The 72089-nt window shown below is 37.4% G+C and overlaps 2 pseudogenes; one reads left to right on the top strand and one right to left on the bottom strand.

The window, feature by feature from the left end:
* Positions 1-21661: 21661 nt before the first annotated feature.
* Positions 21662-22226, top strand: LOC100753430 (annotated as a pseudogene).
* Positions 22227-23938: 1712 nt separating this feature from the next.
* Positions 23939-24680, bottom strand: LOC100753134 (annotated as a pseudogene).
* Positions 24681-72089: the final 47409 nt, after the last annotated feature.

A 72089-nucleotide genomic window follows, 5' to 3' on the forward strand; every position in this document is an offset into this window, starting at 1 on the left:
GGTTCTACATCTTGATCTGTAGGCAACCAGAAGTGAACTGTCACTGGGCACAGCTTAAGCATAAGAAACCTCAAAGCCCACCCCCACAGTGACACGGATCCTCCAACAAGGCCACACCTCCTAATAGTGCCACTTTCTATGGGGGCTATTTTCATTCAAACCACCACAAATGGTAGAAGACTATATGGAGGAGTATGTGAATTGGAGGCAAGGGGAGGGTCAACACAAATAAATCATGCTTGAAAATGTCAGAAAGAAACACAATACTTTGTATGCTAATTGAAAATTGAGTCTACATTTATGTTTTTCCCTATTTTACCGTTTATCACATCTCCACCTGCTCTCTTCTTCTCACTTATTAAATATCCAGAAGAGCTGGAAAATATATTTCAAATTTGATATTTTTATAGCTGTGATTTAGTGACTATATGCAAGTTGGAATTAAGATGTGTATGTCTCAGGTAGTGTCAGCCACTACTGAAGGTCAGAGCCAAGTAAACAATAAAAATTATACTGGGACTTAAGCCTTCACTGATACTCAGTGTCCATGACACTATGATGGGCATGTACTGTGTATGTTTATCTTATTGATTTTTAAATAAAATACTGTTTGGCCAATGAGACAGCAAGTTAGACGGGACTAGGAGTCAAAGAGGATTCTGGGAAATGTAGTAGAGAAGTGGTGATCCAGGCAGGAAGTGACATAACAAGCAAACTCATATTTAAAGAAGGAGAAACAGGAAGCGTCCCTTTTTCCCCTCCACTCCTGCTCCAGAGTGGCACAATGTGATCCACCAGCAAGGAGGGATGCCAATAAAGCATTCATTAAGATAAGTCTTATAAAATATATAGATTTATGATAATTAAGACTGAGCTAACAGATGAGAATCCTAGTCATTGGCTAAGCAGCTTTGAACCTAATACAAGTTTCTGTGTATTCATTTGGGCCCTAACTCAGGCAGGTGGCTGGCGAAAAGCTCACATGTGGCGGTGGGGTTCAGGCGGCATTTGGCAGGAAGATTTATTGTAACAACACTACACTAACTTCTTTACTGATCTGTAAAGTCCCAGTTCTATATACCACTCTCAGTTCCTTCCCATAATAACCACTATTATACAGCTCTGCTTTTCTGAAAGGCTTCCTTACTGAATTAGACATTGCAAGGAAACAGGCAATGTGTGTTTTATCAGATATCCCAGTACTGAGCAGGTCTTGACAGAGGGGAAGTTTTGGGTATATTTTTCAGACCTGAATCAAATTTAGTACACCTTTCAACTACATCATCTTCCTCGTATATCCAACGTCTCTCGACAATCAGAATCTTAAGCACTGAAAGGTCACTTTAGATCTAGGTGGGTGAAAACAAAACATTCTTCAATCCATCAAAGTGCTTAAACCCTTGTGTTGTAGCCAAGTCGACTATTTCTTAAGGTGCCCTGGATTTAAGACCATGATGCAGGCAGGAGGGTTGCTGTTAAGACTCCTGGGGGGTGGCCCTCCTCCCAGGTGTCACTGATGATGAACTGGCACATTTTCTGCATTTAAGTTTGCAATTCTATTCCTTCATCTGAGGGTCACTTTACCACTCAGCACTTTATTTATTATTTAGTTATTTGATTTTTTAGAACTATGTCCTCTGCCTTAAAAGCCTGAGGGAAGATGTCCAATAAAAATGTATCATTAATTAAGGACACTTAAAATGATGAGCAGAAATCATGATAAACAAGAAAAAATGGCAAAAATAGCTGCTTCATGTACTGTGACTTTTTCTCCCATGGAATTAAATATCCGTCTCACAACTACTTCTCATGCAGCCTTCTTTGAGCTCCTCCTCTTTTCGTAGTTATCTAATGCACATAGAAATGATAACACAACAATCCAGGTCACCTCTGTGGTGTTCCTTAATGGGATTCATACCAATGGTATAGGAATTAACGCAACACATTTCTTTAGGTTTGTGACTGGAATGTGGTAGTAAGCCTTTGCAAAGGATTTCCTCAGTTCATGGGACCTACTTTGATTCAGGTTGGGCCTGTCCTCCAGGGTGAGAACAAGGAGACAGGCTTCCAATAAATAATATATATGAGGTTAAAAATCTTACCATCTTGCCCCAGGTTGGTTCTCTGAAAAAATGTGTACTCTTTCCCTCCCTGCTGTTTTGTGTCTTTGTCATGAGCACTCTTCATGTCTACATTACCCATGCTGGCCTTTCCATAGACTGTATCACTGTGACAGATTTCTTCAGGGCCCTCCATTTGTTTACATATTTAGTTCTTCAGTTAGGATGTACTTGCCTGAAGGATGAAGAACCTTTAAGGTCCTAGTCATGGCTACCCTGTTAACTGGAAGGCTCATATTGTGTGTTCACAAATGTTGGTAAAGAGTAATAGTTCTAATGAATAAATAAATAAATAAATGTCTGCAGAGGCAATATATCAGTAATGCCATGATTTAGTGGAAAATCACCATACATTTTTTTCTTTTCCCATTGTCTCCCTCCTACATCTAGCTCCATTTTTCTTTTGCTCCATTCCCCAACTCTGCCTATTTCCCTCTTTTGTTTTCACTCTTCAGTAATTCTAAAAGGTAGATGTTATGGCTCACCTTCACAAGTGTGCTACTTGCTTTTCTCAGTATTCTGACAGAATGCCTGACAAAAAGCACCTCATGGATGGAAGGGAGTATTTTGGCTGAGTTTGAGGGTAAAGCACATAATTATTTGGAAGTCACGATGTCTAGAGCTTGAGGAAGTGAGCCATGCTGTATCCACAGTGAGGAAACATGTAGAGATAACTACTGATACACAGTTCGCTTATTCCCTTTTCTTCAGTCTAGGACTCCAGCCCATGGAATGATGGAACCCATAATTATAATGGCACCTTTACTTCTCAGCTAAACAAATATTGAACTTCCCTCAAAGTAATGCTCCAAAGATTGTTTCCAAGGAGATTGTGGGTCCTGTCAAATTTACAATGAGTATTAACCAAGTTAATGTGACAAGGATTAAAATAAAATGATGTACGTCTGGTCTCAATCCTTGTCTTCCACACATACCCAAAGAGATGATGTTCCAAGTGTCCCTGCCCAAATTCTTTGTGTAGATCTTTTTCATTTAAAATTTCAAATGTTAATCTTCTTATTGGCCAAAAGGAAAAGGCATGCTAAATGATGCTTTAAAAATATATAACAAAATAGTACTTAAAATCATTTTTCTAATCTTTGCACTGTTAAGAGTAAAATTTCTCTCCATTCAATTCTTAATATTACTTATTTTTAATTAAATATCTATCACCTAGAAAAGGAAAATGTATATGTAAGAAATAAGAATGTAAACTGAACAATCATGTGATAATTACTGAAGTCAAGAAATAATGCTCACTTTGACAACACACATACTAAAATGGAGCTATAGTTAGGTAGTGACTGGTTCTTTTCTATGCAGCTTGTCTGTCATTTACCAACACTATGAAAGCCAGTACTCAGAAGGCTTCCAGGACATTTCTGGCTGTATTACTTCAAGTCCTGTGTCCATGTGTGTGGTGTCCCAGTAATAGGGTCTTTCCTTCAAGTGTTATAAAGCAAACAAGGTCAATGTCCACAGCACATATTGTTAGTGGAATCTCTTGTATTCTGCTGAACAACACCCTGAGCGATGTTTTCATGCCTAGCACTGGACTTTTTGTTAGATAGTCCATGGCTCATGTGGGAGCACATACCATGTATAATCTCTCTCTCTCTCTCTCTCTCTCTCTCTCTCTCTCTCTCTCTCTTTCTCTCTTTCTCTCTCTTTGTGTATGCATGTATGATGTGTACATTTATATATTCATATATGTACATGTGTGCATGTATTTGTGTAAATATGTAAATGTGCATAAACACAAATGTATAAATTTTGCTTATTCTAAAGTACACTTAACTTCTCCATGTTCTATGAGTTGCGTAGGTGTTGTGTTCAGCAACAGGGCCTTGCTGTCAGTTTTTGGAGAACAACATACATTCTTGGCAAGAGCCTGAGTTGCTTACAGATTCCTATGGGAACCCTTTGGTCAACAATTATTTAGCTGTAACCAATTGTTTTAGTTTGTGTTTCTAGTGCTGTGACCAAACACTGTAAGCAAAAAGCAAGTTGCAGAGGAAAGTTTTTATCTCGCTTATACTCCCACATTGCTGTTCATCACTGAAGAAAGTCAGGACAGGAACTCAAACAGGATGGGATCCCAGAAGCAGGAGCTGATGCAGATGCCATGTAGGGAGCCGCTTACTGGCTTACTTCCCATTTCTTTATCTGCCCACCTTCTTATGGAACCCAGGACCAGCAGCCCAGGATGGCACCAACCACCTTGGGCTGGGCCTTCCATCATGAATCACTAATGAGAAAATGCTTTATGGCTGGAACTCATGGAGGCATTTTCTCAGCTTAGGCTCCTTCCTCTGATGACCATAGCTTATGTCAAGTTGACATACAAAACAACTCTCTACACCAATCCTGGCATGGGAATCTTCATTTGACGACAAGAGATGACCATTTGTTGCTTGGTCTTCCTCGTTTTTGATGATTTCATTCAGATCACATTTATATATGTATACATCTTAAGAAGCTTCTAATATATTAGGTTTCAAAAGACCCTTAATTTTAGCTGTCTCTTCCCATATTCCCTCCCTCCTCCAACTCTCTCCATCCCTTCCCCACTTGATCCTCATGTTTCACACCCATTCATCCATCCATAGCTGTTTATTCTATTTCCATTTCTTGACGAGATCTATTTCCCACCCCACCCAAGTCCATTAATCTACACCTAAGCTCTGTAGTTCTATGGATTATAGCTTGTCTATCATCATTGACCTAACAGCTAATATGTATGTATAAGTGAATACATATCATAATTCTCTTTCTAGGTTTGTGATATCTCACTCAGGATGATCTTTTTTTTTTCTAGTTCCATCCATTGACCTGTAAATTTCATGATTTAATTTTGTTTTAATATCTGAGTAATACTTCATTGTGTAAATGCATAATATATTTTAAACAATCCTTCTGTTGAGGAACATCTAAGTGCTCTCTAATTCTGGCTATCATGAATAGAGCAAGAATCAACATGGTTAATCAAGTGTCTCTATGGTAGGATAAAATACATTTTTGTATATATGCCCAAGAGTAGTGTGGTGGTTTGAAAGAAAATGCCCCCTAAACAAAGTAGCAGTATTAGGAGGTATGGTCTTGTTGGAGGAAGTGTGTCACTCTGGAGGCAGTCTTTGAGGTCTCCCGCATGATCAAGCTACTCCCAGTGTCATGCACCCCTTCCTGTTGCCTCCTGATCAAAATGTAGCCAGTACCACATCTTCCTGCATGCTGCCATACATGTTCCTTGCCATATTGATAATGGACTGAACTTCTGAACTGTAAGCCACTACCTCAATTAAATGTGTTTCTTTATAAGAGTTTCCATGGTCATGGTGTCTCTTTACAGCAATGAAAACGCCAAGGCAATTAGTATAGTTTTATCTTGAGTTGAATCTATTACCAGCTTCTTGAAGAACCAACACACACCTTCCAAAGTGGCTGTAAAGGTTTTCACTCCCACCAGCAATGTTCTCTTCAATCCACATCCTAGACAGCATGAGTTATCACTTGTTTTATTGATCTTAGACATTTTGGTAGGTATAAGGTGAAATCTCAAAGTAGTTTTGTTTTGCATTTCCCATGGCTAAACATTTTGAACATTTTTAAGTGTTTCTCAGGCATATGATTTTCCCCTTTTGAGAATTCTGTTTGTAGGACTGTTCCCTATTTATTAATTGAATGTTTTAGGTTTCTAGTTTTTAGTTCTTTATGCATTTTGGATATTAGTGTATAGTTGGGCAAAAAATCTTTTCCCATTTTGTAGACTGCCACTTTGGCCATATGACAGTGTCTTTTGCCATGCAGAAGCTTTTCAATTTCATGAGGTCCCATTTGTTGTCTTAGTGACTGTGCTAATGATCTTATGTTTAGAAAGACTTTTCTTATGCCAATGAGTCATTTCCCACATTCTCTTTTATCAGGTTCAGTGTAGAGGTTTTTAGTTTTTATGTTGAGGTCTTTGATCAGTTATAAGTTGAGTTTTGTGAAGGATGATAAGTATGGCTCTATTTACATTATTCCACACATGCAGCTGCCCATTTGACTAACACCAGTGTGGATTTTTTGCTTCTTTATCAAAAATCAGGTCTCTATAGGTGTGTGGATTTGGGTTTAGGACTTCAATTTGATTCTTCTGATCAACTTATCTGTTTTTGTACTGATACCATGCTATTTTTATTACTATAGCTCTGCTGTATAACTCAAAAATGAGGATGCTGATACCTCCACAATTCTTTTTTTAAAATTCAGTATTGTTTGCCTATCCTGGGTTTTTGATGTTTCTATATAAATGATGATCCATATGATGATGTTTCAAATATGAAAATTTTCCTTTCAAGATCTATGAAGAATTATGTTGGAATTTTGATGAGGATTTCATTGAATATGTGTGTTTCTTTTAGGAGGAGAGTCATTTTAATATAGTAATGCCACTGATCCATGAGCATGGGGAATCTTTACATCTTCCAACTTCTAAAATTTCTTTCTCTTATGTCTGAAAGTTTTCATCATACAAGTGTATCACTTTATTGGTTAGTGTTATGCCAGTATATTTTATACTATTTAAAGGCATTGTGAAAGATATTGCTTTCACTATTTCTTTCTCATGCCATTTGTCATTTGCAAATAGGATGGCTATTGGTTTTTTAGTTTATTTTATATCTAGCTACTTTGCTGAAAGTGTTTATCAACTGTAGGAGTTTCCTAGCAGAAATTTTAGTGACACATATGTATGCTTTCATATCATCCACAAAGTGCAATACGTTGGAATCTTTCTTTCCAATTTGTACTCTGATCTCTTTCAGTTGTTTTGCTTCTCTAGCTAGACTTCAAGTACTATATTTAACAGGAATGGAGAGATTGGATATTCATGTCTTGTTCCTGACTTTAGTCAAAGTGTTTGAGTTTCTCTCCATTTAAGTTGATGTTGATATGGGCTTGTTGTAAACTGCCTTTTTTATATTGAAACATATCTTTTGTATCCCTAATTGCTCTGGGAGTTTTAAAATGAAGTAATGTTAAGTTTTCTCAAAGGCCTTTTCTGCATCTAATGAGAGGACTATGTAGTTTTTGAGATTTGAGTTTGTTTATGTGGTGTATTACATACATCAGTTTACATATGCTGAACCATATCTGTATCTCTGGGATGAAGCCTACTTGATCATGTTAGATGGTATTTTTGAAAGGTTTTTGGATTTTCATAAGGGAAATTGGTCTGTAATTCTCTTTATTTGTTGGGTGTTTATGTGACCCCATAAAACAAATGTGGTGATGTTCCTCTAGTTTTTCTTTTGTGTGATAATTTGAAGAGTATATGTATTACCTCTTTTCTGAAAACCTGGTAGAATTATGTGTTAAAATCACCCGTGCCTGGACTTCTATTTGGTTGGGAGACTTTTCATGGTTGCTTATATTTCATTCGGATTTACACATCTGTTTAAATTGTTTATCTGACCTAGATTTAACTTTTGTAAGTGGCAACTTTTGAGAAAAAAATTCCTTTTTTAATAGATTTTCCAATTTGGTCTTGTACAGGTATTTAAAACATGCCCTTCTGATTCTCTGGATTTCCTTCGTGTCTCTTCATTTCTAATTTTGTTAGTTAGTATATAATATAATTAGTATATAAGTGTTTGTCAATCTTACTGATTTTCATCAAAGAACAAACTCTTTGTCTCATGTGACTTGTTATTGCTTCTATGTTATTAATTCCAGTCCTGAGTTTTGTTATTTCTTGCTGTACATTCCTTTTGGGTGTGATTTCTTCTCTTTTTCCTTAACCTTCAGGTATGTTGTTAAATTACCAATATGAGATCTCACTAATATTTTATATAAGCACTTTGTGCTATGAACTTGCCTCTTAGAACTACTTTAATTGTGTTCTATATGCTTGGGAATGCTGTGTCATCATTTTATACAATTCTAGGAAGTTTCAAATTTCTTATTTCTGTCTTGACCCATTTTACATTTGATAGAGTTATTCATTTCCAACAACTTGTAAGATTTTTGTTTCTGTTGTTTATAGGCAGCATTGGCCCATGGAGTTCTGATAGAATGCAGAGAGTTATTTTAATTTTCCTGTATCTTTTGAGACTTGATTTATGTCTGACTATGTGATCAACTTTAGAGAAAGTTCAATGATGTTCTAAGAAGAAGGTATTTTTTGTGTTTGTTTGGGTGAAATATTCTGTAAATACCTTTTATGTCCATTTGGTCTATAACTTCAGTTAGCAGTTAACTCCTTCATTTCTTTGTTTAGTTGTCTGGATGACCTGTCTGTTGGTAAGAATAGAATACTGATATCTCCCAATATCACGGTGTGACTATCCATATGTGATTTCAGCTGTGGTAGTTTTTTTTCCCAAATATTGAGGTGATATCTATCCTTGTTATTAAGGTACATTTCTTTGATGCAGTGGAAGGATAGATCTCAATTTTGCATCCATTCTGTTAGCCTGTGTCTTTTTATTGAGAAATTGAGAGATTTTGTTGAAAATATTTTCAGTGCCTTTAAATCCTAATTAAGACTCGAAATAATGAGGGAGATGGAGTCTCTACTGGCCAGTTCTTTGTCACCAAATGAAGCTTCTAGTACCAGGACCAGGTTGCATCCAATTGAGTTTTGGCCAAAGGGGTCCTATGGAAACCCAAAAACAACCCAGGCTATTGACAAAACAATAGGTTATGGTCCACAACCACATTGCTGAAGACAACACCCACACAAAGAATATGGAGAGGACAAGCTGGTAACTACATAGTACCTTTATCCCCAAGTTCTAATGTCTTTGGTATGGAATATACTCTGCAGGCTCCCAAGAGAGAGAAAAAACCAAACTTGCCAACAATCCTTTGATATACATTTTGTCCCGCTTGCAAAATATCATAGAGCAATGGTGTCATAAAACCTTGTGGGTGTAACCAACCATTGTTTGACTTGATTCAAGGCCTACTCCATAAGAAGGAGCCAATACTCCTCTGCTGGCCAAGAACCAGAGACTAGATAGCCCAGAGCCCTAGGGTAAAACAAGTCTATATAAAAAAGTAACAAGAAAATGACTCAATGTTATTCTACTATACTTATATATCAGTGTCTTATTTAGCCAGCATCAGAGAAGCTTCCTCCTGCAGCAGATGGGAAAAATTACAGAGACCCATAGTCAGATATTATGAGAGAGAAAGAGAAGGGGGGAGATGGAGAGTTAGATGATAGACAGACAGACAGACCTTTACAACACACAGCTCTAAACTGTGTGTCTCTATCAAATCCCTACCCTCACTATTTGGAAATCCAGTGGAAGAGAAGGCAGAAGAGGAGAGTACCAGGAGAACAAGACCCTATAAGTTAATAGGGACAAGGCTCATATGAACTCACGGAGACTGAAGCATCATGCACAGGGCCAAAACAGGTCTCTACTAGTTTTTTCTATGTATATAGTATAGCTTCTAGATACTCAAGGTGGGTAGACACTTGTTCATTTTGTGATTCTGAGAATGCATATAACTTCTAGATATTTATTTATATATTTATAAGGGTGTTAGACCTTCAACCTCTTGAAAAGAAATTGAAGAATGAGTATCCTTATTGACGCTATAATAAAAACCATGATAAAAACAACTTAAGCGAGGAAAAGGTTTATTTTAGTTTATAGGTTTATATACCATGATTTTCAGAATTGAAGTTAAGAACTCAAGTGAGAAAATGAAGCAGAAAGCATGGAGGAATGCTAGTAAGTGGATTGCATGCTGACATATGCTTATCTAGGCTTTTTATACAACCAAGGCTATCTGTTCAAGCAATGGCAGTTCCCATGAAGGGCTTGAACTATTTCTGTCAATTAGCAATCAAACAATAACCAAAAGAAATGGCCACGGGCCAGTCTCAACAAGTCAACCCCCCAATTTAGTCATTGCTATCATTTATCTTTATGCCATGTCAAATTGACAATTAAAGGTTACCAGAAAAATGTGCCCTTGACAACTTTACAAACAAACACATCAAGGCAAAATCATTCATGTCTTATCTTCCAAGGTGTCTTGTAAATGTCACAATATAAGTCATGGTCAAACTTTTACAATTCCCACAATCTTTAAAAATTCTAACACTTTAAAAGTTCAAGGTCCATATAGAATTCAAAGTTCATTTTTAATATTAATTGTGGGATCCTAGAAAATTAAAATAGATAAAACAATTTATGCCTTTATTACAAATGGAAAGAATCAAGATAAAAATAAGGCCAATTCAGAAAACAAAATTCAATAGTACAAATAGAAATTCTATAGCCTTCATCTGGTAGCTGATGGAAGCAGTAGTAGAAATCCACTGCTAACCATTGAGCCAAACACCTGGAATCTAGTTGTAGAGAGGGAGGAGTGACAATCAAAGGGGTCAAGACCATGCTGGGAAAACCCACAGAAACAGCTGACCTCAGCAAGTGGGAACTCATGGACCTCAGTCTGATAGCTGGGAAACTAACATAGGGCAAAACCAGGCCCACTGAATGTGGGTGTCAGCTAGGAAGACTGGGCAGTCTATGGGGCCTCTGGCAGTGGAACCAGGATGTATCCCTGATTCACACATGGACTTCAGAAGTGCATTCCCCATGGGGAGATACCCTCTTAGCTTAGATACATGGGGGACGGCCTAGGCCCTGCCCCAAATGACTTGATAGATTTTGATGATCCCTCATGGAAGGCCTTATCCTCCCTGGGAGTGGACAGGGGATAGGATGTGGGGTCAGAGGGGCCATGGGAGGATGGGAGGGAGAACTGGGATTGATATGTAAATAAGATTGTTTCTAATTTAAATGAAAATTATTAAAATGATTCTATCCAAGAATAATATATATATATAATATATATATATATATATATATATATGCATTGAAAGGTAAACCACAAATTCCAAAATTATGTAAGCAACTTAATTTATATGTTATGTAATACTGCTTTATTCTCTGTCAATTTTTAAAATTATTATTTTTTATGAATAATTATCTTCCAACAAAATATATGTGTTTTATAATGCATCTTGGAATAGAATAGATAAACTGTTTCTGGATTTTTCTGCTTTTAGTATTTACTCTCATGGACTCAAATGGACAAGTAAATCATCACTGATTTGATTTTCTAATACTGAAATCTATGAAATTTTGAGAGTTGAAATAGAAGCTGGATAAACAGACTTACTTAAAAAGAAAATCCAGTATTTAGCAATTGACTTATTTCCTTTTGCCACAGGAATATTTTTTAGTAGAAAATTCACCTATGAAAGCATGCCCCTTTTAAAAAATATTATTGTGCAAAGCCATGGTTATCCCAATGTCCTACTTTGTGCAGCTTTGTGCCATGTGGTATAGCAGATGAGAACAAGGAAACATTTTCTTCCCACATTGATGTATTCACTGTACATAGTATAGTGGCTGAAATATAAAACAAGTTTAATATCAGATGTTATCAAAGGATAAATGACTAAGATGATTTAACAGTTGATAAATGAGAGTAAATATTGACATAGAAAAATAGAATTTATAAGGGAGTTAGAGTAATTTAAAAAGGGCATATTGAGGCAGTTAACCCTGAGACCCACAGCTGGCCAAGATGCAGAAAGTAAAAGACTACAGTGTAGACACCATTAAGTGGGACTTTTGTATCACACCTTAGCCCTTAAGACTTGGGGATCTTCTTAGGAGAAGGGAAAGACAAATTGCAAAAGCCAGAGCTGGTGGACAGCTTCAAGAAAAAACTGTATACTGGAAACAAATGGATAGTTGCATGTGTGAACTTACAGTGATTATGACAGCAAACCAAAGACCTACACGAACTCAAGCCAGCCAAAATCCCAAAATGAACAGGAGAAAAGTGTCCAGGAAGTCCATGTCCTAGCTGAGGAGCTATTTTTTCATCAGTTGCTAGGGGAGAAAGAAAGAGAGGGTGCAGGAGAGGGAGGGGGAGGATGGAGGAGTAGAGGGAGAGGCAGGGGGAGGGGGAAGGGAAAGGGTCATTTTCATTAAGACTGTGGTCTCAGGTAAATCAACCACTTTCCAGGACAAGTCCCCCACAGATTGTACTTACTTTATTTTTTTAAGAGAGATAACATAAAGTTTGATAGGTGAGGGAGGTGGAGTAGATTTGGGAATAGGTAGGGAAGGGGTGAAGGTAACCAAGATACATACTTCTAATCATACTTAAAACTTTCTCAACAAGAGAAAAATAATGCTTACTACTAGTAATCTAGCTTACTAACCAGGGCTAGTGAAGTCATGTATCTTGGAGAGGAACCTATAACTGCCAGCATAATTTGTAAGTTCATGTTAAATATTTGTCCTTATAACCACAGGTAAGTGTAGTCCTCACTACTTAGCAAGGAAACTTATCTCTTCAACAGACAGAGACCATAACAGAAAATAATAATCACTTTAAGTGCAGAGTTAGGGATCCCGGTTCCAAAATACGAATCTACAATACAACTGTCAAGAATGATAGTGACAGCCAGAGGAACAGAGGGATCTTGCTGTGAGATTGTGTCTCCTAAGAATGCCAAAATCTACACTCATAAATTCTCACCAACATGTCTGCCTAAACATGAGGTAAACACAGATAACATATACAGAATATAGACATGCTACCATGAATGGAGGAAAGCCCAGGAGGTTTCACCCCTACAGAAAAAGAAACAAAATAGAATATCATTTAAAACAACATAGCAACACCAAGAGTGTGAGAAATAATCTTCCCCAGAGAACAGTACAGCAATTAGGTATCTAATACCTAATAGTCAGCCCTGAAAACACACATACATAGAGTGTTATACAGAGTTAGTTAGAAATACATGTGTTGTGTGTTTGTGTGTGTATAACAACAATGAATGAAGAACATGGAGGCAGTATATGGGAGGATTTGGTAGGATGACAAACAAAGGGATGGAATGATGTGGTTATATTATAATCTCAAAAAAAGAAATAATTTTTAAAAAGAAAAGAAAAACAGAACAGCAAAAATGGTGCCATGTGGGTGACTCTTGCATTCTATTTGCTAAGTTGTGTACTTGAAATGTATTCCAGTACCCTTGGGCCACCTCTGTGCACTAACTTGTAGGAAATATTTGCTATTGTCCTGATCTCTTATTAACCACAGATTAATTTTTAGACACAGCTGACTCTATGCAACCCTTCCAAGGGATGCACAGATTTCATGGCAGTAACAATGAGCTTTTGTGAGTCACTTCTAACCCTTTAAGCCTGGGCTACTATCACACACAGATTCTTTATTATATCACACAGATTACCTTTAAGTCAGTTCTCAGTAGACACTCTGCTTCCCTCTGAAACCTCAAGATAGGCCTCAATTATTTCCTTTTCCCTTAGCATTCTTATCTTTAAAGCTCACATGTAGTAACTAATTTTGTTTTGTGACCCAACGGCTTTCCCAGTTCAATGTTCGAAAATCCTCCAACAATATTACCCAAAGGCATACAGAGTCACATGGTTAGATTCATCACTTGGTGGGAGAATATTAGTTATTGATTTGATTATGGTTACCAATGGAAGATAGCTTGTGGGACACCATCAAGCCTAGACAGAGCATATCCATGCTGCCATATTCTCTGAGTTCATATGTGAATCAGTCCTTTTGTGTTTGAAGGCCTTGGTTCCTTGGTGTGCCCCATTCCTTCTTGTATACTATTTTTTTCTGCTTCCTCTTCTATAGGGTTTCCTGAGCCCCATGGGGAGGGAAGTGAAGGAGGCATCCTATTTACTCTCATGTAGGTCTGAGTGCTCCAAGGTCTCTTACTATCTGCACATTGTCCCCTTATGAGTCTCTATTTATTCCCATCTGATATGGGAGGAAACTTCTCTGATAGTAGCTGAGCAAAACACTATTCTGTGAATATACAAGAACTTCTTTAGGAGTCATCTTTTTGTCCTTAGGTCTGTGGCAATCTAGTCTCAGATTCTTGGCCACCTGAGCAGTGTCAGGGATCGATTCCATCTCATGAGGTAGAATGTTCTGAATTTCTTTTTTTTTTCTCTCTCAGATTTTATTTTATTTTTCTCAATTTTTTAATTTAAATTAGAAACAAGATTCTTTTACATGTCAATCCCAGTTCCCACCCCCTCCCCTCCCCTCCTCCCCTGCTCGGCACTAAAACCCTACTTATCCCTTACCCTTTCTGCTCCCCAGGGAGAGTGAAGTATTCCATGGGGTTTTTTAGAGTCTGTTGTATCCTTTGGGATAGGGCCTAGGCCCACCCCTGTGTGTCTAGGCTAAGGGAGTATCCTTTTTGTGAAATGGATTCCCAAAGTCCATTCCTATGGTAGGGATAAGTACTGATCTACTACAAGAAGCCCCATAGATTTCCGAGGTCTCCTCACTGACACTCACATTCATGGGGTCTGGAACAGTTCCATGCTGGTTTCCCAGTAATCAGTTGGGGGCTAAGAGCTCCCACTTGTTTAGGTCCACTGTTTCTGTGGGTTTCACCAGCCTGGTCTTTACCCCTTTGCTCATCAATCTTCCTTCTCTGCAATTGGATTCCAGTTCAGTTAAGTGTTTAGCTGTGGGTACCTGCTTCTACTTCCATCAGTTGCTGGATGAAGGCTCTAGAATGGCATGTAAGTTAGTCATCAATCTCATTATCAGGGAAGGGCATTTAATGTAGCCTCTTCACTGTTGTTTAGATGGTTAGTTGGTGTCATTCTTGTAGATCTCTGGACATTTCCCTAGTGCCTGATTTCTTTTTAAAGCTATACTGGCTCCCTCTCTGATAGTATGTCTTATTTTGCTCTCCTCTATTCTTCCCCCTACTCAAACTTCCTGCTCCCTTATGTCCTCCTCACCCCTCCACTTCTCCCCTTCTGATTCTAGCTCCCTCTCCCTCCCACCATGCTCCCAATTTGCTCAGGATATCTTTCCCCTTCTCTGGGGAACCATGTGTGTCTCTATTAGAATCATCATTGTTGCCTAACTTCTCTAGTGGTTTTGATTGTAGGCTGGTAATCCTTTGCTCTATGTGTAAAATCCATATATGAGTGAGGGAATACCATGTTTAATGTCTGTCCGCATTTTTCTCTGTTCATTTATGATTCTGTTAACTTGTGTTGTCTTCTTTCTTTTTGTTTGTTGGACCAAAGGTTTATTGTTCATGTTTATGTTCTCAAACAACCAGGCATTATATTTGTTGATTCTCTCTCTTGTTTTCTATTTCTATTTTATTAATTTGCTCTGACTTGTATTATTTCTTGACTTCTGCTGGGCTTTGGTTTGACTATTTTTCCAAATTCTTGAGTAATATAAACTAATTCCTTTATTTATGATCTTTCTGATTTTTTAGTGTAGGAACATAAAACTATAAATTTACTCTTTGGACAGTTTTAATGTGTCCCAAAGGTTTTTCTATAGTGAATTTCATTTTCATTTAGTTACTGGAATTTTTAAAAATGTTGATTTCATCTTTGGACCATTCATCATTCATTAATATGGTATTTAATTCCCTTGAGTTTGTGTAATTATGAGAGATTTGTTTGCTTATGTCTTATTGCATTATGGTAAGAGATGAAACATGGAGTTGTTTATGAATTTTTTAATATTTAGTTTCCCAATATGTGGTCTATTTTAGAGAAGCTTCTGTATGCTGCTGAGTTGAGTATACACTTTTGGGACTTTATAAGAATATTCTATAGGTACATATTAAGTCCATTTGTTATGTGGTAACATTTAATTCTGACATCTTTCAGTTTCTTTTTTGGCCAAATGGCCTGGATATTGGAGAGAGATATTAATATCAACTACTGTCACTAAGTTGTATTTTATCTGTGTCTTTACTTCCACTAATATGCATTTAGAGAAATTGGGTGCCCCAGAGTCTGGTGAATATATATGTAGGATTGCAATGGACTTCTTGGTTAACTATTCTCCAGATTAGAATGAAGGGTCTTTTTAGTCCTTCTGATTTGTTTTAGTTGGAAGTCTATTTATGTTAGATATGAGGCTAGCAACCTCTGCTTGCTTCCTGGTCCTCTTTTCTTGGAATAATTTTCCCATCTTTTCATTTTAAGGCTGTAGCTATCTTTAAAGCTATTTCGTATAGTCTGTTGAATTGTGGATTCTGTTTATTCCTTTGCAAAGATTTTTTAAATTTTTTAATAATTTATTTTACATGGCAATCCCAGTTCCCACTGCCTCCCTCCTCCCCTGCCCCCCACAACTAACACCCTACCTATCCCATAGATTTTCTTCTCCCCAGAGAGGGTGAGGTCTTTCATAGGGGGTCTTCTGAGTCTGTCATATTCTTTGGGATAGGGCCTAGGCCCTCCCATGTGTGTCTAGGCTGAGGGAATATCCCTCTATGAGGAGTGGGCTCCCAAAGTCCATACCTATGCTAGGGATAAGTACTGATCTACTACAAAAGGCCCCATAGATTTCCAAGGTCTCCTCACTGACACCCACATTCATGGGGTCTGGATCTGTCCCATGCTGGTATTCCACCTATCAGTCTGGAGAGCAAGAGTTCCCCGATGTTCAGGTAAGCTGTTTCTATGGGTTTCACCAGCCTGGTCTGGACCCCTTTTCTCATCACTTCTCTGTAACTGGATTCCAGTTCATTTCGGTGATTAGTTGTGGATGTCTGCTTCCACTTCCAACATCTCCTGGGTGAAGGGTATAGGAAGGCATATAAGTCAATCATCAATCTCCTTATCAGGGGAGGGCATTTAAGTTAGCCTCTCCTCTTTTGCTTAGATTGTTAGTTGGTGTCATCTTTGTAGATCTCCAGACATTTCCCTAGTGCCTGATTTCTCTTTAAACCTATAATGTCTCCCTCTATTATATTATCTCTTATCTTGCTCTCTTCTGTTTCCTCCAACTCAAACTTCCTGCTCCCTCCTGTCCTCCTCACCACTCCTCTTCTCCCCCTCTCATTCTCCTAGCTCCCTCTTCCTTCCACTCATACTCCCAACTTGTTCAGGAGATCTGTCCCTTTCCCATGTATGTCTCTCTTAGAGTCCTCCTCGTTTCCTAGCTTCTCTGGTGGTATTCTAATAGATTTTCCTATATATGTGACTTTTTTATATTGAAGCTTTTAATATTCTATTTTCCGTGTATTTAGTGCTTAACTGCTTTTGATGACTGCTTCTATTTCACTAGGGATTATAGGTCGATTTAAACTGCTTATCTGTTCTTGGTTTAATTTTGGTAAGTGATATCTATCCAGAAAAACTGTCCATTTCCTTTAGATTTTTGAATTTTGTCGAGTACAGGTTTTCCTCAGTGTCCGTTGTTATATCCCCCTTTTCATTTCTGATTTTGTTAATTAGCATGCTCTCTCTCTGCCTTTTGGTTAGTTTGGATAAAGGTTTGTCTATCTTGTTGATCTTCTCAAAGAACCAACTCTTTGTTTCATTGATTCTTTGTAATGTTTTCCTAGTTTCTACTTTATTATTTCAGCCCTCCGGCTGATTATTTCCTGGCGTCTACTCCTCTGTGGTGAGTTTGCTTCTTTTTGCTCTAAAGCTTTCAGTTGTTCTGTCAATTCTCTAGTGTGACTTTTCTCCAGTTTCTTCATGTGGGCACTTAGTGCTATGAACTTTCCTCTTAGCACTGCTTTCAGAGTGTCCCATAAGTTTGGGTATGTTGTGTCTACAATCTCATTAAATTCTAGGAAGTCTTTAATTTCTTTTTTTTTTATTTCTTCCTCAACCCAGGAATGGTGCAATTGGGTGTTATTTCAATTTCCATGAATATGTAGGTTTTCTGCAATTTGTATTGCTATTGTATTCTAGCTTTAAAGCATGGTAATCTGATAAGATACAGGGGGTTATTTCAATTCTTTTGTAACTGTGGAGGTTTGCTTTGCTGCCAACTATGTGGTCAATTTTAGAGAAAGTTCTGTGTGGAGCTGAGAAGAAGGTATATTCTTTTGTGTTTGGATGGAATGTTCTATAGATATCTGTTAAACCCAGTTGGGTTATAACTTCTGTCATATCCTTTGTTTCTTTGTTAAGTTTCTGTCTGGTGGTCCTGTCTAGTGGTGTAAGGAGGGTGTTGAAGTCTCCTACTATAAGTGTGTGTGGTTTTATGTGTGGTTTGTGTTTTAGCAATGTTTCTTTTACAAATGTGGGTGCTTTCATATTAGGGGCATAGATGTTCAGGATTGAGACTTCATCTTGATGGACTTTTCCTGTGAAGAGTATGAAATGCCCTTCTTCATCTCTTTTGATTGATTTTAGTTTGAAGTCTAATTTGTTAGATATTAGGGTTTCTACACCAGCTTGTTTCTTGGTCACATTTGATTGGAAAATCTTTTCCCATCCTTTTACTCTGAGGTAATGCTGTCTTTGAAGTTGAGGTGTGTTTCTTGTAAACAGCTGAAGGATGGATTCTGACTTCATATCCATTCTGTTAGCCTATATCTTTTTATGGGTAAGTTAAGACCATTGACATTTAGGGATATTAATGTCCATTGATTGTTGGTTCTTGTTTGTTTCGGATTTATTGTTGGTGGTGTCATTGTGTGTGGATTTCACCCTCCTGTTTCTTTTTGTGTTTGGTAAAATTAGATTATCTATTGCCTATGTTTTGTGAGTATAGTTATGTTCTTTGGGTTTGAGTTTTCCTTCCAGAACCTTCTGTAGTGCTGGATTTGTGGATATGTATTGTTTAAATCTGTTTTTGTCATGGAATATCTTGTTTTCTCCATCTATAGTGATTGAAAGTTTTGCTGGGTACAGTAGTCTGGGTTGACATCCATGCTCCCTTAGTGCTTGTAGGATATCTATCCAAAACCTTCTGGCTTTCAGAGTTTCCATTGAGAAGTCAGGTGTGATTCTGATTGGCTTGCCTTTATATGTTACTTTGCCTTTTTCCTTTGCTGCTCTAAATATTTTCTCTTTATTATGTAGATTTGGTGTTTTGATTATTATGTGTCAGGGGGAATTCTTTTTGTGGTCCAGTCTGTTTGTTGTTCTGTAAGTTTCTTGTGCTTTCATAGGCATACCCTTTTGTAGGTTGGAGAAGTTTTCTTCTATGATTTTGTTGAATATATTTTCTTTACCTTTGAGCAGTGTTTCTTCACCTTCTTCTATACCTATTATTCTTAGGTTTGGTCTTTTCATGGTGTCCCATATTTCCTGGTTATTTTGTGTTAGGGATTTGTTGGACTTGAGATTTTCTTTGGACGATGAATGTATATCCCCTAACGAGTCTTCAATAACTGAGATTCTCTCTTCCATTTCTTGAATTCTATTAGTTATACTCACATCTTTAGTTCCTGATCATTTATCCAGCCTTTCCATTTCCAGCATCGCCTCATTCTGTGTTTTCTTTATTGTGTCTATTTCAGCTTTCATGCCTTGACCTGTTTCGAGTGCTTCCTTCACTTGTTTGGTTGTTTTGTCTTGCGTTTCTTTAGATTCTTTAAGACATTTGTTTATTTCATGAATTTTTTGGTTTCTCTTTTCCTCCATTTCACGTAATTTTTTGCTTGGTTTTTCTTTTATTTCTTTAAGAGACTTTCTTGTTTCCTCTTTAAAGGTCTCTATCATCTTGCCGAGATAATTTTTGAGGTCCATCTCTTCCTCATCTTTTGTGTGGAGCTTTTCAGATCTTGCTGGCATGGAGTCCCTAAATTCTGGTGGTGTCATATTGGTCTTTCTTTGGTTGAGTGAGTTCTTATTCTGTCTTCTTCCCATATCTTCTTCCAGTGGGTGCAGGTGGGGTCTCTCTATCCCCTCTTGTGACCCAGTGGTGTATGTGGGCCAAGGATTCAATGTCCGAAGCTCTGGATGATCTTGCCTCTCCTCGTAGTCTCCTCACTCTGAAGGACTTAGGCCTCAGTAGGGGACAGGTCACCGGAAAGCGAAGGAAGAGTAGGGTGTTTCCGACTCAGGGAGCTCTTCCCTGTCTGGGAGGGTCTACTCCAAGCAGGCATAGGCCCAGAGAGATCGGGGTGAATGGGGCTTGGGACAGGAGTTGGGTAAGAGCAGAGGGTCACTCACCTCGTATGTGTCAGGTCAGCTCTTTCCAAAGTTTTTTAATTAATGTAAATTAATTGGAAAATTGAATCATTTCATTTTAAGTGTTTTAAATTCATGTAATGTAATTGGGGAAATTGCATCAATCTTAAATCCATAACCTCTATTTCATTCACTGTTGGCACACATATATACACATACACACACAAACACAAAATATTATTCTAAATACATATATACAACTTGTTTAGTCAAATAAACATGTTTTCTAGTGTTCATTGCAGGACTGGTTTGGTGTACATGTTTATATCTTGGAAAGTTTATTTTCTTTAACAATGGAAGAATAGATATAATGGGTACAGTAGAATAGGTTGGCAATCATGGTCAAGTTGAACTTAAACTCCATTGTTCCATATTCTCATGGTTTTACAGTTTCCATTAAGAATTAAGCTGGTATTCTAATTGATTTTCCTATATATGTGACTTTTTTATGTTGAAGCTTTTAATATTCTATTTTTCTGTATATTTAGTGCTTAACTGCAATGTTCTGTGAGATTTTCTTTAGAGTTCCTAATTATTTGGTCTTCTATGTTCTCTTTGTATCAGTATGGGCATGGTTTTCTTTAATTGGGGAGTATTTTCTTCTATGATCTTTTCAAAGATATACTCTGTGCCATTGACTTAGGATTCTTCTTCATCTAAGTTTATAATTTGATGATTTGGTATTTTCTTGCCATACAACAGCTTCTGCATGTACTCTTTGTGCATATAATTTTTTCATAATCTCGTACATTATGCCCTAAATTTGCTACTTTATCTTAGATTCCTACTATTCTACTTCATACAAGATTCATTATGTGTAACAATAACTCTTTCTGCCAGCTGCCCGTGTTCTGCTGCCACTTTAGTGCCCACAAATAACACACAGAGTCTTATATTAATAACAATGCTGCTGGCCAATGACTAGGATTCCTTATTTGCTATCTCAGTCTTAATTATCAACCATAACTACTAATCTATATATTTTTAAGACGACTTATCTTACTGAGGATGCTGGCCTTATTGTGTCTTCTTCCTGGGATCACATGGTGACAACCTTCTACTACATTTCCCAGAATCCTCCTTCTCTCCTAGTCCTGCCTATATTGCTTCCTTCTTGGCCAACAGTGCTTTGTTTATCAACCAATAAGACAAACATATACACAGAAGGACTTTCCCCATCAATTATGCTTTTTAGTCTTTCCCTTTTGTATTTGTGTTATTGAGATTTTAATTCCATTTCACTGCAGGTTGATTTTTCTTTAACATTTTTATTTCTTTGTTAAAGTCAGGTTTTTTAAAAAAATCCCACATTGTCTTCATCATTTCATTTAGCTGTGTCTGGATTTTGGAAGAGCATCCTTGAGACATTGATTGGAATATCTTTAAGTTTGAGTGTTTGCCATGTCTTCTTAAACTTCTTTAGTGATTGTTATTTTAAGTTTTGTCCCCAGGTTCAACTAGAAATTATTATTGAAGAATACTTCTATGAGAATGGTTGTCTTGCTCTTTCTCTCTCTTCTCCAGCTGAACAAAATGCCCAAGGGAAGAAGGCCAAGGGGAAGAAGGTGGCCCCGGTCCCGGGCCGTCTTGAAGAAACAGGAGGCCAAAAAGGTGGTGAATCCTTTGTTCGAGAAAAGGACTAAGAACATCTGCTTCGGGCAGGACATCCAGCCCAAAAGAGATCTCACATGCTTCATCAAATTGTCCCATTTCATTCGGCTGCAGCCACAAAGCGCCATCTCTATAAGCGGTTTAAAGTACCTCTTGCCATTAACCAGTTCACCCAGGCCCTGGAACCAGCAAACAGCTACCCAGCTGCTCAAGCTTGTCCACAAGTACAGGCCAGAGAGGAAAGGCTGTTGGCCTGTGCTGAGAAGGCTGCTGGCAAAGGGAATATCCCAACTAAAAGGCCACCAGTTCTTTGAGCAGTATCAATACAGTCACCACCTTGGTGGAGTACAAGAAGGCTTAGCTGGTGGTAAATGTGGAGGAGGGATGGGATTGAAGAAGGGAATAAAAGGTGAGACAGCTAGAATTGAAAGGCATTTGAATGTTGGTATTAAAACCAAGTGCTGCTGAAACTTCCTATAATATATAAAGGTAAGCCTCTAATGAGGGAGACAGAAGCTCAACTGGCCATCTCTTGTCACCAAATGACATTTCCAGTACTCTGCTTGGATTTCATCCAATTGAATTGTTGGCCAAAAGAGTGCCATGGAAGTCCCCAAACAACACAGGCTGTTGCCAAGACAATAGTTTGCTCTTCAAAAACTGACAGTAGGCCCCCATGGCAGATAGATGTCAGCATGTGGGGAAGCTTGTTTTCTCACAGGCACAACTTCCAGCTTCCTCCTCAGAATGGCTAGCATCAAAAAATTGGCAACATTTGCTTTCATGGATATGGGAAAAGTAGCAGTCTTATTCACTCTGGTGTTTCTGTGTATTAGTGAAGCAAATATTGAAACAAACTAATACAGAAGTACAATATGACCCATCTATACCACTCCTGGGTAAATACCAAAGGACCTTAAGACTTATGACAAATATCTGTACAGTCATATTCATTATTGCAGCAGCATTCACAGTAACTAAAAGATGCATTACGCAAATAGACAAAGAAAACACAATATATATATAGTTTATTTTAATTTTTCTATTTTAAGTATTATATTATATTATTAAGTATTATATTAGTTTACACTTTAAATAAATAGGCAAAGTCATAATGGCTTTCTATAGAAATTTTCCTGAATTTCTGGTGGATCATCTCCTGCTTTCATGTTACCCATTTTATATTTTGCTTTCTCCTCTTCCTCCTGCCTTAAGACATCAGTTTACTCCCTCATGGTGGGTTTTCCTTCTAGTTTGATGACATGAACCACACCCACATCCACATATATACACATATCTAAAAACAAAAATATGAGATAAACACATAGCAGAAATATGCAATATTTGTTTTTCTGGGCCTGGATAAATTCACTGAATATGATAATTTCCATGTTCAGCCTCTTCCATATATTAAAATATTAATGCTATTTCATCCAGAACAAATGAATTATAAGACTAGTGTCTGTGCAATATATAGTAATATAATGATTAATTTCATAAATATATGGCTAATTAAATATAAACATAATACTTTCCTTTCATGGCTTACTTTCTGCAAATAGATGAAACTTTTGTTATTAGGCAGATATTTAAGTGCATTTTTATGTTTCTTTACAAACTTTCCCTCTTGCCTGAGGAAAATTTCAATTTCAAGCAATATAATCATGTAACATATATGGCCTAAATTAATATTCATGTACATAATAATTACAGAATGTCTTGAAATATATACACGTGCTTATATCTTTATAAATAGATAGTACTTTTTCTGGATAGAATATCCTATTTATGACAAGGTTTTTCATTACATATAAAGAGGTATAAGCAATTAGATCTAAATGTTTGTATATTTGCATTTGTTTGAAAGATCCATATTTTCATCTAGTATTAAATTGTTTTTGTTTAAGGAAGTTAAATTTATGTATCTATCATCTATGTATCTATGTATCTATGCATCTATGTATCTATGTATCTATCTATGTATTTATCTATCTATTTACAAAATAATTGTTTGATTTATTTGTTTCAAGACCAGCCCTCACTATGTAGCTATGCCTGGTCTAGAACTTCTTACATAAACCAAGCTGGACTTGAACTCACAGAAATCTGCCTTCCCTTGCATCATGAATTTTAGGTTTAAAGTTCTATGCTATAACACCCAGACAAAGTGAGTCTTCTTTTTTTTCAATGTGTGATTATTTATTTGTTATCTTTAAAGACTTGTTTTTGACTGGACTCAGACTTAGAAGTAGAAGCTCTCAGGGAGGACAGCCTACGTCTCTTGGCTTCCTGTCGCTTTTCTTTGGCTTCCTTCATTCTCTTGGCCAAAAGTTTAGCTTATTCTGCAGCCCCCTCCTTGTTTTTGTTTGTTCATTGTTTCTTCAGAGTGACACGACACCATTTGTTTTGCAGGACACGTGGGCGCTTTGGTCCTGGGCTTCTTGACTTCTTTGTTTAACGGCTTTCTCACCACGTATTGGCAAACATCATCTTCTTTAGAGAGATTAAAAAACTTTCGGATTCTTCTAGGTCTTTTAGGTCCCAACTGATGAGCAACATTAGTATCTGTCAGTCCATGAATATCCTTCTCTCCCTATTTTACAATAACCAAGTTGAGAAAACTCAGATTGGCATCCACGATGCATCCTCGAACAGAATTGCACTTCCTCTCTCCAGTTCTCCTTGGTCTATAGCAAGAATGCCCCTTACTCAACAGCATGTGCACTCTGCCATGAGTAAAAATGCCTTGTATCATAGAAAAACCTTGTTTGTCATTTCCATCACTGATTCGGACCACATAACCCTTCCACTCTTCACCCAGAGCATCAGCAGCTATTTCTGTGGCCATGCGCGTCTCATAGAAAGTATGAAGTTTGCATTCATCATCCACTTCAATGAGTTTCTGGCAGCTGGTGGCTGGGAAGGAGATATTCAGCTTCATCTTCACACAGCCGACCGCCTAGGAGGCGCCACAAAAAAGAGCAGGAAGTCTTCTGATCATCAATTATTTCATCATTTGAATGCCTGAAAGTTGTGACTCGTTATTTTTTATTTTTATTTTTTATTAAGAATTTTATTTTATGGTGTTTTATTTTACTACTTCAAATGTTTTCTTCATTGTATTTAATTTGTAGCATTTCTAATATGGAATGATACACTATTCTTAACTTTTTTTGACACAGTGTATAATTTAAATATTTGTGTTCCATCTAAAAGCTTTAGGTGTTAGGACAATTGAGATTGATAATCAATTTGCAAACTCAACTGGGAATCTTATTTTCCAACCAGAATAGACTATTACATGTGTTTTCCCCATCTCCAAGCTGCTGATCTATTCATTTTCCTGAAAAAAAAAAACAACTTAATTTTGTTCTTCTTGGTGTCTAAGTAACACTCAATTTTTCATATATACTGTATTTTCTTTATAAACCATCCATTTACAAATGTTCCTAGGAGGCTAACTTCATAACACTTTTTTAGAATAGTGTTGTGATAAAAATGGCTATTGAGGTATCTCTATGACATACTGACTTGATTCCCTTGTGTAAATAGCTAGGAGTATCATAGCTGGATTAAATGGCATTCTGCTTTTGGTTTTTCAGAAATCCCCCAAATCATTTCTAAACTCATTATTAGTTGGTAAAATCCATTTCTTTATTGGATTACAATTAGTAGCTTGCTATCAGAGACCTCAGAGTGCCATTTATCCTCTATGGTTGAACAATGACACAGCAAAAACCACCAGTAAGCAGACTCTCAACAGACACTGCAATTGCCTGTGCCCTTGTCTTATATTTATAACCTTCCACCATTGAGAAAACCTTGTTTTTTTTTTAGACATCATGAATATAATGTCTTATCATAGGAGGCACAATGGACTAAGTTAATACTTGTTTTTAACTATGGCATTTTAAAAATGTCCTGTTTTTAAAAATTAATTTCTATTAATTCTTTGAGAACTTTATACATTGTATTTTGATCATATTAACCTCCTACCACCACTCTTTCCATATGTACCTTCTTTCCCCTCACCACCCCACCAATCAATTTTGCATTTTCTTCCTCTTTTTCCATCAAAGCTAGTTTATGTTGCCATACTACTCTTAGCAATGGGACTTACTCTGAAGTGTGGTTGACCTTCTTGGCATCACACCATTAAAGAAAACTGGCTTTTTCTCTCACAGCTGCTATGCTATCAAATGCCAATAGTTACACAGTTACTGGTGAGGTTTGGTGTCCATCCAATCCTGTCCCTTCTAAAATGTTGTCTTACATGCATTTGTGAATGTATTGTACAGGCTGTCATAAATGATGTGCGTGTACATATTTGCATCTGTCTTGTGTCTTGAGAACACAGTTTGCTTGAAATCATACATACTTACCTCTCTTACAGTTTTTCTCCCCTGCTTTCATGAAAATCCATCAACTTTAAGGGGGAGGGTTGTAATATATACATCCCATTTACATTTATGCATGCTGCAGTCACTTCTTTGCACATTGACCAGTTGAGGGTCTCTGTGTTAATTGGTATATGCTGCAAGGAGAGTATTTAGGTAAGGGTTGAGAGACAGGCTGTTATAGGTATGAAAATAAGACATTAGGTGTCATTTTAGTACTATGTCCACTTAACAAAACAATAGTGTAAGTTTCTCTCATATTGTGTATATGATCTATCTAGACATAGGTGTCTGGGGACAAAATAGTGCCCGGTATGTTGTCCATTTATTTTATGGATAAGGACTTAGACCCAATAATAAAGTGATTGGTTACTCTTAAAACATTTTACCCTATTGCCAAATGGATATATCTGGTCATATCAGTCATTATTGTATCTCACAGAGATTACAGTTTGGTTAAGAAAGATGATTACTTTTCTACTCTTTTGCATGCATAGCAATTCAGAAGTTATCCAGTAGTGTTGAAGCTTCTAGGTCATTACTAGGTTTCTCTATATTATAATAGTCAAGTATGTAGTATCTGCATCAATAAGGTATTATTTGTCAAGTTATATAGAGTAATGAAGGATATTGGCAATAGCCTGAAATATTTAGGTTCTATGTGCTCCTATTGAACAAGTCAAAAATAGGTAGCCTATTCCTGGTATCAGAGATTTTGTTTGCTAGAATGTTATGCATGGTTGGGATACTGCCCCCTCATTGTAGGAAAACCCCATTAAATCTCATTTTACATATGTATATATGTATATGCATATGTCTGTATATATGATATTTTAGGGAGCTGTGACAAGTGTAGGTTTTGATAAGGTTTTTCAAAAGAGCTTCAGTGTTAGTTATCACTCCACATATTTCCTATTCTATCCTGTTCCAACATTCCAATTCCAATTTAGCCATTCTTGTTTTATTACTAAACTTTTTGCCTCCCCTCTCTAACCATCCCATAAAGTCCCTTACTATTTTCCTGATAGTTATAGGTATTCCAAGTAAAACACACATATATGAAGTTTCAAGTTAAATACACAATGAGAGAAAACATGTAATACTTACGTATTACATGCAACAACAGTGGGGTGACCCTTTTACATCAATCATTAATCTAAACAACTTGTTAGGTTTGCCTACAGACAAATCTTTTGGAGGCATTTTCCTAACTGAGGACACCCTCTCCACACTCCAAACCATCCAGTACTGCATCTGCCTCTATTAGAACCTTGTCTGCACCCCCACAAGGATATGAAGAGAGAACATCTAAGTCAGAGGACCCACCTACACTAATTGGAAGAAGAGACTCAACTGCATCCACTGGAGGAAGAGATGGGTAGATGACAGTATAAGAAGAATACATTCAACAACATAAAGAATAATATGAAACCACCAGAGACTAGATCTACACCAGCAAGAAATGAACATCCAAATGTAGATGAAGCAGAAGAAAATGACCTTAAAAATAACTTTATGAAGATGATGGAAGTTTCTGTCCCACCTGGTCCTGCAGCCATTTAGTCCCAAATAAACACACAGAGGTCTATATTAGTTATAAACTATTTGGATGATGCCTCAGGCTACTTATAGGCTAGATCTCTCCTAATTATTAACCAATTCTTATTCATCTATGTATCTCCATACAGACTTCACTCACCAGTGTTACCCTGGCTTTCTTCTTACTTGTCAGCTACATGGTGTCTCCTCTGCAACTTACTCTGTCTGTTCCTGTTCCCAGAATTCTTGTAGTTTTGTAGCCACACCTATACCTCCTTCCTGGCTACTTTCTGCCTATCCATTGGCCAAAATAGCTTTATTTATTAACCAATAAGAGAAACATATATTCACAGCGTACAGAAGGAGTCCCCCATCATTAATATCAAGGTCTCAATACACATATAAAAAGACACAGGCTAACAGAATGGATCCAAAGACAGAATCCATCCTTCTGCTGCATACAAGGAACACACCTCAACTTCAAATACAGATATTACCTCAGAATAAAGGGTTGGGAAGTTATTTTCCAATCAAATGGACCCAAGAAACAAGCTGGTGTAGCTATCATAATATCAAACAAATTAGACTTCCAATTAAAATTGATCAAAAGAGAGGAAGAAGGTCATTTCATATTTCTCACAATCAAGATGATGTTTCAATTCTGAACATCTATGCTCCAAATATAAGGGGCATGCATTTGTAAGAGAAACATTACTAAAAATTAAATCACACATAAAATTTTACAAGCTAATATTGAGAGACTTCAACACCCCACTCACCACTGGACAGGACTAACAGAAACTTAACAGAGAAATAAAGGAACTAACAGATGTTATGACTCAATTGGGTTTAACAGACATCTATAGAACATCCCATCAAAAAAAATAATATACCTTCTTCTTAGTACCCCACGGAACCTTCTCTAAAACAAAGAAAACCTCAACAGATACAAAATATTGGAATAACACCAGTATCTTATCAGATCATCATGTTTTAAGGTTGAAATTCAACAACACAAATTGCAGAAAGCCTAAAAACTAATGTAAATTGAACAATGCTCAATTGTAATGATCCTGGGTCAAGGAAGAAATTTTAAAAGATTAAAGACTTGCTAGAATTCAATGAAAATGAATGCACAGCATACCTAAACTTATGGGACACTTTCAAAGCAATGCCAAGAGGAATGTTCATAGTACTAAGTTCCTACAAAAACGAAGTGGAGAACTCCCAAGCTAGCGAATTAACAGTACAGGTGAAAGCTCTAGAACAAAATGAAGCAAACTAACCCAGGAGGGGTAGAAGCCAGCAATAATCAAATAGAGGACTGAAATCAATAAAATAGAAAAGAATACAAAGTCAATGAAACAAAGAGTTGGTTCTTTGAGAAAATGAACAAGATAGACAAACCTCTATCCAAACTAACCAAAAGGTAGAGAGAATATGCAAATTCACAATATAAGAAACGAAAAGGGAGATATAACAACACACACTGAAGACATTCATAGAATCATCAGGTTATACTTCAAAAACCTGAACTCCACAAAATTGGAAAAATTAAAGGAAATTGGCAATTTTCTAAATAGATATCACATACCAAAATTAAATCAAGAACAGACAAACATTTTAAATAGACCTATAACCCCTAAAGAAATAGAAGCAGTCATCAAGTATATTATGGTATATTTACCTAAAATTGTATTTAGTATACATAAATCTACATATATCTTCTGCCCTCCTTCCCTCCCCCCCCCTCTCTCTCTCTCTCTCTCTCTCTCTCTCTCTCTCTCTCTCTCTCCTTACACACACACACACACACACACACACACACACACACACACACACACACACACGTGTGCCACTTCAGGTGATGATGTTCCATCTACAAGAGCCAATGATTATCCAGCAAAAACACTGGAACTTAGACATAAGAAATCTGCTTTCAAGTTCTTGTACTGTGGAGTCCAAATGTCTCCCAAAAGAATATAGTCCACTGTTATTGCAGCTGGTTGTCTTACAAAAGTTGAAGTTAGTTCTCTCTTGCTGAAGACACCATAAACTTTGGACATAGGATTCTGAGGATTCATGCTGAATATGACCCAGAAACCTCTTTTCTGAGGAATTTCATCATAGTACAGAAAGGTGATGTGGAAACTGTCAAGAGAGGAAAGAAATAAATCATTGTACACAGCTGGGATGTCTATGAGCCACAACAATAGCCAACATGCAAGATACATATAAATGTGCAATATTTGCACTTATAACTTTGCAGCAATCAGTAGCTGTCTAATTGGACTTAAAGCCAGTTTAACAAGAGAGAAGTCATGCCTGGTACTAAAAACCTAGCCAAATAAACCTAGCTAATAAGGTTATAGCTCTTAGAGTAGAACCAACTACTGTGACTTTCTTAAACCAGTATAATATACAAGTGCTTTATAAATAATTATGCAGATAACCAATCAATATATCTAAACATAACTCTTATACTTTTGGTTCATAGAACTTTGTAGAAGGAATAGTGGAAAGATTGTAAGACCTAGAGGACCAGGAAGTTTGCTGCACAATAATGTCTCCTATATCTGACAGGGAAGTTATAATTATAAACTCTCATCAAGATGTGTGCCTAACAAGATATAAATGCCAGTTGACATACCAGAGCCAAGTAGTCAGCCTTAAACATGTGTACAATAAAATTACACAAAAGGACTCAGTGGGTTGTATTTATGTATTTATGTGAATGTGCATACATGTAATAATGATTAAAGTGAAAGAAGTCATGGATTTGAGAGGCAGTTCTGGGTATATGAGAAGAATAGGGACAATGATGTGACATTTTAATGAATAATTCAGACTATGTTTTATAATGTGGTTATTATAGTAGTAGGACATGTCAAGAGCAAACAAGACAGAAAAGGACAGTTTGTGGTTTAATAGTGGTGTATTTATGTTTCAAGTTGGCAAAGGATCAAAGGTGTTGGATTTTGTTTTGTTTTGTTTTTGTCAAATGACACAAGCTAGAAGTCACCTGAGAAGTGGCAACATAAATTGTGAAAATGCCTCCATCATATTTGCCTATAGGCAAGCCTGTGTTTCATTTCCCTTATCAATGATTAATGTGGGAATGTCTAAGTCATTGTGGGCAGTGCCACTCTTGGGAAGGTGGTCCTGGGTTGCATAAAAAGGCTAAAGGATCAAGCCTGTAAGGAGTGTTCCTTTATGGCTTCTGCTTCAATTACTGCTTCCAGGTTCCTGCCTTAAATTCTCTTTTCGATGGGATATAATATGTAAGCTGAAATAAACCCATTCCTCAACATTTTGGTTTTGTTTGTGGTGTTTATCTCAGGCATAAAAAGCAAACTAGGCCAGTTCCTGAGACTCAGCCATGCTGCAGTGATTGTCAGCCTACCTGTAAGCAATTATTAAATAAACCTTTCTAGGGTGAATTTCTAGGCGTGGAAATGTGTTCTGTGCTGAATTACACTAGTGAGTACAAACATATTATTCCAGTCTCAAACCAGTCTCATTGGTCACCTAATAATCAACATAATTGTAAGAAGGTGGACTGAGTACATTTCTAGATAAACATTCTCTTGATAAAGGATACATTTAACAATAAGACATGCAAACTGATGCATAGGTAGTGAGTATCTTGCTTATCTGATAATCAACCTCAAAGTAGCTGTGGACAATTGTATATTAACACTTCATTTTTGTATTTGCTACTGTATTTTTAATTTCTATTTTACTCAAGCATGTACAGTATTTCCACATTAGTAAAAATATCAATAGAAAATATAGAAAGTAGGTGCCCCAAAAGAGTGCTTGATGCAAAATGGGCATGGTAAAGAATGAGGGCCGTAGACCTGATGCCACATATCCACTCCCATAGCCTCAGCAGAGAGCAACAACACAAATACAGTAGAGGGACCATCCTCTTGTGAAATCTACAGAGAAACCAAGTCCTCATGTTATAGTCTATAAATCAGCTGAACAAACCCTATACAAATCCATGTAACACAGATTACAGAATAACAATTATGTTGACAAAACATAATTTCTGCCTATTCCAGAGCTATATCTTGCTTTCTTGCTTTCTCAATATGATAGCAGGAGCTACTTTCATGCGATAGACAGTCTGTCTAATTTATGCCCTTCTAGTCAAGCCAGTTTTCCTTCACTCCCCCATATCTTTACAGGGACCCTGTGACCTTTATTCTCCTGTTATTACTATGGGATATATTTCCCACATTATAGTATCTTGTAACATACCAATGCCCTCCTCACTGCCTCTTCATGTGGAACTGATTATAATGATTGAATATGGCCTTTGAAGGAAAACTGAAATTGTACATTATTGCCAAGTTTTATGCTTTTGGGAAGTTCACCAAGGGGATCTACTTAAGGTCACTCCACACAATAAAATGATCTGATGTTCTGCTCCTATCACATGTCTTTCAAGATCCAGTTGAACAGCTTTAGAAAATGTAGAATGAGATGGCACAGCAGCCATTTTAGAGGATTAAGTAACGTCTACAAGGATCACTATGCTATCTTACACCTATGCTTTCCTCAAAGGAGATTCTTTTAGTTGTGATGTAACTAATAACTTTGATATTGCAATGCAGGGCCTGTGTCATCTAGCATCTTTAACTGGAGTTTTGAGGTGCTACATAATTGTTCTTCTTTGACAAGTTTTGATTGTTTTGGGGTGGCATAATTAAATAAAGGTTTTATCTTATTATTTTTTCTTATTCCCTTCCTCTGATCCAAGTCTTATAAGATAGGTAAGCAGTTTCATGTCCCTGGGCAGATGAAAATATTCTAATTTAGTGTGGTCCCATGCTTTGTAAAAATTTCCGTGAATGTCTACTTCTATTCTTCACTTCAACATTGTCTCCATGTTTTAGTTTTCCAACTTTATCAGAAAGGTATTTAAATACATGTTCTATCAAAGCTATTTCAAGTTTTGATCTTTGAAAAGTCCTAGAATTTCAAAATCAAGCACGTCTTTACCAATGGTTTTGATATAGAATGTTCTAGTCTTGCCTATAGAAATTTCCAAAGTGTGGGCAATGAAATGAATATATCAAATAGTGAAAAGACCTTCCTTCAAGTAAAAGCATGTAGTAGAAATTTAGTATTATACACATACACACATATACACAAGCACACACATAAACACACACACACACACACACACACACACACACACACACACACACATGGACACTCACAGACATCAATGTAAAATTTATAAAGTATGGTTACTGATCCATTGTTATGGGAAAAGATGTGCATATGCTTAGAAATACATGAATAGATAAGTATAAAGAACCATGTTTATGTATCTGATTTTAAACTGTAAAATAACAATATACATAGAGACAAAAAATAAGAAAGGGAATATAGAACAAAGTAAAAAGGGTAAATGTTACCAAATATGTAAATATGGATAACATACATTATTCATTGTAGTGTTTTGCTTATAATTTATAAATAATAATCCACTGCAAGTATAAATATTTCTGAATGAACAAAAGTAAAATAATTAAGAAATGCTAGAAAAAACCAAAAAGAACTTAGTGATGTTTAATTAGCCACATATAAACAAGGGGAAGCTTTTAAAATTACTGAGTTCAAGTATGTGGAATGTAGTATACTCTGTAAAGACTTTTAGTTTTTCTTAAAGAGTGTTGTTTATGAGGTTTTTGTAGCAGGAAATGGGCTCCTAATCTAGAAGCACAATCACAATGGGCACCAAGACAAAAATGCAAAATAAACAAAATATTGTTGCCAAACTGTCTACCTAAAAAAAAAAACAAACAATTTGGGCACATATAACTAGTGCCGAAGGGGGCCCAAGGTCTTGTCAGCCCCTTAGCTGCTGAGACAAAAGAATAAAATTCCATTAGCCAAACTTCTGAGAAATTGGTGGGACTCAAGATCAAAGTACTCAATTGAGAGTCCCTTGATTTTCTCTAAGAGGGTTAGCCACTGTATGGAAAGCAGACAGAATACATTCTGTATGAACTGTAGTCAAAGGGGGTACAAATGAGTATTAGAGGCAAGGTGAGTTCAAAAAATATCAAGAAGCATAGATCTATGTGGTGAAAACCGGAAACCTGAGCTAGACATCCAAGTGTCAGTGATAAGGAGGTTAACCAGAAAGAGTCAGGCATAGAAGTGATAGAATTTAAAGACTTAGTCCACTCATGAGAGTAGGAGGAGAAGAAAATTACATGTGTTCAGAAGATCACATTGCTGTTTTAGATAACAAACATGCCGATTACCCCAAATCAAAAATGTAAGTTTAAACAAGATGTATGCTGAACCATAATAGGAGCATACTTCCTCACAGAAGCAGAGGGAGAGCCAAGAAATAAAGTAGGACCAACTGATGTGGGAGAAAAAGGCCACTTGTTTAGAGATCACAAGTTTATTTTGCCACTAGCAAGTGAATAATAGTCATAGTCCTCTACACCAGAGATCCTTAACCTTCTTAATGCTGTGACCCTTTAACATAGTTTCTCATATTGTAATGCTTCCAAAGATAAAAATTATTTACATTGCTACACTGTAACTGTAATTTTGCATCTATTGTGAATAATAATATAAATATCTGATATGAAGGGTTTCTGATATGTAACCATTATGAAAGGATCACTTGACCCCCAAAAGGGTAGTGACCCACAGGTTAAGAACCAGTGCACTAGAGGAAAAACATCATCTATATATTGATGATATTATATACTCTCTGACATAACTTCTCCATATCATTCCTATCTCCATTTTTGGAAAAATAGATTTAGTTTTGTATGTACATGATTGTCAGAAAGGAAATATTCTACGGGCAGAGGCTAGACTCACCTTTTCTACTGGACTCATTGCAGCTTTTACCTTTGTTATTTCCTTTTTCCTTTTTTATTTAAATTAGAAACAAGATGGTTTTACATGTCAATCCCAGGTCTCTCTCCCTTCCCTCCTCCTCTGTCCTCCACTAACACCATACATATCCCATCTCATTTCTGCTCCCCAGGGAGAGTGAGGCCTTCCATAGGTTGTCATCAAAGCTTGTCATATCCTTTAGGATAGGGCCTAGGCCCTCACAAGTGTGTCTAAGCTGAGGGAATATCCCTCTATGTGGAATGGGCTCCCAAATCCTTTCCTATGCTAGGGATAAGTACTCATCTACTACAAGAGGTCCCACAGATTTCCAAAGCCTCCTCACTGGCACCCGTGTTCATGGAATCTGGATCAGTCCCATGCTGTTTTCCCAGCTATCAGTCTGGGGACCACGAGCTCCCCCTTGTTCAGGTCAGCCGTTTCTGTGAGTTTCACCAGCCTGGTCTTGAAAATTTTGCTCATCACTCCTCCTTCTCAGCAACTGGATTCCAGCTTGGTTCAGTTTTTCACTGTGGGTGTCTGCTTCTACTTCCATAAGATTCTGGATGAAGGCTCTAGGATGGCATATAAGTTAGTAAAAAAAATCTCATTATTAGGGGTGTGGGGGTGGACATTTAAGATATTCTCTCCTCTGTTGCTTATATTGTTAGTTGGTGTCATTTTTGTAGAACTCCAGACATTTCCCTATTGCCTGATTTCTCTTTAAACCTATGATTGTTCCCTCTTATAGTATCTTGCTCTGCTCTATTCTTCACAATACTCAAACTTACTGCTCCCTCATGAACACCCCACTCCTCCAATTCTCCCCTTCTCATTCTCCTAGCTCCCTCTCCCCTCCCCCATGCTCCCAATTTGCTCAGGAGATCTTGTTCCTTTCCCCTTCTCCATGGTACCATGTATGTCTCTCTCAGAATCTTCCTTATTTCCTAGCTTCTCTGGCTGTGTGTATTGTAGGCCGGTAATCCTTTTCTTTATGTATAAAATTCATATTTGAGTGAGTATATACCATGTTTGCCTTTGGTGACTGGGTTACCTCACTCACAATATTTTCTTCTAGTTCAATCCATTTGCCTGCGAATTTCAAGATTCCATCCCCCCCCCCCCGCTAATTAGTAGTCCATTGCATAAATGTACCACATTTTCTCTATCCATTCATCAGTTGAGGGGCATCAATGTTGCTTCCAGGTTCTGGCTATTACAAATAATGCTGCTATGAACATAGTTGAATAGATTTCCTTGTTTATGAATGTCCTTCTTTTGGGTATATGCCTAAGAGTGGAATTTCTGGATCTTGTGGAAGAATGATTCACATTTTCTTGAGGAATCGCCATACTGATTTCCAAAGTGGCTATACAAGATTGCACTGCCACCAGCAGTGGAGGAGTGTTCCCCTTTGTCCAAATCCTCCCCAGCATAAACTGTCATTGGTGTTTTTGATTTTAGCCATCTGACAGGAGTAAGATGATATCTCAGAATTATTTTAATTTGCATTTCCCTGAAGGCTAAGGATGTTGAACACTTTCTCATGTGGCTTTTAGCCATTTTATATTCCTCTGTTGAGAATTCAATAATTAGTTCTGTACTTCACTTTTTAATTGGATTATTTGGTGTTTTGGAAAGTAGCTTCTTGAGTTCTTTGTAAATTTTGGAGATTAGCCTTCTGTCAGATATGGGGTTGGTGAATACCTTTTCCCATTCTGCGGGCTTCTGTTTTGTCTTGCTGACAGTGTCCTTTGCCTTATAAAAGCTTATCAGTTTCAGGGGGTCCCATTTATTAATTGTCAATCTCAGTGTCTGTGCTACTGGTGTTATGTTCAGGAAGTGGTGTCCTGTAACAATTTGTTCAAGAGTACTTCCCACTTTCTCTTCTAAGAGGTTCAGTGTGGCTGAAATTATGTTGAGGTCTTTGATCAATTTGGACTTACGTTTTGTGCATGGCAATAGACATGGATCTATCTGCAGTCTTCTACATGACATCATCCAGTAATGCCAGCACTATTTGTTGAAGATGCTTTCTTTATTCCATTGTATAACTTTCTCTGTCAAAAGTAAGATGTTCATAGTAGGTATTTGGGTTAATATCAGGGTTTTCAATTTATTTGGTATACCTGTCTATTTCTGTGCCAATACCAAGTTGTTTTCACTACTATAGCCCTATAACAGAGTTTGAAGTCAGGAATGGTGTTGCCCATGGAAGTTCCTTTATGATTGTTAAGTTAGGATACTTTACAGTGTGAAGTTTTAATCCTCTTTTAGACTAAAAGGGGAATTGTATGGAGGCACTGTAACCATTCCTAAGGGTGTGGTCAAGGTGATGTCAGTGTGATGGGGAAAAATGTTTAAAGGGATAGCCAAGGCACATGGCAGCTCTCTTTTCCTGCTGGTCACACTCTGTCTTCCTGTTGGTTGGCATTTTTCTATGAAAGATATCTTGACTATTACCAGCTGTGTATTAGTAATTGATGGTAATACAATGCTGCATCCCAGGGATGAAGCCTAGTTGATCATGGTGGATGATTTTTCCCGATATGTTGTTGGATTCGGTTTGCCAGTATTTTAATTGAATATTTTTGCATCAGTGTTCATGAAGGATATTGGTCTGCAGTTCTCTTTCTTAGTTGTGTATTTGTGTGGCTTGGGTACAAAGGTAATTATGGGCCTGTAAAAAGATTTTGGCAGCGAACTTCTGCTTCTAATGTGTGGAACAATTTGAGGAGTATTAGTATTAGCTCTTCTTTGAATTTCTGGTAGAATTCTGCACTGAAGCCATCTGGTACTGGGCTTTGTTTGTTGGAAGACTTTTGATGATGGCTTCTATTTCATTATGGGTTATGGGTCTGTTTAAGTTGCTTATAGGTTCTTGGTTTTTTTGGTAAGTAATATCTATCCAGAAATTTGTCCGTTTCCTTTAGATTTTTGAATTTTGTGTAGGACAGATTTTCAAAGTATGACCTGAAGATTCTCTGTATTTCCACAGTGTCTGTTGTTATGTCCCTGTTTTCATTTCTGATTTTGTTAATTTGCATGTTCTCTCTCTGCAGTTTAGTTAGTTTGGATAAAGGTTTGTCTATCTTGTTTATTTTCTCAAAGAACCAACTCTTCGTTACATTGATTCTTTGAATTGTTTTCCTTATTTCAACTTTATTGATTTCTGCCCCCAGTTTGATTATTTCCTGATGTCTACTCCTCTTGGGTGAATTTGCTTCAATTTGTTCTAGAGCTTTCAGCTGTGCTGTTAATTCTCTGGTGTGACTATTCTCTAGTTTCTTCATGTGAACAATTAGAGCTATGAACTTTCCTATTAGTACTACTTTCAGTGTCCCATAAGTTTGGGAATATGTTGTGTCTTAATTTTCAGTGAATTCTAGGGAGTCTTTAATGTCTTTGTTTATTTCTTCCTTTACTCAGGAATGGTGAAATTCAGCATTGTTTGATTTCCATGAGTTTGTAGGTTTTCTGCAATTTGTGTTGTTTTTGAATTCTAACTTTAAAGCATGGTGGTTTGATAAGACACAGGTGGTTATTCCAATTTTTTGTACCTGTTGAGGTTTGCTATGTTGTTATGCATGTGGTGGATTTTAGAGAAGGTTACCTGTGGTGCTGAAAAGAAGGTATATTATTTTGTGTTTGGATGTAATGTTCTAGATGTCTGTTAATCCCAATTGGGTCATAACTTCTGTTAGTTCCTTTGTCTCTCTGTTAAGTTTCTGTCTGGTGGTCTTGTCCAGTGGTGAGAGTGGGGTGTTGAAGTCTCCCACTATAACTGTGTGAGGTCTTATGTGTGATTTGAGTTTTAATTATGTTTCTTTTACAAATGTGGGTGACTTTGTTTTGGGGGCATAGATGTTCAGCAAAGAGACTTCATCCTAATGGATTTTCCCTATGATGGATATGAAATGATCTTCTTCCACTCTTGATTGATTTTAGTTTGAAGTCTAATTTGTTTGATTCTAGGAAGCTACACCAGCTTGTTTCTTCGGTCCATTTGACTGGAATATCTTATCCCAATCCATTACACTGAGGTAATATCTGTCTTTGAAGTTGAGGTGTGTTTCTTGTATGCAGCAGAAGCATGGATTCTGTCTTTGTATCCATTCTGTTCACCTGTGTCTTTTTATAGGTGAGTTAAAACGATTAATATTGAGGGAAATCAAGGACTATTGAGTGTTTATTCCTTTTTATTTTTGATTTGTTGTTGTTGCTATTCTGTGTGGCTTTACCCTGCATTTTCCTTTGGCCTTTGGTAAAGTGGGATTATCTATTACCTATGTTTTGTGAGTGTAGTTAACTTAGTTAGATTGTAGTTTTTCTTACAGTTGTTTCTGTAGGGTTGGATTAGTGGCCATGTATTTTTTAAATCTGGTTTTGTCATGGAATATATTGCTTTCTCCATCTTTAGTGATTGAAAGCTTTGCTGGGTATAGTAGTCTGGGCTGGCATCCTTGGTCTCTTTGTGTTTGCAGAATATCTATCCAGGACTTTCTGGCTTTCAGAGTTTCCACGGAGAATTCAGGTTTCATTCTTGTAGGTTTGCCTTTATATGTTACTTTACCTTTTTCCTTTGGTGCTCTTAATATTCTTTCTTTATTCTATATGTTAGTGTTTTAATTATTATGTGAAGAGGGGACTTTTGTGGTTCACTCTATTTGATGTTCTGTCAGCTTCTTCTATTTTCATTAGCATGTCTTTCTTTAGGTTGGGAAAATTTTCTTCTATGATTTTGTTAAATATGTGTTATGTACATTTGAGTTGGCATTTTTCACCTTCTTCTCTATATATTATTCTTAGGTTTGGCCTTTTCATGGTGTCCCATATTTCCTTGACATTTTGTATAAGGGATTTGTTTTACCTAAGATTTTCTTTAGTTGATAAATCTATTTCTCCTAGTGTATCTTCAACTCCTGAGATTCTCTCTTCCATATTTTGTATTCTGTTGGTTATACTGCATCTGTAGTTCCTGATCTTCTACCCATCTTTTCTAATTTCAGCATTCCCTCTGACTATTTTTTTTTATTGTCTCTATCTCGGTTTTCAAATCTTGCACTGTTTGAATTGTTTCTTCCAATTTTTGGTTTGTCTTTCTTCCATTTCTTTGAACGATTTTCTCATTTCCTCTCTTAGGGTCTTTATCATCTGCATGAAATTGTTTTCATGGTCTTTGTCTTCTGCTTCATCTGTGTTGTGGTGTTTAGGTCTTGCTAGTTTGGAGTCCCTAGTCTCTGGTGGTGTCAGATTGGTTTTTCTGTTGCTGGATGTTTTCTTATATTGTCGTCTTCCCATCTCTTCTTGCAGTTTGTGCAGGTGGTGTCTCTTCCTTTCCTGGTGACTACGAATCCAAGGTTCTCTTTGATTGGTGCAAGAGGGACAGATACTCTGATGGATCTCTATGTGAGTGCAGGCAGGTCTGAGGCACTCTCTCTCCAGGTGGGTGGGAGCAGGACTAGCACAGTGATGTCAGCAAACTCTGGGTTGCTTGCTCCTCAGGGGCTGATTTGACCTTCCTATAGACTGCAGGACAGGAGTTCCTAGAGTGAGCAGGCAGAAGTGGGGCCCAAGGCAGGGGCTGAAGCTCACCTCTGCCTTAAGTGTGGGCAGGAGTAAGTCCAGAGATCTCAGTAGACTCAGGGTAGCTTGGTCCTCAGGGGCTGAGTCAACCTGCCTGCAGACCCCAGGACATGAGTTCCCTGCCTTATATCCTTCTTAACCTCTCCTTTCCCATTCTCTCTCTAAAATTTGAAATCAGGACAAAAACTGAAATATAAGAAAACATACAAGAGAATATATACTAGATGCAATAGTACTGATACACACATAAACTCACAGAAACTGTGACAGGATACACAAGACCTGAACAAGGTAAAACCTGACCAAATTTCAGCATGGAGAAGGGGAATTGAACACAAACTGCCACTACTTTACCAAGGAGCTATTTGTAATTGATACTCATTGGGAAATAGAAAATCAGTTTTATCCAGTAGAGAGTCACTGGGTATATCCACTATATTTCCAGGCAGGTCCCATGCTTAGTTTTGGATATGCTGTTTCTTCTTTCATCACAGGAATCAACAGCAGCAACACAGTAAATCAACTTGCTGTCAAGGGGGAAGATAAAGCAAGTAAAAAACAAGTAACCTTCTTCTGCCCTATTTTTGTTGTTTGTTTTCAAAACTGGACTTCTAGAAGATCCTATGTCTTCCCATGCCAATTTGAAGCAATCAAGGAAGTTCTTCAATTGAGGATTCATACTGAGATGATTCTAATCAAACTGACATTAAAATTGACCAGTGTAGCAAGGAACCAGAGCAGTCTCCCCACCCTTTTTACAGACTTTTCCACAGAGTAAAGTTATACTTCCTAGCTGTGTAAATTTCTATGAGCTACTCTATATCACTGAAAAACAATTTCTACATCTTTAAAATCCATTTAGTGAATAAATTGCCTATATTCTTTGAAGGTGTGAGTGTAAGGTTAAGAAAAATTCTGCTATATATGGGAGGATTTGGCTTCTCTCTTTCAAGCCCAGAAACCTAGGCTTCCTGAAATGAAGTGCACTTACCACAGAACAATTCTCTAAGTTACCCCTGTCCTCCTGTGAGCAGTTGCAGGCCTGGTTCAGCTGTTGTAGAAGAAATACCATATGATTCCAGCACTTTAAGCCTGTGCTAATGAAGTAGCCATGAAATAGAAAAGTAAGCATATTATTTGTACCCACAAGTGTAAGGGATATATTTCAACCCAAACAAGGAATAACCTTGTGACAGATCTATCTAGACATGGAGGGAACAAAAGAGGCAGTGGGACAATTACAAAGGAGTAAGTGGCAAATACCCAGAAGTTAAAGGCTATTAACCAGATATACTCACAAAGAGACTTACAAAGGCTTACAAAGTCTCTGCTGAGAGAAAGCTTAGTTTTCTTCTAGTTCTGCAATGAGTTCATGGCACTGAGGAAATAAATGTTAAGTAAAAAGAGCGTAACACAAAGGCAGGATTACATGATGATACCTAGTCATTCTATTTTTGATCTTTCCTTCTAAATGAGGCAGTTTGTTTCCCACTAATACACTTTGTGTTTTTTATTTTGTTCAGATAATCTCTAAAATGATCCAAAACCCTTAAAAATCTACTTGAAGGAATCTTCTACATAAGAAGGAAATATCTCACTGACTGTCTATATGCAAGGTTCAAATAAAAGAGCATCACAGCTCTTTCTCTCACTGAGAAAAAAGCCTATAAAAGTTGAGAAATCTTCCTGTAGTTTATGGGAAAGAGGAAATATAAGCGAGCTAGGCTTTGTGGTCCTGAAGTTACTGACATAAAATCTGATCATGCCAATTTTACCTGATCTTTTAGGAATTATCAGCAATAAAATAGGCCCTTTACATTTTTGTATAGCTAGCTATTGACAGCTCTGAAAAGGGATTGGAAGTGGATATTAATTGTGGGTGGAAATCACAATGCCAAATATTCCTGGGAAACAGAGACAGTCTTTCCACTATTGTCTTCTCACTTTCTAGGCCATAGTCTCTAGCCCTGGCAAGCAGTCAACATGCAAGAGCCTTTTGTAAACATAACAAAGCTAATCTTAAGTGAAAATATCAAGAGGATTTTGCCAACTTCCTCCTTCAAGGCAATGGGTGGTCACTGCAGAAAGTGGATAGTCACCATGACAACAGTTTTATGACTAAATCCAGCAATGGGAACATACATAAGGCCCCCACAATGGATCCTGGGAAGCAATACAATGGAAAATTTGAACAAGTTCATAAGGACAGTCTTCAGATATAAAAGGAGGCTGCCCTGGGCAGCAAGCTTGATTTAGGACTCAAAGCCCACATCTTGAGTCCAGTTCCTGTGTTGTATAAAAGCTCCAATGCTACCTATTACATATAGAGGAGTAGACATTGCATTGTGTTAGTATTCTTACAGAGAACACAAGGCACCCCACCAAGTATTTCCTTATCCCTATGGGGATCTCAAAAGATTTGGTAAAAATTAAAGATCTAAGGCCCATTTCTCTGCTTTCAAGAGAAGTGAGATGAAAGCAATGGAAATTTGACTACAATGGTAGCTTCTTTTTGCAACACCTTCATTAATGAACAGAGACAGAAACAAGTTGCCTGAAGAAGTACCCTTCTTAACCTGTCCCTTTTAGAGGAACCAGAATTTTCAAGAATGATTGACAGTCTTTCAAAATTTGTACTTAGCCATGGACCCCAGACTGAAATCTCAGAATAGGACAGAACCAGGCCCCCTGAACATGAGTGTCATTTAGGAGACCTTGGCAGTCTATGGAGCCTGTTGCAGTGGAATTATATTAATTCTTAGTGCACAGATGGACATTGGGAGCCCATTACCCATAAAGGGATACTCTCTCAGCCTAGACACATGGGGGAGGGCTTAGGTTCTGCCCCAAATGATGTGACAGACTTTCATGATCCCCATGGAAATCTTCACTCTTTTATGGAGCAGAAGAGGGATGGGATGGGGGTTTGTGGGGAGCATGGTAGGATGGGAGGGAGAGGGAACTGGGATTGATATATAAAATAAAATCATTTCTAATTTAAATGTAAAAAATAAAAACAATAATTCCTCAAGACACAGTAAGATGAGCATACTGAAATTGAGATACTTCAGTAAGCTGCATTTCAGGCCCTAGAAAAAAATTGTACTTATTGTAATAATTTTTACAGCATAATTATTCCCCTTAGTATTTACCACAAACTCCTGACATGACTTTTAAAACATTATGAATAAGTTTGGAAACCAAGTCAGATTCAAAGAATATTCCTAAAATATCTTTATACAAACATTTGCATACAGATTATCCATACATTTATTAATTATATTTTTGTTGTAAGTAAAAACTTCCTAGCCTACCTTCACAATTGTTTTCTACTTGTCTTTCTTAATTTTTGTGTCATTTCTCTTATTTCCTTTAAGCAAAGTTTTCAATCAAATTGAACTTCTCATGTACCTTGTAGCTTGCTTAATTCTCCAATATGTTTTGACAAACAAGTTCTACAGAACAAATCACTCCTTTTCATCACTGCATGGCTTCTTACTTACATTTTGAGACCTGTTTCAGTTTAATACTTTCCTAAAATTTCTGTTTGAGTCTCACCATTTCATTTTTCTCTTTTTTCTATTCTTATGTACTGAATTGACCTGGAATTGAATTTAATTGTGTTTATAACATCTACTGAAGAAAACTAAACTTACCAAGAAAATGCAGGAATTGACTTTGTAGGACTCTCCTTAACTGAACCAAATTATAAACCATTACTGTAAGACTACTAAGCAAGCAATGTGCTCTAGTTGATGCTCCATGTTTACATTTACATTACATCTTGTATGTAACCGTGATCCCTTGGCATGTGGAAACCATGGATGAAAACTATCCTTGACATCATTAACAACCTGATTTAGTAGAAATTATATAGCAAGCATGGCAACGTAGATATATCTGAATATGTAAATATTTATTAGATTTTACAAGGCTTGTTTTTTCAACTTTATAATGTAGCTAAATATTAAAAGGATACAATATTTATCAGTAGCCTAACCAAGAAGATGAGGATTTATATGCTAAAAACTACAAAACATTAATCAAACAAGTTTAAAAAACCCCTAGTATATGGAAAGATATCTATGATTTTAGATTAGAAAACAATATTATTAAGATGCCAATATCACTCTAAGTTTAAAAGTTTCGTTTAGGTGCAACATAATTCCTATCAAATTCTGAGTAAATTTGTTTGAGTAAAGAAAGCATTACACTGGACATGGTGGTACACACCTGTAATCCCAGCACTCAGAAGGCAGAGGCAGGCAGATTGCTGAGTTCAGGCCAACTTGGTCTATGGAGTGAATTCTCAGATAGCTAGGCTACACAGATAAACTCTGTCTTGAAAAACCAAGACAGAAAGAAAGAAGAAAGAAAAGAAAAGAAAATTCACCTCAAAATTTCCAAAGAATTTCAAGAATCCAAGTAACAAAAATAATCTTTAAAAAGGAAAAAGGAGCTATGGGTTCATATTTCTAATTTCAAACCAAAGCACAAAGCCACATTAATCAAAAATGTGGTGCTGGCACAATGTCAAACAGACAAGACAATGAAACCAAATAGAGAATCCAGAGACAAACCATCACATTTATGATCATAATAGTTTTAGTAAGAGACCTAGAAATATTCAATAGGTAAGAAAACCAGCATGTTTCCTCAACTCTAGCTCACTAAAGCTGTTCTTCATGGTTGCCTCAACCCTAGATATCAGAATATTCTGCCTTGGTTTCCATGGATTTGCCAAGGACTTGACAATGTCCCACCTCACCTTACTTTCCATCTCATAGTAACTTCTTATGTGCTTTCCAGAAAGTCTCTAGGTTGCTGAATTTCTAGACTCCTCTACTATAGCCACTGAATAATTCCACTTGGTCACTTAAGTCTTGATCCAGCCAATGACCCCAACCTCTTCCACCTTTGATCCTACACTCTGTAACAATACCACATCATGCCTCTGGCCTCAATAAATGACCTTTCCTCAGCCAATGCCCTTACCCTAGACTCTGACCCATTGTACCTGTTAGGACCCAGCCCCCACGGGGTCTCTGTGTGTTGTTTTCCAGCATAAACACAGGTAGCTCCTGTTTTTCTAAGCCTCACCCACTAACATCCTGTTATGAAATTTTCTTGTTATTGAGACATTAAGCCTTGCCCTCATCCCCTTCTTACTTTGTTGGCTGTGAGTGGGGGTTGTGGTTTCCTTGTTTTTGATAGGGTGTGGGAGTATATTCTGCTAGCAGGTGATGTTTTCCCATCTCCTCTTGTATATAAGCTGCTTGCTGCAATAAACCGATGGCATTCACTTCTACCAAATGACCCAAATTCTGTCCTTCTCAATCCGCAGACTCTTGCCTGGTCTGGTTCTTCGGTCGCTGGAGCAGGCACCGGTGACACCTACCTATGGCCCTTTTACACACAGGTGCTCAAACCATCCTCTTGGCACCAACAACGGTAAGTAACACTAACTGTATACTGATATGTCTCATGTTTGGGTCCTGCATGTCAACAGAGACTCTAAATTGTCACTTAAGCAATACCACTTTACCCAGTTATTCTGACACCATGACTTAAACTTGGTAACTAATACTTCTGTAAGCCCTGAGTCTTGTTCTCAGTCCTTGAGATTACTCTAAGCATCATAGCGCACTTCCTCACATTGAGATCCCAGCCTGATGAGCTAAAAATTCATACCCAAAGTAAATCAATATCCTAAATACAGATTCCCAAGTCCCTTCAATAAAACACAAGTAAGATCAGGAGATTTGAAAGGCAGACATGCTACTTTTCTTGTTAATATTGGTCCTGAAAACTGAAGGCTCTTGAACAAAACCCCAGAGCCAGATATAAGTTAGTCCGTATGAGTTGTTCTTCATGAGAGCCATATAGTCCTTCAAAACCTCATTTCGCCATTCAACTTGGTTGTGTTCCAGACTAAGTGATAAAATTCCACTTACCATGGTTATAAGGTGTAAAGAAATAAAGCTATAACTGAGCTGAAAATGTATTCCCTCCTGGCTATCATTCATAGGCCTAGATGACATTTTACAGGATGCTGTGAAGAAAAAAAAGAAAAAGTAGCACTCTTGAAAAGCTATGAACTATATTATTTACAGTACCAACCTACTAGGCAAAATGATCCCATTACTGCAAGAGTTGTGGGAGTAAGCAACCATTCTCTGATTGTACTTGAGGTCTACTCCATATGAGCAAATTCATTCATGTCATTGTAAACCTCCTCAAACACACATTGTCTGAAATTTTTAAGTCTTGGAGCCAAACTTAATACTTTTTTATTCTGTGTGTCAACTTGATACAAGCTAAAGTGATTAGAGAGAAAAGAGCCCCGGTTAAGGAAATGCATCCATGAGATCAAGATGTAACTAGTAATCAATAGTGGAGGGCCCAGCCCATGGTGGGCACTCCCATCCCTGGGTTGGTGGTCCTGGGTTCTATAAGAAGGTGAGCTAAGAAATCCAAAGGAAGCAAGCAAGTAAGCAGACTCCTCCATGGCCTCTACATCAGCTCCTGTCTCCAGTATCCTGCCATGTTTGAGTTCCTGTCCTGACTTCCTCCAATGATGTACTATGATCAGGAAGTGTAAACCAAATAAACCACTTCCTCTCCAACTTGCTGTTTGGCCATGGTGTTTTGTTTCAGGAATAGAAACCCCAACTTAGATACTGTTATTTAGATAACCAGTCATAGTAAAATATATATTCTAAATATATCTGTATATACATATAGGAAAATGCTATTCCAACATTTAATCAAATAAGGCTTTCTTTATAATAATAGCAGTAATTGCAGAGACTGAGAATGCAGGCGCTGAGAAAAAGTAGTGATTGCACCTAACAGGACATTTATAACTATTCCTTTAAGGATTATGGAACACTCAGAAGACGGGGTAGAATGAATGTAACGTTGGAAGATAGGAAGGCTGTGGCATGAATTCTGCCTTTTAGGCATTGCACAGCCAACGTAGATGTGATCTCACTGAGTCTGTTAACAGCTGCCTATGGATTGAGGAGGAGCTTACAGGACCTACCCCACCCTAATAACTGTTGACTACTGATAGATAATTGGGGAAGGACAGTCACTGTATTTAGTAGTGTGTCCAATGAAGAGGTCACTAGGCTCTAATAGTTACAAATTAATGGCCACATAGATTGTCTTAGTAAAACACAGTTTCTGATAAACAAAAACACAGAAAAATATCAAGACCCCTCACAAATGTAGAAAAGAATGTGTAGGGAAGGGAAGATATAATATGTGTGAGAGGAGTTTATAGAGATGGGAGTTATAATAATCAGAATACATGTTATATACATGTGAAATTTTCAGAGAACAAAAGAAAATGTGTGATGAAAAGGGTTTTGTACTTTGTGTCAAAAAAGCTGATAAAAATCTTTTGACAGGAGGGAAAATAAGCTTATTGGAGATTCACTGTTTATGATACTGAGCATTCCAACAAGTAAATTTGGGGATAGAAAAATAAAACAAAACTGTGACTAGTCATTTTGATGTGAAATGCATCAAGTCATCCTGTATAGACTGAGGCTGATTTTGAAAAGTCAATTGTCCCACCCCTGATTCTGTTTAATGGGACTTCAGTGGATAAAGGGGAGGAATAAAAGCAAAGCCATAAATCCTACTATTGAGAAAACCCTGAGGTATGTTTTACCAGGTCTCATTTATATAAATTGGACTTACAGAGCCATCCCAAGGGTATGGCAAATCAGAGCAATTCATTCTTATGGACTCATGTTTTTATTGCTCTAAAGGACCTTGGAGACTATATAATTCAGCTTCTTTGTTTTACAGATATGTAATCTGAGGCCCAAGGGGATCCCATACAGCAACTTATTAGCAGTAGTTAGTATAAAATCCAAAACTCCAAAAAGCTCTTCCAATGTTTTACCATAAGGATCTGGGTCTCTGGATTTTTAGGAAAGTGTCTCTGCTGCTACTCTAAAGATTACAATACATATAATTGGGTGATTATATATATTTCTTTTTTCTGTCCACTACGTCCTGAGACCAGCTAATTTGGACCATATATGGCCACCCATATTTTGAAAATTATAAAGTAACTGAGGAAGTTGAAAGGAGAAAATCAGAAGTATCAAAAGATGGATTTCCTCCTTCATGTATTTCTAATGCCTAATATCTAAATATACATGACTTGCTTGAAAGAAGATAATAGAATTAACAGATTATATTCTCTGTCACTTATGTGAAATCCCAAACATGTAAACATTTCCATTAGCCAATTTGCAATGACAGATCCTAATATGTTCCCAATTGTTGCCTAGTTCACTGTTGCTTTTTTAAAATAAGAAACTCAATCGTAGGCAGTGGTTGTGGTATGAGAAATATCAATGTGATAAGAAATATGGCATTGTAAGTGGGATACAAAAGCTCTAATTTCCCCTCTGGAGCCTACATGAAGTTTTTGCAAAATTCCTTAAAGGCATAAAAAAGTACCATGACTGTAAATGGCTCCTAACCCAAATTCTGAAAGAAGTAAGTCTTTCATTGTTAGAATTCAGGTCCCCACAAAGTTATATCACTCTGATCTCTTTCCTGATGCCACGATTTTATGATAAAAACTTTAGATACCAGGTGAGCAGCATCAGTCTCTAGTTTTCTTGAGAAGATGAGTCAATCTCCAAATGCAGTGAACTCAAGATTATTCAAGGGATGCTCTTGTCTCCCTTGTCCAGAACAAATACTATTGGTGCACAAAGCATTCAATGTGTATCTGATTGTGCTTTATCTCAGTCATTCTGCTTCATCCACATAGTAAAGATTCTGATTTATTTCTCAGATACTAATCCTTTTCTAGGTATATTCTACTCTTAAGTCTGGTCTAAGGCTTCTATAATTCCTTAACTGTATATGAAGAGCTCTGGTATTTGTTCCTAGAGAATAGCTATTAGCTAGAAAATTACCCATTGAATCTAGAATTACACTAGAACATACTGGGCCAATATATATCTTTTTACCTTTATGTCATTGTGACGTAAAAAAATCTGGACACTTGTATGGAGCAATTTTGTAGATTTACTCATACTGACTAAAATATATATTATGTGGATGCCCATTTGTGAGATTATGTGGAATAGAACAATATGGTTTTACTAACATGCAAAGAATAGGCCAGTGCACTCTTCATGGAAGTCCTTGACATTTTCATATATATATATATATATATATATATATATATATATATATATATATATATGGAAAGTGAAAAAGGAAAACAGAGACAAGGTATAAGGAAAATGTAATAAGAGCTAAGAAATGGCTGAGTACATGCTGTGAGTAATATATTCTGCCACGTGTTTTACAAGTATCAAAAGAAAATTGAGAAAGTGCTCAACATCCTTAGCCATCAGGAAATGCAACTCAAAACCACTCTGAGATACCATCTTACTCCTGTCAGAATGAATAAAATCAATAACAACAATGACAATCTATACTGGAGAGGATGTGGAGAAAGAAGAACTCTCCTCCATTGCTGGTGGGAGTGCAAATTTACAACCACTTTGGAAATCAATACGGCAGTTTCTCAGGAAAATGGGAATCAGTCTACCTCAAGATCCAGCAATCCCTCTCTTGGGCATATACCCAAAAGAATGAACACTGATACAATAAGGAAATATGTTCAACTATGTTCATAGCAGCATTTTTTGTAATAGCCAGAACCTCGAAACAACCTAGATGCCCCTCAAGTGAAGAATGGATAGAGAAAATGTGGTATACTTACACAATGGAGTAGTACTCAGAGGGAAAAAAACAATGGAATCTTGAAATTCGCAGGCAAATGGATGGAACTAGAATAAACCATCTTCAGTGAGGTAACCCATTCACAAAAAGATAACCATGGTATGTACTCACTCATTTTAGATTTTTAGACATAGAGCAAAGGATCACTAGCCTACATTCCACACTGCCAGCGGACCCCAAGAGAAGATTGCATAGTCCCTCAAGGGACTATGAAGGGGATGGGGACAAGAACCCCTGACCAAATTGGAGCCTGGGGGAAGGGAGAGGAAGGAGAGTCTTCATCCAGTTGCTGTTTGAAGCAGAAACAGACACCCATAACTAAGCACTGAACCATACTACTGGAATTCAGTTGTGGAGAGGGAGGAGTATAGTGGGAAATTACCAATACGGAGTCAGGTAGAAATATAAGGGTATTTAATAGGGAAAAGCCTTACTTACAGAGCGACCTAGCCAGCCATTGTGGCAGCAGTCTGTACGCAAGCCCAAAAGAGCAACTGAAAGTGAAAACACAGTCACCCTACGTCCCCTGACCACACCCTCACAAGCATGGTCAGGCACACCTGTAGCCAGCCCCTAAGTAGGCGTGGCTACAGCTTCCCCTACAATTCCCCTTTTAGTCTAAAAGAGGATTAAAACTTAACAGTTTAGAGTATCCAAAATTAACAATCATAAAGGTAAAATATAAGAAGATACAACAATCTGCTTATGTCACATCCTAACTATCTATGTTAACTAAACCCTAAAGTCATCTGAGAGAGGTATCCAAGCCTGAACACCTCCTTCCAATCCCAACCCTAAAAAATAGGAGCTATCCCTAAGTATATACACTATCCTAAGTGACAACAATGGGGAAAGGGGGCATAGCATCCTCCAAGTTACTTCCTGCTGAAATGGGATGATGATAGTCAAGTTAGGTCCTGTAGGAAGAAAATGTTAGTATAGTGAAAGTCTTGAATGAATTGTATCCAGTCCATGTGAGATGGGATTCACTTGATTGAAGATCTCGCTTGAAATCCTCAACTTGATTGAAGTCAGTACCCGAACCTCTGGCCGGAGTGTCCGTTGAAATGGAGCAAGTTGGATCCAGTGCAGTCAAGGAGGTGTGGCCCATTTTCTTTCCAGGGTGTCCAGGGATTGCTGTCAGGCAGGTCTTCATTGGCTGTGTGGTACTCAAACACAAACAGTTAGCAGAGAAATGTTTGCTTGTGTATGTACACATGCTGGGGAATGCAACCATGAGAGCATAACAATTATGAGAGGGTGTACACCTTGACAGAAAGATCCAAGAAAAGACAAAGACAGTCCCCAAATTCTTCTTTTATTCTGTTTTACATCAATTGGATTCTTGATACAGCACAGAAACACTAAAGTTTAGTTAAATAACGTGCTTGGATTTTAGAGGAGGAAAGCAAAATCCACCTCTAAACCCAGCATTGCCAAGGAGCCAAGACAGGGATGGAGAAACCAGCAGAAACAATGGACCTGACCTACTGATAGAATGGAGACCTTAGTCATAAAGCTGGAGAAACAGCATTGGACCAAACCAAACCCTCTGAATGTGGGTACCATCTAGGAGCCCAAGAGAGTCTATGGTTCCTGTAATAGTGGAGCCAGTCTTTATCCCTAGAGCACAAATGGACTTTGGGAGCTCATTCCCTGTGGATGGATACTATTGCAGCCCAGATACAGCAAGGAGGGTCTAGACCCTCCCCTAACCAATATGACAGAGTTTGAGGGCCTTGTTAGAGGGCCTCACTATCCTTGGGGAGGAGTTGGGGGATATGTTGGAGTAGGTTGGGTGGGCAACATGGAAGGATGGGAGAGTGAGGGAATGGGGGGGATGAATATGTAAATATTAGTAATTAAAAATAATAAAAATTAAAATATATATCTATATATGTGTATTTGTTCAGTAAAAATACTAACAAGGGTAGGAAAAAAGTATAAAATCAATTGTCATAAAATACTTATAAAAATATACAAAGAACACCGAAACATATTAAGAACATTATTTTAAAAAGTAATGAAATAATTTGACCTCTATCCAAAGGCAATAAAACAATAAATGAGAAGATGTTTAAAGTATTAGCAACTAGCCAGCTATGTCATACTGAGACAACACTCAAATTTTTTGACAATAATTAAAGTTCAACATGACTATCTAATCAATTTTTGGGTAAGGGTCCATAGGAATTCAGATACTGTTGGTAAGTGTAATGGTTACCTTGATTCACAAATTGATTGGATTAATAAAGCACATACCTGGGTGTATATGTGAGGGTTTTTCCAGATATAGTTAAGTTCCCTTCTCCCACCTGTCATTCCCTACCCCCCCAAAAAAAAACCTTATCTGTCACATATCTTTTCTGCTCCCCCTGGATGGTGAGGCCTTCCATAGGGTGTCATCAGAGTGTTTCGTATCCTTTGGGATAGAACCTAGGCCCACCCCTGTGTGTCTTGGCTCAGGGAGTATTCCTCTACATGGAATGGGCTCCCAAAGTCCACACCTATGCTAGGGATAAATACTGGGCTTCTACAGGAGGTGCCATAGATTTCTGAGGTTTCCTCACAGAAACCCATGTTCCTGGGGTCTGAATCAGTCCCATACTGGTATTCCAGCTATCAGACTGGGGAGCAAGAGTTCCCAGATGTTCTGGTCAGTGGTTTCTGTGTGTTTCACCAGTCTGGTCTGGACCTATGTGCTCTTCACTGGTCCTTCTCTGCATCTGGGTTCCAGTTCAGATCGGTGATTAGTTATGGGTGTCTGCTTCTACTTCCACCAACTGCTGGATGAAGTCATATAAGTCAGTCATCAATCTCATAATCAGGGGAGGGCATTTAAGGTAGCCTCTCCTCCATTGCTGAGATAGTTAGCTGGTGTCATCTTTGTAGATCTCCAGACATTTCCCTAGTGCCTGATTTCTCTGTAAACCAAAAATATCTCCCTTTATTATGATATCTCCATTCTTGTTATCGTGTATTCTTCACCTGACTCATACTTTCTGCTCCCTTGTATCCTATGCATCCCCCCTCTTCTCCCCTTCTCATTCTCCTAGCTCCCTCCCCCCTCTTCACATGCTCCCAATTTGCTCAGAAGATCTTGAACCTCTCCCCTTCTCCAGGGGACCATGTGTGTCTCTCTTAGGATTCTCCTTGTTTACTACCTTCTCTGGTTGTGTGGATTGTAGGCTGGTAATACTTACTCTATGTCTAAAATTCCCATATGAGTGAGTACATATCATGTTTGAGCTTTTGCAATTGGGTTACCTCGCTCAGAATGTTTTCTTCTAGATCCATCCATTTTCCTGCAAATTTCAAGATTCCATTGTTTTTTGTCCTCTGAGTAGTACTCCACTGTGTAAATGTACCACATTTTCTCTATCCATTCTTTGGTTGAGGGGCATCTAGGCTGCTTCCAGTTTCTGGCTATTACAAATAGTGCTGCTGTGAACATCATTGAACATATGTCCTTGCTGTATGAATGTGCTTCTTTTGGGTATATGCCTAAGAGTGGAATTGCTGGATCTTGTGGTAGACTGATTCCCATTTTTTGAGGAGTCTCCATACTGATTTCCAAAGTGGCTGTACAAGTTGGCACTCTCACCAGTAGTGGAGGAGTGTTCCCCTTTATCCACATCCTCCCCAGGATAAACTGTCATTGGTGTTTTTGATTTTGGCCATTCTGCCAGGAATAAGATGGTATCTCAGAGTTGTTTTGATTTGCATTTCCCTGATGGCTAAGGATGTTGAACACTTATGTGTCTTTCAGCCATTTTAGATTACTCTATTGAGAATTGTCTATTTAGTTCTGTACCCCACTTTTTAATTGGGTTGTTTGGGGTTTGGGGGACTAGCTTCTTGAGTTCTTTGTATATTTTGGAGATCAGCCTTCTGTCAGATGTGGGGTTGGTGAATATCTTTTCCCAGTCTGTCGGCTGCCATTTTGTCTTGCTGACTGTCTCCTTTGCTTTACAGAAGCTTCTCTGGTTCAGGAGGTACCATTTATCAATTGTTGACCTCAGTGTCTGGGCTACTGGTGTAATGTTCAGGAAGCAGGCTCCTGTACCAATTAATTCAAGGGTATTTCCCACTTTATCTTCTAATAGGTTCAGTGTAGCTGGATTTATGTTGAGATCTTTCATCCATTTTGACATAAGTATTTTGCAAGGCGATAGGCTTGGATCTAACTGCAGTCTTCTACATGTCTGCAACCAGTTATGCCAGCACCATTTGTTGAAGATGTTCTCTTTGTTCCATCGTATAAATTTGGATTGTTTGTCAAAAATGAGGTGTTCATAGGTGTGTGGGTTAATATCAGGGTTTTCAATTCTATTCCATTGGTGTACCAGTTTATTTTTGTGCCAATACCAAGCTGTTTTCAGGACTATAGCTCTGAAATAGAGCTTGAATTCAGTGATAGTGATGACTCCAGAAGTTCCTTAATTGTACAGGGTTGTTTTGGCTATCTTGGATTTTTGTTTTTCCATGTAAAATTGAGAATTGTTCTTTCAAGGTCTGTGAAGAATTTGTTGGGATTTTGATGGGGATTGCATTGAATCTGTAGATTGCTTTTGGCAAGGTTGCCATTTTTACTATGTTGATCCTACCTATCCAAGAGCATAGGAGATCTTTGTATTTTCTGGTATCTTCTTTGATTTCTTTTTTTAGAGACTCAAAATTCTTATGGTACAGGTCTTTCACATTTTTGGTTAGTGTTACCCAAAAGTATTTTATGTTGTTTGTGGCAATTGTAAAGGGTGATGTTTCTCTGATTTCTTTCTCCACCAATGTGTCATCGGTATATAGTAGGGCTATGGATTTTTTTTAGTTAATCTTGTATCCTGACATTTTGTTGAAGGTGTTTATCAGCTGTAGGAGTTCCCTGGTTCATTTTTATGGGTCACCAATGTAGACTATCATATCTTCTGCAAATAGTGAGTGTTTGACTTCTTCCTTTCCGATTTGTATTCCCTTGATCTCCTTTTGTTGTCTTATTGCTCTAGCTAGGACTTCAAGGACAATATTTAAGAGGTATGGAGAGAGTGGACAGCCTTGTCTTGTCCTGATTTTAAAGGAATTGGAGTTTGTCTCCATTTAATTTGATGTTGGCTGTTGGCTTGCTGTACATTGCTTTTATTATGTTGAGGTATGTTCCTGTTATCCCTGATTTCTCCAAGACCTTTATCATGAAGGGGTGTTGGTTTTTGTCAAAGGCTTTTATGGGCATCTAGAGAGATGATCATGTGTTTTTTCTCCTCAGTCTGTTAATATGTGGATTACATTGATGGATTTACATATGTTGAACTATCCTTGCATCCCTGGGTAGAAGCTTACTTGATCATGGTGGATGATTTCTCTGATATGATCTTGTATTCGATTTGCCAGGATATTATTGAGAATTTTTGCATCAATGTTCATGAGGGATATTGGTCTGTAGTGTCTTTGTGTGGCTTGGGTATCAAGGTATTGTAGCCTCGTAAAAAGGGTTTGGCAATGTCCCTTGTGCTTCTATTTTGTGGAACAATATGAGGAGTATTAGTATTAGCACTTCTTTGAATTTCTGGTAGAATTCTGCAGTGAATCCACCTGGCGCCGGGTTTTTTTTTTTTTTTTTGGAGGGGGGGAGAGTTTTGATGAATGCTTCTATTTACTTAGAGGATTTAGGTAAGTTTAAGTTGCTTATCTGTACTTGATTCAATTTTGGTAAGTGATATTTATCCAGAAAATTGTCCATTTCCTTTAAATTTTCAAATTTTGTGGAGTACAGGTTTTCAAAGTATGACCTGAAGATTCTCTGGATTTCATCAGTGTCCATTGTTATGTCCTTCTTTTCATTTCTGATTTTGTTAATTTGCATGAACTCTCTCTGCCTTTTGGTTAGTTTGGATAATGTTTGTGAATCTTGTTGATTTTCTTGAAGAACCAACTCTTTGTTATATTGATTCTTTGAATTGTTTTCTTTGTTTCGACTTTATTGATTTCTGCCCTCAGTTTGATTATTTCCTGGTGTCTGCTCCTCCGGGGTGAATTTGCTTCCATTTTTTTCTAGAGCTTTTAGCTGTGATGTCAAATCTCTGATGTGGCTATTCTCTAGTTTCTTCATGTGAGCACTTAGAGCTATGAACTTTCCTCTTAATACTGCTTTCAAAGTGTCCCATAAGTTTGGGTATGTTGTGTCAACATTTTCATTGAATTCTAGGAAGTCTTTAATTTCTTTCTTTATTTCTTCCTTGACCCAGGAATGTTGCAATTGCATGTTGTTCAATTTCTATGAGTTGGTAGTGTTTTTGCACTTTGATTTGTTTTTGATCTTTAACTTTAAAGCATGGTGGTCTGATAAGACACAGGGGATTATTCCAAATTTTTTGTACCTGTTGAGGTTTGCTATGTTGCTGAGAATTTCGTCGATTTTTGAGAAGGTTCCATGTGATGCTGAAAAGAAGGTATATTCTTTTGTGTTTGGATTGAAAGTTCTATAAATGTCTGTTAATCCCAATTGGGTCATAACTTTTGTTAGTTCCTTTGTCTCTCTGTTAATTTTCTGTCTGGTGGTCCTGTCCAGTGGTGAGAGTGGGGTGGTGTAGTCTCCCAGTATAACTGTGTGAGGTCTTATTTGTGATTTGAGTTTTAATAATGTTTCTTTTATGAATGTTGGTGCCTTTGTATTTGGGACATAGATGTTTAGAATTGAGACTTTTTCCTGATGGATTTCTTCCTATGATGAATATGAAATGACCTTTTTCATCTCTTTTGATTGATTTTAGTTTGAAGTCTATCTTGTTAGATACTAGGATAGCTACCCCAGCTCGTTTCTTGTGTCCATTTGATTGTAGTATCTTATCGCAACCCTTTACTCTGCAGTAATGTCTGTCTTTGAATTCGAGGTGTGTTTCTTATATGCAGCAGAAGGATGGATTCTCTCTTCGTATCCAATCTGTTAGCCTGCATCTTTTTATAGGCAAGTTAAGACCATTAATATTGAGGGAAATTAAGGTCCATTGAGCATTTATTCTTGTTTGTTTTTGGTTTGTTGTTGGTACTGGTATTGTATGTGGATTTACCCTGCCTTTTATTTTGTGTTTTTGTAGAGTGGGGTTATCTATTGCCTATGTTTATGCGAGTGTAGTAAATTTCCTTAGGTTGGAGTTTTCCTTCCAGTACTTTCTGTAGGGCTGGATTAGTGGTTACATATTATTTAAATCTGGTTTTGTCATGGAATATCTTGTTTTCTCCATTTATAGTGATTGAAAGCTTTGCTGGGTATAGTAGTCTTTGCTGGCATCCGTGTTCTCTCAGAGATGGTAGAATATCTATCCATGTCCTTCTAGCTTTCAGAGTTTCCGTGGAGAAGTCTGGTGTAATTCTGATAGGTTTGCCTTTATATGTTACTTGGCCTTTTTCCCTTGCTGCTCTTAATATTTTTTTTCTTTATTCTGTACGTTTGGTGTTTTAATTATTATGTGACGAGGGGACTTTCTTTTGTTGTCCATTCTACTTGGCGTTCTGTAGGCTTCTTGTACTTTCATTGGCATGTCTTTCTTTAGGTTTGGTAAGTTTTCTTCTATGATTTTGTTGAATATATTTTCTGCACCATTGAGTTGTGTTTCTTTACCTTCTTCTAAATGTATTATCCTTAGGTTTGGTCTTTACACTGTGTCCTGTATTTCCTGGATATTTTATGTTATGGATTTGTTAGACTTTAGATTTTCTTTGCTTGACGAGTTTATTTCCTCTAGTTTTTCTTCAGTGTCTGTGATTCTGTCTTCCATCTCTTGTATTCTATTGGTTATGCTTGTATCTGTGGTTCCTGATTCTTTACTCAACTTTTCCACTTCCAGCATTCCCTCAGTTTGTGTTTACTTTATTGTCTCTAATTCAGTTTTCAGGTCCTGAACTGTTTCCTTCAGCTGTTTAATTATATTTTCTTGGCTTTTTTGGCTTTCCTTGATTTCTTGCATTTTTTTGTTTTTGTTTTTTGAGACAGGGTTTCTCTGTGGCTTTGGAGCCTGTCCTGGAATTAGCTCTTGTAGACCAGGCTGGTCTCGAACTCACAGAGACCCACCTGCCTCTGCCTCCCCAGTGCTGGGATTAAAGGCGTGTGTCACCAATGCCAGGCTTGATTTCTTTCATCTTTTGGTTTGTCTTTTCTTCCATTTCTCTGAAGGATTTTCTGATTTCCTTAGATTCTCTTAGATTCTCTATCATCTGCATGAAGTTGTTTTTAAGGTTGCTCTTTTATGCTTCTTGTGTGGTGGGATGTTCATGTCTTGCTGATGTAGAGTCCCTAGACTCTGGTGGTGTCATATTGGTTTTCCTGTTGTTGGATGTGTTCTTATATTGTCGTCTTCCTATCTCTTCTTCCAGTGGGTACAGTTGGTGTCACTTCCTTTCCTGGTCTGTATGGGTCCGGTGTTCTCTTCAGGTGTGTGCAATTGACTTTGATACTCTGATGTGTTTCAAGTTGGGTCCAGGCAGGTCTGAGGCACTTGCTCTCCAGTTGGGTGATAGCAGCACTGGCCCAGAGATATCAGCAGACTCTGGATTGCTTGGTCCTCAGGGGTCGAGTTGTCCTGTTAAAGATCCCTGGGCAGGGTTTGCCAGGGTGGGCAGATGGAAGTTGTGCCCAAGGCAGGTGCTGAAGCAGCTCCCTTCTGCACTCTCTGCACTCTGTGTGGGCCAGAATAACCCAGAGATTTAAGCAGAGTCAAGATCCCAGGACCCTCAGGGACCGATTAAGTCTGCCTACAGATCCCAGGGTGGGATGTGCCAGGGTGGGCAGGCGGAAGTTGGGCCCAAGGTAGGGGCCAAATCAGATCACCTCTGCACTCTCTGCACTCTGTGGGGGCCGGAATAGCCCAGCGATCTCAGCAGAGTCAGGATCCCAGGGTCCTCAGGGACTGATTCAGTCTGCCTGCAGATTCCAGGGCAGGATTTTCAGTACTAATTTTCTTGAAGGTTTCTTTGGCTATCCTTGGACTTCTGTGCTTCCATATAATTTTTAAATTAAACTTATGTTTAATACCATTATATCCATATATTTCCTTTTATTATTATTATTATTTTAAATCTCACTTTATATTGCAATCACAGTTCTCCCTCCCACCCCTCCTCCTGTCTCCCCTTGACTTTCCCCCAAGCCCTTTTCCAGTCTACTCCTCCTCGCAGGTTTTATATTTTTATGGGACTCCTTAGGGTGTGAACAAGTGGGTCTCTGATCCCTATGACTTCTCTTAGGACATTTCCTTCTTTGGTTTGCCTTGTCCAACTTTGAGGTGATGATCTTTGTTTTATCTTAGGTTTTGTTCTGCTGCCATCTCTTAGAACCCTTTTCTAGTGAGAAACATTGATGTGGGAAGAGGTATGGAGTAATTGGAAGGTGTAAAGTTAGGGGAAACTGTAATCAGGATAAAAGAAACTATTTTTAATGATGGGGGAAATGTTACCAGATTTTTAAAAAATGTGCCAAATCACATTTTGTGACTCACATGTAACAATATCAGACTACTATACCCAGCAAAGATTTCAATCACTATATATGGAGGAAACAAGATATTCCATGACAAAACGAGAGTCAAACAATATGTAACCACTAATCCAGCTCTACAGAAAGTACTGGAAGGAAAACTCCAACCTAAGGAAGTTAACTACACTCACAAATATGTAGGCAATAGATAATCCCACTTAATCAAAAGCCAATAGAAAAAGCAGGGCAAATCCACACACATTACCACTACCAAAAAATACAAATAAAAAACAAACAAGAATAAGCACTCAATGGTCCTCAATTTCCCTCAATATTAATCATCTTAACTCACCTATAAAAATACACAGTCTAAAAGAATGGATATGAAGACAGAATCCATCTTTCTGCTACATACAAGAAACATACCTCAAGTTCAAAGACAGACATTACCCTCAGAGTAAATGGTTGTGATAAGATATTCTAATAAAGTGGACTGAAGAAACAAGCTGGTGTAGCTATCCTAGTATCTAGCAAATTATACTTCAAACAAAAAACAATCAAAAGAGATGAAAAAGGTCATTTCACATCCATCACAGGAAAAATCCACCAGGAAATAGTCTCAATTCTGAACATCTATGCCCCAAATACAAAGGCACCAATGTTAGTAAAAGAAACATTATTAAAACTCAAATCACAAATAAGATCTCACACAGTTATAGTGGGAGATGTCAACACCCCACACTCACCACTGGACAGGACAGACAGAAACTTAGCAAAGAGACAAATGAACTAAGAGAAGTTATGACCCAATTGGTATTAACAGACATCTACAGGACATTCCATCTAAACACAAAAAGAATATACCTTCTTTTCAGCATCACATGGAATCTTCTCTAAAATCGACAACCTACTTGGCAACATAGCAAACCTCAACAGATACAAAATTTGGAATAACCCCCTGTGTCTTACCAGGCCACCATGCTTTAAAGTTAGAATTCAAGAACAACACAAATTGAAGAAAACCTACCAACTCATGGAAAATGAACATCGTGCAATTGCACCATTCCTGGGTCAATGAAGAAATAAAGAAAGAAATTAAAGACTTCCTAGAATTCAACGAAAATGAAGACATCATACCCAAACTTATGGGAGACTTTCAAAGCAGTACTAAGAAGAAAGTTCATAACTCTAAGTGCTCACATGAAGAAACTAGAGAATAGTCACACCAGAAAGTTGACATCACAGTTGAAAGCCCTAGAATAAGTGGAATGAAATTTACCCCGGAGGATGAGACACCAGAAAATAATCAAAATGAGGGCAGAAATCAATAAAGTCAAAGCAAAAAAAAAAAACATTTCAAGGAATCAATGTAACAAAGAGTTGGTTCTTTGAGAAAATCAACAAGATAGACAAAACTTTATCCAAACTAACCAAAAGGTGGAGAGAAAATGCAAATTAACAAAATCAGAAATGAAAATGAGGACATAACAACAGACAATGAGGAAATCCAGAGAATCTTCAGGTCATATTTTGAAAATCTGTACTCAGAAAAATAGGAAAATTTAAAGGAAATTTTCCGGACAGATATCACTTACTAAAATTGAGTCAAGACCTGATAAGCTAGTTAAACAGAACTATAATCCCTAAGGAAATAGAATCAATCATCAAATGTCTCCCAACCGAAAATCTCCCAGAGCCAGACGGCTTCAGTGCAGAATTCTACCAGAAATTTAAACAAGAGCTAACACCAATACCCCTCAAATTGTTCCACAAAATAGAAGAAGGTTCATTGCCAAACTTTTTTAATGAGGCAACAATTTCACTGGTACCCAAGCCACAAAAAGACACAACTAAGGACGAGAACTACAGACCAATATCCCTCATGAACATTGGTGCTGAAATACTCAACAAAATACTGGCAAACCAATCCAACAACATTTCAGAAAAATGATCCAACATGATCAAGTAGGCTTCATCCCCAGGATGCAGAGTTGGGTCAACACATGAAAATCCACCAATGTGATCCGCCATGTAAACAAACTGAAAAGGAAAAACCACATGATCAATTCACTAGATGCTGAAAAAGCCTTTGACAAAATCCAACACCCCTTCATGAAAAAGGACCTGGAGAGACCAGGCATTAAAGGAACATACCTGAGCATAATAAAAACAATCTACAGTGAACCAACAGCCAACAGCAAACAAAATTGAGAGAAAATCAATGAGATTCCTCTAAAATCAGGGACAAGACATGGCTGTCCACTCTCTCCAGACCTCTTCAATATTGTCCTTGAAATTCTAGCTAGAGCAATAAGACAACAAAGGGAGATCAAGGGGATACAAATTGGAAAGAAAGAAGTCAAACTTTCAATGTATGCAGATGACATGATAGTTTTCATAAGTGACCCAAAAAACTCTACCAGGGAGTTCCTTCAGCAAAGTGGCAAGATACAAGTGTAACTCAAAAAAAATCTGTAGCCCTCCTATATAGAGATGATAAGAGGGCTGAAAAAGAAATCATAGAAACATCACCTTTACAAAATAGACAAAAACAACGTAAAATATCTTGGGGTAACACTAACCAAACAAGTGAAAGAACTGTATAGCAAGAACTTTGAGTTTTTAAAGAAAGAAATAAAGAAGATACCAGAGAATGGAAATATCTCCCATGCTCTTGGATAGGTAGGATCAACATAGCATAAATGGAAATCTTGCCAAAAGCAATGTAATCCCCATCAAAATATTGGCACAACTCTTCACAGACCTTGAGATAACAATACTCAACTTTATATGGAGAAACAAAAGACTCAGGATAGCCAAAACAACATTGTCCAATAATGGAACTTCCATAGGCAACACAATCCATGACTTCAAGCTTTATTATAGAGCTATAGTCCTGAAAACAGCTTGGTATTTGCACAAAAATAGACAGACAAATGGAATTGAACTGAAAACCCTGATATTAACCCACATAGCTAGGAACACCTGATTTTGGACAACTATGCTAAAGAATAAAGAAAGCATCTTCAACAGATGGTGCTGGCATAACTGGATGCTGGCATGTAGAATCCTGAAGATAGAACCATTTCTAATGCCATGCACAAAACTTAAGTCCAAATGCATGAAAGACCTCAACATACATCCAGCCACACTGAACCTCTTAGAAGAGAAAGTGGGAAACTTCTTTGAACAAATTGGTACAGGAGACAACTTCCTGATCATTACACCTGTAGCACGGACACTGAAATTGGCAATTAATAGATGGGCCTCCTGAAACTGGGAAGCCTCTGTAAGGGAAAGGACACAGCCAGCAAGACAAAATGGCGGCCTACAGAATGGGAAACACATTGACCAACCCCACATCTGACAGAGGGATGATCTCCAAATTTTACAAAGAACTCAAGAAGCTAGTTTACAAAATACAAAATAATCCAATTTAAAAGTAGGGTACCGGAAGAAATAGAGAATTCTCAATATAGAAATCTAAAATGACTGAAAGACAAATAAGAAAGTGCTCAACATCCTTAGCCATTAGGGAAATGCAAATCAAAGCAACTCTGAGATATCATCTTACTCAGTGAGAATGGCTAAAATCAAAAACAACACCAATGATAACTTATGCTGGAGAGAATGTGGAGAAAGGAGAACACTCCTCCAATGCTTTTGAGAGTCTAAACTTATATAGCCACTTTGAAAATAATTATGATGATTCCTCAGGAAAATGGGAATCAGTCTACCTCAATATCCAGCATTTCCACTCTTGGGCATATACCCAACAGAAGCACATTTATGCAACAAGGACTTCTTTTCAACAATGGTCATTGTAGCATTATTTGTAATAGCCAGAACCTGGTAGCATCCTCAACTGAAGAATGGATAGAAAAAATGTGGTACATTTACACAATGGAGTACTACTCAGCAGGAAAAAAACAATGGAATCTTGAAATTTGTAGGAAAATGGATGGAACTAGAAGAAACCATTCTGAGCAAGGTAACACAGTCACAAAAAGACAAATATGGTATGTACTCACTGTTATATGGATTTTACACATAGAGCAAAGGAGTACCAGCCTACAGTCAATACCACCAGAGAAGCTAGGCAACAAGGAAGATTCTAAGAGAGACATACATTGTTCCCTCAAGAAGGGGAAAGGGACAAGATCTCCTGAGCAAATTGGGAGCATGGAGGGAGGGGAGAGGGAGCTAGGAAAATGAGAATGGGAGAAGAGTAGGGGTAAGGAGTTCATGAGGGAGCAGGAAGTTTGAGTTGGGAGAAAAATAGAGAAGAGCAAGACAAGAGGTGCCATAGTAGAGAGAGCCATTATAGGTTTGAGGAGAGATCTGGCACTAGTGAGATTTCCAGAGATCTACAAGATGACACCAACTAACAATCTAAGCAATAGAGGAAAGGCTGCCTTAAATGCCCTCTTCTGATAATGAGATTGATAACTGACTTATATGTCATTCTATAGCCTTCATACAGCAGCTGGTGGAAGTAGAAGCAGATAGCCACAACTAATCACTGAACTGAACTGGAATCCAGTTGCGGAGGAGGATTGATTAGCAAAGGGGTGAAGACCAGGCTGCTGAAACCCACAGAAACATCTGACCTGAGCAAGGGGAACTTTGTCCCCAGACTGATAGCTGGGAAACCAGCACAGGACTGATCCAGACCCCATGAATGTGGGTGTCAGTGAGGAGACCTCAGAAATCTATGGGGCCTCTTGTAGTAGATCAGTACTTGTCCCTAGCATAGGAATGGACTTTGGCAGCCCATTTCACATAAAGGGATACTCCCTCCATGTAGACACATGGAGGAGGCCTAGGCCCTATCCTAAAGGATATGACAGAACCTTAAAACCCCTTATGGAAGGATCAATCTTTCTGTGGAGCAGAAATTGTATGTGGTAGGTATGGTTTTAGAGGGGGAGGAGAGGAGGGGAAGTCAAGGGAAATGAGATTGATATGTAAAACAATGTTGTTTCTAATTTAAATTAAAAATTGGAGAAAAAAGAAAAACAAACAAAACAAAAAAAACCCAGTAAGACAAGAATTAGCCAAACAAAACAAAAAGTGAACACACACACACACACACACACACACACACACACACACACACACACAGGAAATCTGTCTTATGTTGGGCTGCTACTACTGGGCATGAGTCTTGTCCTGGATTGTGGTTGATGTACTCAGTGCTACTCCAAAGAAAACTGACTTTTTATTTCTCAGTAGGTATCAATTACAAATAGCTCTTTCTGGTAATGGATGGGACTTGGCGTCATCTTCTCAGTGCTGGGATTTTGAGTGTTTTGAAGATATGAAGATCATGTTTGTTTTGTCACAGTCTCCATGGAATCACGTGTGTATTAGCTCTGTTGTGTCTGAAAGATGCTGTTTTCTTTTATTCATTGGCAACCTCTGGCTTTTACAATCTCTCCACTCCCTTACATATACACCACAGAGTCTTAGGGTTAAAGGTTTGACAAAAACATCCAATTCAGTGCTGGGGGTTTCAAAGTCTCACTCTCTGCACATATTGTCTCATCATGATTCTCTGAGTGAATTCCCATCTACTGTATCTAGAAGTTTGTCTGATAAGGGTTGAGTGATGTACTAATCTATGGGTATAGTAATATGTCATTAAGAATCATTCTGTTTCTATGTTCTTTTCTTTCAGTAACATAATGGTAGTAGAGTTTCTCCCAGGTCACACTGACTATAAAGACTCATGTTCTTGGCCACTCTAGCAGTGTCGGGTATGGGTTGCATCCCATGGAGTAGGCCTTACATTAAATTGGAAAGTGATTGGCTATCCCATATCATTTGTGCCACTATGACACCAGCATATCTTACACACAGGTCACTCTTGCAGGTTGCAGGATTTGTAGCTAGGTAGGCGATGCTGATGATTACTTTTATCTTTCTGCATCATGTAAAGTACCTTTGAGCACCATGAATAATAGAAGTGAATGTTCTAGTTGGACAACAATCAACTTCTCCATATTCAATGACATATATAAGAGGTGTCTTCAACAAGTTTTGGAGTGTAATCAATAGCTTCTGTGGGACCTCTGATTAATGACTTAAAATATTTAAGCTATTCTGGGCACTGGGGGTTTTATTTGACAGTGTAAGATATCTACTTTGGAAAATTTCTCTCATGATACACTGACACTATTTGAATTCATTTCAGATATCTATATATTTTTGAGAAATTTCTACGGGAGTATGTTTCATTGTGGTTTTTCCAATGGCCTTTAGCGTTAGTGGTTCCACCCCTTATTACTTTCTTTACCCTGCCTTCCAATCCTCCTCCTCATTCTGTTGTGCCTATTCTAGTTTCCCCTTTAGCTCTTTATAACATTCTATTTCCTCTTCCTTGGAAGATCCCCTCCTCATCCTGTTACCTTATTAGATACTTAATCTCTATGATCAAAATACACATATTTTAAGTTTAAAAGCTAACACCTCTATATAAGACAAAGCATACAATATTTTTCTTTTGGGTATGAGTTATCTCACTCAGGATGACTATTTCTATCTTGATCCATTTACCTGAAAGTTTTACAATTTCATTTTTCTAACATCTGAATAATATTATATAAGTATACCACAGTTTCATTATCAATTTATCAGTTAAAGGCCATTTAGACTGCTTCAAATTTATGGCTATCATGAATATAGCATCAATAAACATAGTTGATCAAGTGACTCTACAGTAGGAGTCGTGTCTGTTTGGAGGACTCCTGATAGTAGAATAGCTGGATGTCATAGTAGGTGAATTTTTAAGAATTTTGAGGATCATCCACACTAATTTCCTTAGTGGCTGTAGCAGTTTGTACCCTTACCAGTAAATAAATATTCCCCATTCCCTGCATCTTCACCATCCTGAGCAATATTTAATTTTAATCTTTGCCATTCTGAATAGGGTAAGATGAAACAGCCACATAGTTTTAATAAGGATATTGAATATCACTAATTGTTTCTCAGCTATTTGTGTTTCATCTTTTGAGAACTCTTTGGTTAGTATTATACTCCAATTTTAATTGAACTATTTGTCTTATTGCTGTTTAGATTTTAGGTCCTTGTATATTATAGAGATATTAACCCTTTGAAAGATGTAAAAATTGGTGAAGAATATTTCCATTCTGTAGTCTGATGCTTTGCTTGAATGATGGGGTGCTTTGTTGTACAGAAGCTTTTTAACTTTCTGAGATCACATTGAGTAATTATTGGTTTTAGTGCCTGTGTTTTCAGTATATGTTTCACAAAGTCCTTCCTGTACTAATGGGTTTATGCCTATTCACATTCTCTTCTCTCAGATTCAGCATAACTTATCTTATGTGCTTGATTCATGCGGAATTGAATTTTTTATAGAGTGATAAATATGGCTTTACTTTCATTCTACACGTAACTATCCAGTTTGAATAGCACCAGTGTTTGAAGATACTGTCTTTTCTTCAATGTGTATTTTTGGATTTGTTTTCAAAAACCTGGTGTCCATAGTTGTCTAGATTATATATGTCTTCAATTCTGTTTCATTGGTCAACATGTCTGTTTTTATACCAATCCCATGATTATTTTTTTTTACTACAGCACTGTAATACAACTTGGAATATGGGTTTGTTTCAGCAGTACTTTTTATTATTTAGCATGATAGTTTGAATGTAATTGACCCTCATAAGCTCATAGGAACTGTCACTCTGTCACTATTAGGAGGTGTGGCTTTGATGGAGTAGGTGTCGCCTTGTTGGAGGAAGTGTGTCACTGAGGAGGTGGGCTTCAAGGTCTCACATATGATCAAACCACTTCCAGTGTCTCAGTGCACTTTCTGTTGCCTGCAGATCAAGATATAGGACTCTCAACTCCTCTTCCAGCTTCATGTCTACCTGCACACCTCCATGTCCTACCATGATGATAGTGGACTGAATCTCTGAACAATAAGCCACCCAATTAAATGTTTTCCTTTATAAGAGTTGCTGTGGTCATGGCATCTCTTTGCAGCAATACAAACTGTAAATGATACATTTAGTATTATTTTTTTAGATTCGAATATGGAATTCAGGATTGTTTTAATACATTAACTACTAGCCATATATGATTATTACACTCTTGGAATATAATTGTTCTTAAAAAACTGTGTTGTAGCTATTATGACTTATATACTCAGTTAAAAGACCTAGTATGCCAAAAATCATTAAATGTCATCTTACTAGTTTAATATACTAGGCTCATGTAAATATTTTGCTTTATAAAGTAAAATAAATTGTTATTAAATTGCATTTCTCTACTTTTTTCCTTTTCAAATGTTGCATCTAGAATATTTAAAGTTAATATGTTATTTGAGTTTTTAATAATACTTATATACCAATTATTATATATAATAGAAAGGAAAATTTGTACAGTATCATGATTAGCTGAGTTTATTAGCTCAAATTATTATGTCTTCAAGATTTCCCCTTATCTATTTGTGATACAGATTTTCTTAAAGAAACAGGTTTAAATGTCTCACTCTGTGCTCTTGAAGAAATTGTACTGGTTTGGGGGAATAAGAAATTTACTTAAAAATTGGTGAATAATGTGCAGTTGTAGAAGGAAGTTGGCCAAATTCATTGAACTTGTCAAATAAGAAACATCACTATTGGTATCTATAACCATTATTTCAAAAAAAATTTTTTTTGGTTTTTCGAGACAGGGTTTCTCTGTGTACCATTGGATCCTATCCTGACGCTCGCTCTGGAGACCAGGCTGGCCTCGAACTCACAGAGATCCACTTGCCTTTGCCTGCTGAGTGCTGGGATTAAAGGCGTGCACCACCAATGCCCAGCTTTTGAGCAATTTTTCTTTAATGGAATTATCCTGAAGGTATTAAAAAGCTATCTTTGGTGTTTTTTAATTTTCTTCCTAACCTCATTTATTTTATTTATGTATTCTATGTTGATTTTCTTGTACTTTATATGAGAGAGGTTGATTTTTTTCTGCCCCAAAATATTTAATGAGTTTGAATACATCACTGGAGTATTTTTCTCTTTCTTTTCTTTTTTTTTTTTTTTGAGATGGGTTTCTCTGACTGTCGTGGAACTCACTGTGTGACCTTCAACTCACAGAGGTCCACCTGCCTCTACCTCCTGAATGTTGCAATTAAAGGCATGCACCACCACCGAGTCTAGCTTCATTGGAGGATTTTAAGTAGCCTTTTGGATGTTGTCATTGTCTTAATCTTAAATCTTTCCTGCCGTAACACCATTAACTGATAACATTATATCATTATATTCTGGTTTTATTCATATCCCTGTCTGTAGTATCTTACAGATGATCTGTTACCAGAGCTAATTTTGCTCTAAACTGTTTCTTCTTTTGTCTCTGGATAATTCTAGATGCCAGTACATATACAGTATGTACTACTGTTTGCTGCATCATACCATAATGTATTTCACTGAACATTGAGCATCAGAAAATCTTTAAATTTATCTACCCTCACACACCTAATACAATGTTGTTATTTTTTCAGGTGTACGTTAGAAATTCTTAAAATGATATACTCACTGCCTTCTTAGTCACTAGTGAAGTTTTTCTAGAAAGTGATGCCAAGATTAATTTTTATAAAAGTATAGAATATTGGACTGCATTACAGGTCTTTGACTTTTTGTTTTAGTGTCCATTCACAATTGAACTGGTTCATTATGACTACTAATATATTTTTCTTAGTTAGGGTTTCTATTGTTGTGATGAAACACTATGAGAAAAAGAACTTCAGGGAGGAAAAAGTTTATTTGGCTTGCTCTTTCACACTATTATTCATCATTGGAGGAAATCAGGACAGGGACTCAAAGAGGGGAAGAACCTGGAGGCAGAAACTGGTGCAGAGGCCATGGAGGACTGCTGTTTACTGGCTTGCTTCCCATGAGTTGCTTAGCCTGCTTTATTCTTGAAACCAGGACTAGCATCCCACGGATGACCCCAAGCCCAATGGGCTGGGCACTTCCACATCAATCAATAATTAAGAAAATGTTCTACAGGCTTGCCTAAATCTAATGTTATGGAGGTATTTTATTATTTGGGCTTTTCTCCTTTCAGATGACTCTAGCCTATGCCAAGTTGACACAAATTTAGGCAACATAATATCCAAAAACAAAATATGTGAGCAATTTATTGAGCTATATATTGAATGGATAGTTCTGGATTAGTAGGAACCATTCTTGGAAATCTGGATGGGTCAAATGTATTACATGCAGATACATGATCGTTATTTTTTGTATTTGGTAGTATATCTGTTGGTAAAAAGGCCACTTGGCTAGTACATCTGTTGGTTTACTTATCTCTGGAGCTTAGAAAAATTAAAATGCTATTTCCCATAGGAGAATTTCTTTGTATGCTTTGCAATAAATTTTCAACAATAGGCTTTATTAAGCAATGAAAGCTAAACTATCTTCACCTGGATCCAAAATGGGTTAAAAGGAACATAATTGTCCTCAAACCACTGGACATATCACCATGGTTTATCTTTAAATGATATTGAGCTACTCTAGCATATACAATCCTACAATCATAAAAAGCCCAAGTAGTTGCAATATGTTTATCCAGAACCAAACTCTAAGGGAATTTCCAAAGTTATTAAGGAAAGTAGAGATGTAATTCTAGAGTAAGAGATGGAGTAAAATGTATATATAAAATTTCTACTATTGGGCCATTTATAGAGATACACAGAGTCATTCATAGTATTGGAGAGTCAGAAGCAGGTTGATTCTAGTGAGTTTTAGGTCATTGTCATCTACATGGCAAGTTCCCATACAGCCAGTGGTAAATATTGAGAACCCCATGTCAAAATCATTAATTGGTTGCTGCCAATTTCTTTAGCTTTGCATTTAGTACATGCATGCATGCGTACATGCACATATAAGTGAGCATACACACACACACACACACACACACACACACACAGAGAGAGAGAGAGAGAGAGAGAGAGAGAGAGAGAGAGAGAGATGGAGAGACATCCCTGAGTACCATAGAAGTCCTAGCCTGAGTGACATTATCCCTATACTACAAATGTATGTCTAAACTTCCCAGAAAGGAGGTAATTTACCAAGAATTGTGTGAGTATTTGGTTTGGAATTTGCATTAACTTATGGGTATGATCCAAAGCTATAACTTTGGATGGAGATGAAATGTCATAAAGAAATATTGAGGAAGAATGATCCAGTAGTTCTGATGTCAAAATCCATGCTTCTCTTAACGAAGTCAGGAATACATGCTTTCTATTCTTTTTAAAAGAGTTTTTTTTCTTTTTTAACTCTGCTTGTGTGTGTGGGGGGTGTGTGTGTGTGTTGGGGGGTATTTGTATATCAGTGCAGGTGCCTGAGGAGGAGAGCAGTATGGAATCTTGGGGCTGTGAGCTGCCTGACATGGGTACTTTGGAGCCAAATTATTTTTCTCTGTAAGAGAAGTACATGCTTGTAACTTCAATATCATCTCTTCCTTCCAAGTTTCTAATTTGCAAACCTTTTCTGTCACTATGAAAATCTTGTCTGATTTTTAAGGTCGTCACGCAATACAAATAAAGAAATAAATAAATATTCTTCGATTGTTTCAGAGTTTTCTTCCTCTTCTAAGAGAGAAGGCACCAAAGTTTTGCCCTTGGAATAATTGTCCCCATTATACATTGTATTAAACACAAATGCTTCCTCCTTGCTCCAAAATTAGGCCTAAGGGTCAAGGTGAATGTTCATTTTTGTTCCACATAGCAAATCTTTAGTGTTAGAAGGCAGAAATCTATACCACTCCTGCCATATTTATATTTTACTTCTTTTGGTTTCCTCTCTTCTAGGCCAGAGCTTAAATTGGGTTCCAAATTCCTTTAGACATTTTTTTCATGTGACTTCAGTGTTTCTAAGTGGAGCCCAAATTTAATTGCAGGACTCTCAGAGAGTACAGCACTGACCTTACTGTAGCAAACAAGCAGACCAGCATTAGAATCTTGGAAGAGGGCAACAGGTTTTCTGCTAACTGTGCTACTATTTCCAACCTCAATTTATTAGAAAGCTGTTGTTGTTCTACTTGACCAATTTCTACCTTGGTATCCCCTTAGACTTCTTAATTCAGTGAGATTCATAGTATCTTTTTACCTCCTGCTTCAAAAGTTTTTCTTCTTCCCTCACTTATTCTATAATTTTATCCACAAAGAGTTCCTAAACTTCCAACTCAGACTTCTTGGTTTTATAACCTGTTTGAATCACCTGTAAGCTCCTTTTTCTTTCCTACCTACTTTATGCTATAAACGCCAGACCCAGAGCTTTTCCACTGGCCGTTGTGAGTTTCTTCTGATCTTAAGTAGATCACCCAAGGCTGGGTAAATGCAGCATGAGAAAATAGCAGAGGCAATAAAGGCTGAAGAAAGAATAATTTAAGACAGATACAATACAAGTATTGGAACAAAAAGAGTGCTAATAAGAAAAAAGGAAGGACAAAATGAGAAAGGAAAGAAAGTAAAATAGTCTTTATTAGATGTTTTTTTTGACAGAGGTAAGGTACAGTAGAACAGTGTGTCCCTGGCAAAGCTGAAACATTGGGCTCTGGCCAAGTAGTTCCATCCTAGTGACCTTTAGATAGCTAACTTCGTCTGTTTATCATAGACACATGGGTAAATAAATAAATACAATTTAAAGACACACACACACACACACACACACACACACAC

The sequence above is a fragment of the Cricetulus griseus genome, chromosome X, assembly GCF_003668045.3.
Source record: "Cricetulus griseus strain 17A/GY chromosome X, alternate assembly CriGri-PICRH-1.0, whole genome shotgun sequence".
NCBI classification, from domain to species: Eukaryota; Metazoa; Chordata; class Mammalia; order Rodentia; family Cricetidae; genus Cricetulus; species Cricetulus griseus.